Source organism: Lissotriton helveticus, chromosome 5_1, assembly GCF_964261635.1.
Source record: "Lissotriton helveticus chromosome 5_1, aLisHel1.1, whole genome shotgun sequence".
NCBI lineage: Eukaryota > Metazoa > Chordata > Amphibia > Caudata > Salamandridae > Lissotriton > Lissotriton helveticus.
Window position 1 is genome coordinate 1,540,415,760 of NC_136065.1, and position 72,089 is coordinate 1,540,487,848.

At 43.9% G+C, this 72,089-nt stretch overlaps 1 protein-coding gene across 1 annotated transcript; it reads left to right on the forward strand.

The window, feature by feature from the left end:
• The first annotated feature begins 19,264 nt into the window (after positions 1 to 19,264).
• On the forward strand, positions 19,265 to 43,173 carry LOC144755553 (Krueppel-like factor 15). Its single transcript, XM_078644603.1, has 3 exons — positions 19,265 to 19,388; positions 32,498 to 33,580; positions 35,018 to 43,173. Exons 2-3 carry the CDS (start codon positions 32,601 to 32,603, stop codon positions 35,178 to 35,180), a joined length of 1,143 nt encoding a protein of 380 aa, XP_078500729.1. The 5' UTR covers positions 19,265 to 19,388; positions 32,498 to 32,600; the 3' UTR covers positions 35,181 to 43,173.
• Positions 43,174 to 72,089: the final 28,916 nt, after the last annotated feature.

Consider the following 72,089-nt stretch of genomic DNA (forward strand, 5'->3'; position numbering starts at 1 on the left):
TCATCGAGCAGCTGGTTTTGCTCGATGAATTCCGCAAGTTGAGTGTTCATGGCTTTTTCTGCCACTTTGGCTAAGAATGGGAGGTTAGCTATGGGCCTGTAGTTTTTTAACTCCGCTTTATCTAGGCCAGATTTCTTCAAGAGTGGCTTTAGTAAGGTTTTTTTTAGAGGGGTGGGAAAGATTCCAGTTTGGAACATTAGGTTGCAGATCTGGGTTATAACCGGAATCAAGATATCCATTAATGGGCGTAAGGTTTTCAAAGGACAGGGGTCCAGTGCTGAGCCTGATTTAATGGATTTGATGATATCCTGGGTTTGATTTTCCGAGATTTCCGCAAACTGCGAGAAAGTTTTGTCAGTATGTGGCCTCTTTATATCGTTACTTTTTTGTTTATCAGAGGTAGTAAATGAAGAGAAGATATCATTTACTTTAGTAAAAAAGTAGGAGGCTATTGAATCACAAAACTTTTGTGAGGCTGGGGGATTCAGATCAGGAATTGCTCCTGCAAGTTGTTTAGTTATGTCAAAGAGCTTTTTTTTAGAGTTACTACAATTCTCAATTTGCTCCCTATAATATTTCTTTTTGGCTTCCAGGATCAAAAGTTTGTACTTAGTTAGCAGCTTCTTGTACTTATCTTTACTTTCCTCATCATAATTTTTCCTCCAGTGCCTCTCCTTATTTCTACAAAGCTGTTTATGTATTCTAAGTTCCTCTGTGTACCAGGGTGCCGAAGGAGAATTTCTGTTTTTGGACATTTGTTTGATTGGTACTAGTTTGTTAGTAGCGTGGACCAACCAGTCCTGATACTGTATTGTTGCAATCTCTGGGTCAGTAGAGAGAATGGGTTTAGAGTTGTCCAGAGATACTCCAAGATTAGGAATGCTAATATCTTTCCATACTTTGAAAGATTCCTGCCTTGAGGGGGGCAGTTTAAGGGAGGGTGCCTCACTAATTTTTATAGTGCCTAATATTAAATGATGGTCTGTCCAAGTCATAGGGAGGACGTCAGTTATTGATAGGTTTTGTAAATTGGTAAATATACCATCTAGGGTGTGGCCTGCGTTATGGGTAGGTCCCGTCACCAACTGTGAAAGGCCGCAGACCTCCATTTCTGACTGAAGGGCCATGGTGTCTTTATCTTCAGGGCTGTCTAGGTGGAAATTATAATCTCCTAACAATGTTATAGATTTCTCGGTTGCTAGTGATTCTAGAATAGTGGCAATTTCTATGAGAAATCCCGACCGCGTCTCAGGTCGTCTATATAATAATACACCTCTGAAGTTGTAAGAGGGGGACAGGTAGATATCATACTGAAACGACTCACATGTCGTGGTCGGAATTGTCATAATCCGTATTTTAAAAGTGTCCCGGGCTATTATAGCAATTCCTCCTCCTCTTTTGCCTAATCTATCCTGTCTGTAGGCTTTAAATCCTTTTGGGATGGCTATGACAAGATCTGGGTCCGATGTTTTGTCCATCCAGGTCTCTGTTAGGAACATCACGTCAATATTCCTGTCTAAGATTAAGTCCGCAATTTCTTGCCTGTGTTTGGCCAATGAACGAACATTAATAAGAGCAACAATGGGATTCTTTATTATCTGTTTTTTATTTTGAACGTCGCTTCCCACCAGTTTGTTTAGGAGGGGGATGGATACCTGACAGTGTTTGCAGGTTAATATAGAAGTAGACATTAAATCGTCCAAACTGTGCTTAATACATCCTTCCTTTGGCTGTGGACGCAAGTCAGTTAGCATAGCATGTGTATAAGGTGAAAGGCGGGTAGGCATGGCAGAACCAAGGAGGGATGGCCCTCGGCCCGTGCCCGGCGCGGACGGGTGCAGACGGGCTTGCCTTTGGCGCGCCGCCGGCGCGCCCGCTGCGCCCGCCCGCTGCGCGGACGGAATGACCCCATTATTTTATATCCTGCCGAGGAGGGTGGGAGGCGTCCTGCCACTGGACCGCCAACCCTTCCTCCCTCCAAGATGGCGCCCCTGTCCCGCGTCGTCAGCCCGCAATCGGCCACGCCAGGATGAGGGGGTGAGTAAAGCACGCCTCGGTGCAAAGTTAATCTTGCACTCGAGCGCACAGTTTTGCCTAAGTAATTAAAATAGCAACAGGTTAAAATATATACAATTGTTAAAAATGACTGCAATATCAGCGTGCTTTAAGGAAAAGGGATAGCAGGTAGAACCCCCGGCTTTCCGCCTCAGGGGAGAGTACACAAATACTCACAAATGTAGGTAGAACCCGAAAATAAGTCAGTAAAACCGTTCCTTTAATGAGAATCTGGTTCAGCCAGTTCCACAGCTCTGGCGTCAAGGGCTGCCACGCGGTTCCAAGACAACCTGCGAACGAGTCAGCAGCCCGTACCCGCTGAACTGGGTCAGGCAGATTGTCTGGAGAAACTGGATGCGAGTTAGGAAGAGGAGTTTAAGAGGTTCTACAGGAGTTAGATTAGAAATGTTTTCACAAGCCTTGTAAAGCAGAGGTATTCATGTGGAATTAAAACAGCAGGGGGTCTGAGGGTTGGTATAATATGGGGTGCTGATTGTATACCACCGGTTTTCCCACCAGTGCTATCACACCCCTTGAAATGTGGCACTCCTTCCTTGGAAATAGTTGGGGTTGCTGCACAGGAGCAGCCACACTTCCTAGCCTGTGTGTTGAATGCAGTACTACAGGGACGCTCGCTTTCAGCGCACACCCCTGCCCTTCAGGGGGGTGAGTACACCTAGTGTGCATGTTAAAAATGTCTAGGGGTATACCCTGTACTGATTGAGGCCCAGAAAACCTCGCAACCTTAAGCACTATACATAGGTGTTATTAACAACCGTGCACTGGATGAAACCAACACTTTCCTGGAAGGCAGGTACCAACACCCTCATGGGGTACAAATGAACAATCATTTCAAGTCAACATTCCACATGGCATCACAGCAAGTGACATCACAAGAATATCCGATACTAAGATCTCACACATATGTTATCAGGTGTATTATGAGTACATTTAAGTGCATTATGATAATTAACAAATGAGATTTGGAGTCGGGGTTGTCCAAAAAAATGGCGCAATATCTTGACTTCAACTAATACATTTTATAAAACCCTGCCACAAAGAAATTGGCAACTAGGAAAAGCATGGTAGTAGATCTGTTCTGCTTAATTGGGTGCAAAGTCTGCATTTTAAAATATTTTATCGGGTTAAGACATCTGCTGCAGACGTGCCCAATAAATCTCATGGAATAATAATAATGGTGAGATAACTCTAGAGGTTAAAGCATTTGTTGATGAAGATCTGTTTTTTGTGTAGTTCCAAATTAGAATCAAAGAAGTAAAGAAGATTCATTTGTCTGCTGAAAAACATAATCACCCATTGTTCTTGGGGTGAGACGGGGGGGGTGGAGTGGGGGGAGGTCGGGCGTTTAGAGATTGTTGAACCTATATTTTGTTGCTACCTTCGGGTTTGTTATTCATGATATCGCAACACACCTGGTGTGCATCTTATACAATGCTGTGAGCATAAATGTACCACTTAATTATGCAATAGTGCTCTGATATGTGTATGTTATAACTTATGTCAACTGAAAATGCAATAAAATATGTTTTAAAAAAAGTTCCTCCTGCAAAGCACATCATGTAACATGCAGATCACACATTTTTATTTTATGCAGATAGTAAGTAAGTAAGTTTATTGTTTAGTTAATAAAAACCTTAACAATTTTCTCATAAAAGGCACAATACAATAAAATCGAAGGGCTTATCATAAAACATGAATTCCTGGTTAATATAAAACAATTTAAAAAAAAGGTAAAGCTTCGATTTTGCGATCAAGCATAAAATGTTAATCCCCGACTATTTAGGTATACCGAATTTCAGATAAAAAAAATTTGTTCAGTGTGTAAAATGAGTTACTTGAATACTGGAATATTAGACTGGAGTACCGGGTGCATTATTAGCTTAAATTGTCTAATAAAATTCAGTCATTACTTAGCAACTTGACAAATGCTTCCTCTAGGGGCTGGTTCAGTGGGCAAGGTAGAAACAAACTCCATTATTGACTATTAAACATTTTTATTTTACGTTTACATATTGCGATTACGTAAAGTGCCTGGTGCAATATATAAAAGTAAATGACTTTTAAGTCTCTTGGATTGTTAAAAAGATATACCAGTGAAATATAAACATTTTACATTATGTATTTCCCTTAAAAGGAATAAAAAAGGGGATGGTGTGTGTGTGGGCCTGTTTCAAGAGGAGACAAGTCCGGGTTTAAAGCTCTGTAAAAGTATGGGACTGTACTCAATTGATCTTAGCACAGCATTAATGTTGGTTTACTGTTGGGCGTTGTGGTCCAGAAGGTTGGGTCCTGATCATTACTGCATCCAAAGCGGTTGTGCCGGATCACCGGACTGAGCAGCGTGAGGCTTAGAGGACGCAAGTGACCGTGTGGGGAAGTTCCTGGTTTTAAAGGGCGGTGTGGAAGGGGTGCTGGTTGCTTGTTAGGGTTTGAGGTGGAAGGACCTTGGTGTAAATGCTCATGGTTCACTGCTCAGCAACACTGTGAGGTTCGTTTGATTTCAGTGATTGCTGGTCACCTATTCTCAAAGATTTTCCCCTGCCTCCTTCATAAATCGTACGAAGAGGCAAGCAAGCTGTACCTCTCCACCTCCAAGGCATGCCTTCACTGCTTGTCTGTAGGATTGTATACCCTTGTTTTTAAAAATTAGTTTCAGTAACCCTTGGCGTTCAAGTTGCAGTTCCTCGCAGATGCATAATAGGTGTAAGCCACTCTCTTCCACTTTCCCACATAAGCGGCAGTTAGTCTATGTCAACAATCGTTTACATGGGGGGGGGGGTGCACTAAGATTGGTAAAATGCCCTTTCTAAACTGAAGAAATGTTTCTTTCATTCTCCTGTTAAATTGTGTGCCTAAATAGGATTGTGGAAGTGGCCTGATGTAGCTCTTCAGGATGAACCATCCATATGCCCTATCTTTGAGCTCTGCCTTGTCTTCCACTATAGCCAGCCTTTTCACTGTCTTATTTACTAGTTGCTTAAAGCTGTTATGAGTACCTGAGGCCACCCAAAGGTCTTCAAGGCCTAAGCGATTTATTGATGCGGTTAGATAGCCCATGGCTTCACATTCCTTCCTTTAGTGTATTTCATTCCATAGGCAGGTGTTCAATGTTCCTGGTTCGGATTTTTTAATCCTGTGCCAGCACTTGACATAGGCACCTTTGCGAATAATTTTCTGGGTCTGCAGGCCGAATTCCAGCCTGATTTGGGCGGACGAGACATAATTGAGTAGGTTGAATATTATTCTTACTGACTTTCAGACCGTGATGTCCAGAATGTCCGCGTCTCTTCCCTCAGTCACTCACTCCCATAAGTGATAGCTGGAATGAACTTTACTTGTAAAACCTGTAGTAGTGGTGCAAGGCTTGGGCTGGCAGTTTTATCTTTGATGGATTTTAAAGCTACCGCAATTGCGTTGCCTCTTCTTTTGATGGCTTCTTTTTGTGTTTAATATGTACCTTTGTTGTCTGTTATCCCCCAAAAAACGTATATTCTTTGACTGCTTCTATTAAAGTGCCTGCCAAATGCCAACGCTAACTAGATGTTATCTTTTTCAGGTTTAGACGCATTACTTTTCTTTTGTCGAGATTGATAGTTAGACTGGTGTGTTTTTTAAATTATTTTTATTGAGTCGCACAAAGCAATCCACAGTCGAAAAGCAAATAACATAACAAATACAGAAATCATCTGATGCCACTTGTAGTAACACACGGTGAATAATGGCGTATACAGTAGGATTGCGACTTGAACGTTTAGAATGTACCAGAGGCATACGTTTTTAAATACAGCAACATTAAACCATAAGACAAAAATCAACATCACAGAAAAAAAAGGGAAAGGGAAACATTTCAAAAGAAAAACAAAATCATATCAGCAGATTGTAAGACCAGTACAGCCAGCCAGTTAGCATTGCATCCTATAACACAATGAGAAACGTTATCAGTACAGGCATAACAAGTGCTACCATAAACCACGCATACCGTGAGTGGGGATCAACGAAGTACAATCGCAAGCTTGTATAAAAAAGGCAATGAAATGTACAGATAAATGTACCCTGGCACACCGCCACAAAGCACAGCACGAACTGGGCCAATGGCGGTGTCGTGCCATACGCCTCATTAGGTAGTGTGTGGGTGACGAATAGTGCCAGAACACAAAAGTTCAAGGAAATGACTATGTACCTCCAGACAACATACACTCAGCCGCCTGCCGCATGGGGCAAGCGCGAGGAACGCGCATAGTAATGCAATGCCGAATGTGTCGCCCGCGCCGTGCACACCCTAGCTCACCCCTGTCGGTGTGATAGGATGAAGTGACTGGGATGGTGTCTCCTGAGTGAGGTTCGCGATGTATTGTCGGTATGGGCCCCAAATATCGGTCGGGCGGGAAGAAGTCGGAAGTTGGTCTGAATATTCCACACTATTCACATTGCTGTAGGCCACACTCCTAAGCCACGAACTGACTGTCGGAGTGCGACGGGCGCACCAGAGCAGCGCCACCTCCCTTTTGGCCAAGAGGAAGCAAATGGACGCCAGTCTACGAAGAGGGCGGGGGAAATTTGCAACGTAGCCAAGCAACGCAATTTCAGGTGTATTATGCAACGTCAATCCTAATATGTCGCCCAAAACCCGGTGGACCTCCAGTCAGTATGTGTGTAGCCGCGAGCATGTCCAAGACAGATGGAAAAAGTCCGCCTGTGGGGCGTTGCACTTGGGGCAGCAGTGGGGCCTACTAGCGTCGATTTTGTGAGCAAGCGCCGGGGTGTGATACATTCTCCTCAGGAATTTAAAGTGTATGAGCTTGTGTCTGGTGTTCATGGACACGTCCCTAGTAATAGCACAACATGCCTCCCACTGGTCATCCGTGATCTGTGTGCCCAGATCGCGCTCCCATGCAGCGCGCACCGCCACGTCTAATGCTGGAAGAGAGGCCAAGCACAGTTTATAGAGCTTGGACACCACATGAGCACCCGACTGGTTTTGTATTATAAATGTAAGTGCAGGGTTGTCTTCTGGAGGAAGGGGGAACATGGGAAACTCAGCTCGTAACATGGATAGGAGTCTCGTTAAAGGGAAAGCATCCATGAATGTGCGGTCGGTGAATCGGGAGTCCTCTGTCAGAGAGAACGCATGGATAGTTAGACAGGTGTTAGTTGAATAACTGCTGGTTGTATCTAGCAGGTGTTGGAGACCGATAAGGGTTCTGCTGATCAACACAAGGTCGTCTGCGTACAGCAAACTGGAGAGTGGGAACCCTCCCATCCTTGGAGCGTATGATTTACAGATATTCAATTCCGTCAATAGATCAACCATATACAAATTAAAGAGGATCGGAGCCAACACACACGCCTGTTTCAGCCCCTTTGTTGTTGGAATTTTTATGGACTGGAAGGTGCCATCTCCTAGCTTTACTTGGACCCACATGTTGGTGTGTAAAAGAATTATCTGGTTTAAAAGAGCAGATGGTATTTTCTTTTTCTCAAGTTTGGCGCAGAGTTTGTTCCTGTCAATATTATTGAAAAATGATGAATAGTCAATAAGACACAGAAAAAGAGGAAGTTTTGCTGCTTTAGCGCCATCTATTAGTAGCAACAGGGCGAGTATGTTCATTAAGTTCCCATGCCCAAGCTATGAGATCGTCCAAGAGGAGGCTAGCATAGTATTTGGCCTCATTGTCAATTAATGCTACAAGCCGGTAGCTGTTTGCTTTGTTCTTGTCAACCTTCTTGTAAATTGGGGATAGTATTAACCCCCTCCAGGAGTTCGGTATGCTATCTCCTCCTGAGATTTGGTCAAACAGCATTAGTAGTGCAATCGCCTAATAATCCGGATCTTTTTTAATAGGATTGGAGGAATCCCATTTGGGCCCAGGGCACCCTCCTGCTTGCCTTTGGCAATCCGGTTCTTAATCTGGTGGGTTGAAAATGAAAGAAGATCATTTAGTACTAAGATGATTTGGTCGGGGGAGTTGCCTCAAGAGTGTAGCTAGGGCTATAATTCCCAGTCCAAAGACCATAATCTTCTGAGTTAAAATGTTCCAGGAGGTGAGTTGTCCAGGCTCATTCTTTTAAATGTGAGTTAACTCTTTGTACATTTGAGTTTTCTAGGCTGTTTATTGTGCGCCAGACTCTAGCGCTGTTGTTAGTCTTTGCATCGTGCAGTAGCCTGGACCACAGGTTATTTTCCGATTCCCCTTTTGCCTGCCTGATTACTTTTTTCTTATTTGCTTTCAATTGCGTTAGCTCCTTCTGGATAATGGGGTCATATCCTGTTTGCCGAAGCATGCATAATGTTTTAATTATTGCTTTCTTAAGCTCCTGAAGGTTTGGGATCTTAGAATGAGATAGGTGAATCTTCTGGTTGTTTAGTGAATGACATGAAATCTGTTTTTGTAGAGTTTCCCTAGATGTTGTGCCACGGGCAGCTCTTGCTGTGTATATATCTCCTGATTTTTTTATGAAGATTTCCCAGCGAGTTATCACTTTTGTGTCTGCCTCTTCCGGATTATCCTAAAGTGTCTTTACTGAAGCTTGCAATTTTTGGGTTGGTTAGTTTTGCATTTTGTCCTCCTTAAGTTCTCAGTGTGAATAGAATCTGGATCTTCCACAGGCTGGTCTGGGTTCAAACTGAGAATGCTCATAATGATTTCTTGAGGTAGATGGTCACTTTGGTCTTGTGTCCCTATATGAAAGCCTGCAATCTTGCTGATAAGCGGTAAGGTGACAAAGGTATAATTTATTCGCGCACTGGCAGTAGCATGCCACAAAGCTTAAGTGTTCCATGTCTTTTATGAAATTCCTGGCGAGTGCAGATTGATTTGTCTTGTTGCTCTGTACATGGGTAGGGATATTCCAGGCCATGAATTGTTCCTCCCATATATCGTCTCTTTTTGAGGCCCTAGTAGATGCATATGGCAGTCACCTGTCAGCAGTATATTGGATGTTGATTCTTCTGAGAGTATTCTGGTTATTTCAGATCCCACCAGTTTAACTCCTTTAATTTTATCACGTGGGTGTATGTAGGTGTTTAGCACTATTATTTGTTTTGTTTTTTGTTGTCGTCCTGTATGCTCACTCTAAGAGCTTAGATTTCATTTGTAGGAGTTATGATAGTATTTGCATCTTTGGTCGTCGTTATGGTCCTAATTCATGAGTAAATTGTTAGACTGCCCTTTAGATGCCCGAATTTGGCTCCTTTTCCTGCCGGTGTATGGTGTGTTTTGAAGCAAAGTAGATGCATGGGTTCTTCTAGCCATATCTCTTGCAGTAGGATGAGGCCAAAGCCTTGGAAATACCAAGATCTCTATCCGATATTTTATTTCCTAAACCATTTATATTCCAAGAGCAGATTCGTAGTTGGTGGCCACCTGTTGGAAGTTGTTTTATTCTGAGTCAAGCACTCTCGCCATGTAGATGTATTGTTCTGGCTAACCAGGTCCAGTCTTCCAGGGTGGTCGATGGGTTCTGATCTTTTCGTTCCATCAGTAGTGTGTCTGTACTGTGGGCCCCTTTGAGCACAGATTGGAGCTGCGTGCCTAGAGTGGGTATACAAGGGGTTACTTGATCAAGTCTGTTTGGTATCAAGGAATCTGGGTAGCCCAGCTTTTGATGGAGGAGTATTTTAATTCCCCAGGCCTTTAGTTGGACCTCTTTGTCCAGAATCCTCCTCACTATGTCCTCTGAGGACCAGGTTGCCTTTGTTGCTTCTCTGCTTGATAGTTCTTTGATGGTTGTGGGTTTTTTGGCAGAGATGTTGTCGAAGGAGGGAACGTTTGGGTCTAAGAGGTGGACAGCGGACTGTGTTGGTCTGTTCACACATTGGGTAGGCCTAGGTTTCTGAGATCTTTGACTCGTGCAGGTGAGTTTGAGTCATTGTGGTCTTCCATATGGTGGTTGAGGTCTCCAAGGAGGTTGTAGGTGCTGGAGTCCAGGATGAGGGGTGCATCAAAGTTTCCAATGGTGTTGGTGAAGTTTGCACATGGTCCTGGTGGTCTGTAGACAAGTGTGTCACTCAGGGTGAAGTTGGCTGTGTTTTGAGGTTTGAATGACAGGTATTCCACGTTGCAGGTGGATATGGCTGTGCTAGTTGACTAGGCTGCCATCAGTGCAGCTGATGGTGACCTGAAGAATATGGTGGTTCCGTACCTGGGCTTGTGCGTCGGCCTGGCAATCTTGTAGGCAGGGGGATGGCTGTGGGGATGTTATGGGCTGATGTAGGGTTCAGTATGTTTCATTGAGGAACAGCAGGTCTGGTGCATGTTCATGCAGGAAGTCCCATATTTCCATGGCATATTTGGTTAGTCAGTGGGTATTGAGGAGACTGCTTGACAGTGTGGAGTGATGCATGGTTGGTGGCTGGTGAGTGTGAATGAGAGAGAATAGGGTGTTACGTGCTGTCAAACTGGAAGCTGTGAGTAGTGTGTGTGGGAGGATGCAAGCAACTTGCATGAGATTAATGCAAATGCCCCTTTAGTGGTGCTGTGCCGCAGAAGCTCCCTAACAGGTGGCTGGGGTTGAGAGCATGGAGGGTTATGGCAGGGTATCAGGGGGTGATGTGAGGAGCAGGATTTCCTGGTGCTGAGCACAGACTGGGCCTGGGCAGGCGCAGACGGGCTTGTCTTTGCACATGAGCAGTATGCCGTTTACGTTTGTATAAACTCCAGCCATCATTAATTATGTCCAGGAAGGGGGGAGAAGAGCAAAGAGTGGTGGGCGGGACAGGTAGGGGAGAGGATGCGCAGGAAACATGTGAGAAGTGGAAACTAGATAAAGAGAGCACAATGAAGCAGAGGAAGGGAAAAAGTGGGAGAAAAGACCCAAAGGGGCAGAGGGGAAGAAAGAGCAAACAAGCATAATGAGCAAAAAAGAAGCAGATGGAAAAAAGGCAAACATCGAAAACAGAAAAAGAGTAGAAAAGGAGCACACATGTGTGTGTGTGGAGGAAGGCACAAGTACCGAGAGTGAAAGAGAGGAACCAAGCACAACGCTAGTGAAAGAGAAGAACCAAAGTACAAGTGAGTGAGAGTGAAAGAGAGGAACCAGGCACAAAACGAGTGAAAAGATTGGAATCAAGCACAAAACAAGTGAGTAAGAGTTAGACCTGGCATCCTTGGCGTGGTTTTCCTCTGTATTTTTGCCTCTGCCTCCTATGTTTTTGCTGTGTGCTGAACTTCGTTTTTGCTGGTCTAGATGCTCTGGGCACTTTGTCACTGCTCATCAGTGCCAAAGTGCAAGTGCTCCCTATGTAAATTGTGACTATGGATTGGTGTTTCCATGGTTGACTATTTGATTTTCTGATAAGCCTCTAGGAAGTGCACTGTGTGTGCCAAGGGCCTGTAAATCAAATGCTGCTAGTGGGCCTGCAGCATTGATTGTGCCACCCATACAAGTGAAGCCTTGCAAAACATTCTCAGACCTGCCACTGCAGTGTCTGAATGCAGTTTGGTACTGCCATGTCGACCTGGCAAGTGCACCCACTTTCCAGGCCCTAACCTTCCCTTTTCTTACATGTGAGTCACCACTAAGGTAGGCCCAACGTACCCCTGTGGGCAGGGTGCAGTATATGTGAAAGGTAGGACATGTCCTGATGTGTGTAGCATGACATGATGAAAGTAATGACAAAATACCAAGAAACAGAGGTAAGCGCAGAAAACAAACCTGAAATGAAAGAAGGAGTGGGGTGGATGCCTCAGTTCAAAAAAGTCGGATCTGAAAAAGGCTAGCCATGTTGTTAAACCAAGGCACAGGTAATTCCAAGGAGTGCTACGGCTTACTCTTTCATGGAAAATGGCATGGACAATTACATTGGCAAGAGATTAAACACAGTCTGTAAATCCTAAGTGCCACTGAAACATATGCAATTTACTACCAGGATACATTCTTACATCATCCAAAAGGAGTTGAATCTCACCTAAATAAGGAGCCCCGCCCCCATCTCCCTGCATTTTCTTGTGCCCTCACCCTTTCTTGTCTGAGGTGTTACACAGTACTTTTGTCAGGCACCTTCTATAATTGTTCTAGGATAGAACCCTTTTTCTAAACAGCTATTTTTCTGACCTCCATCTAGTAACCTAAATGCAGATGAAACTGCTACAACACCTCAAAAAAAAACTTTATTCAGTTTATAATTCAAACCATAAAAGTTACACATCATAAAAACAATATAAGTGACAGTGCATATGTTAAAATGACAACCACAACAGCAATAAAAGTTAATAAATAAATAAAAAAGCCTGAGGAAAACACTCTGTACAAATCCATATAGTTCCTAGAATTAACAGTAGCTTTTAAAAACCCCACTATAAAAAAATAAGCAGTCCTCCTTCAGTAGTTGCAGATACACCAGTGCTGGACGAACCTGTCTAAAATTCATTCTTTTTAAAATAGGAACCAAATAGCGTTTACAAGGAAATTCATATAGTTTACATAAAAACATAAAATGCAACATATCCTGCGGAGACTGTCCGTCGCAGCCACAGGGAGCTGCCTCTTTGCCTCTAGTAAAACATTTGGGTCTGGCGAGCAAAAGGTTCAGCCGAAACCTAGTTAAAAAAAATTCTCATGTGTGGACAAAGACCCCATGAGGTATGGTTCTACCCTTGGGGTTGTTTTAAGCATTATGTACGTGTGCACGCTAGGTTTCTGTACCTCCGTGGCTTCCCTTTCCATATACCTTACTGACAGGAAGGCTACTTTAATTGCCTCCACATCCCTCTTAGTGATGCATTCAGGATTGGTGAATAGGTCCCCCCGCCCTAACCTTCCAAAGCTTTTCTCAACATAGCTCAGCCACGGAATACGAGTCGAGTTGTCAAGAGACATACAATGTCTTATAATCAAGTGGGTAAGAGAGAGGTCTAAATTCAGCCAACATTTTAACTAAAAAAACAGGGGTCGCAGAGAGAGTGCATTGTTTACATAAGGGACCCCCAGCTCCACGTGGACTGCTAAATTGGATGTACCCCGTGGAACACATAGTAAGCGTTTCAAAAAGTCGTTTTCCGCTACTTGGATGGTTTCTCCAACATTATATCCCCATATTTCACTGCCATACGAACGTATGGCCAGGCTTTTGGCCAGATATACTTGTAGCATAGCTCCTGTGGGTTTCTTCCCTAGTTTGGAAGCAACATTGAAGATTGCTGAATTCACCCTAACCAGGTCCCCTTTTTTCTGTAATAGGGGGCCCCATTTTAGCTTATCGTCAAAGAGGACCCCTAAGTTAGAAAACACATCCAAAACCTTGTCAGATGGATTACCTCATACATGTTTCATCCCATTGCAGTTTCTGACAGGGAACATCTCTGATTTTGAATGTGGGTAACATTTCACCAATGCCAAGAAACTGTCAGGGGCATTACTTCAGACATTTTCATAAAAACGGCTACAGAGTTATGAAGGGTGGGCTATCCTGCATTTATGCAACCAGTTTTCCTCATGCAGCGCTTGCGGGCTTTTTACATTTTGATAACAGAGATAATTAACAGAAAAAAGAAAACATAGGGGTTGGTCAGCTCATCTGCTGCTGCTCCCAGAGGGGTTCCTCCAGGACCATGGACGTCTTGCAAAATTGATATGGCTGTGAGTTGGAAGAACAGCGAATGAAAGAGGAAATCAAGGATGAAAATAGCCCCAAAAAGAGAGGAAAGAAGCACACAATAAAAAGTGACGCAAAATAAAGAAAAGTAACACACAGGAGGAAAGGATCCCTGAAGACAGAAGGATTAGAGAGGAGGATGCAGATAACATCGCCATTGCACAAATGTGCCGTTCTCTTTTGGTTCTAATGCAGCAATGACACAGCTAAACCTAACACCATGGAGCATAAATATATAGTTTTTTTTGGAGGTCATTAAGGTTTAAACAGTTTAGCAGGGATGCGGTCAGAGATACATTGTGTCAGTGCAGATACAGGATTCCACCATAAATGTGCAAGCATTAACTCTACCCTGAAACAAAGAGTCATAAAAAATGCCACACCTGCAACACCGGTGTGAAACACCCTCCTTTTAGCAAGTGCAATACGTATTGTATGTTTTCCACCACAGGCCCATCAGTGGCATGAAGCTTGTCTGTGGCAGTGGACAGCATGACAGGCATACCTACAGAAGGGAAGAGTAGAAACACTTTAATGTGTAAACAGGTTAGTGACTGAGTGTGAATTATCAGGGGCACACAACATTATAATGCTGCTACAGCTACATAATTTATGGTGTTTGTTTTTCTCTCGCAGTAGCACATATAGGAGGAGGGGAGTCATGAGGAACTTATTGCACTCCCAGCGCCCTCTACTTCCATCATAAACTTTAGACTTCAGAGTGCAGTTTTGTGTTTCATAGCAGTATGGGACACCCAGTTCTACATTAATCTACATGTATTTTTAAGTCTGGCTTGACAGTGACACCATCAACTGAACTTTGTGATCAACAAAAAGAGCTTTCGGTGGACTACTGACAGAGGGGCATCATTTTCACCCACATGTTGGCTCCCTGAGTGCAGGTTTTGATTGGAGTGTGTTTGTGTGCTTCTAATAAAAAGACTGCTTGTATTGCACTTTTGTCTTGTATCAAGGCTTATACTCATCACAGCAGAAAAAAGTGGTTTATGGTGGCAAGCCAATGATCATGGCTGTAGCCCTGATCTGTGTGTTATGAAATCTTGAATTGGTTATGGTGACACGCCAATGATGAAGGATGTATACCTAATTATTTGTTATGAAACATTACGAGAAAGGCAGTAGGCCTGCCATATTGATTGTGAGAAGCATATGTTAATGTCAATAGGCATTTAGGAATGAATAGTTATTACCCTGAATTAAAGCCTACAAATATGTGTTTTGTTACATGAAATGTCACAGATTACCTCTGCAGGGAAGGATTTTTGTGTTGGTTATGGACAGTATCAAATATTGGTCAGAAAAGACTTGCACTGTCCTAATTCTTGCAAGGATCTCTTCTTGGCTGCCTGCCAGGATCTTGTAATTATAAAAAGTCATTAAATAATACATGCATCCATATACATAAATATATATATGCATATAGATACATAGTAGGCTTTTGGTCAGCCCTTTTCTGCCATTAGACTGTATGAGTGTCATTCACACTCTGCTTCCATCAATGACAGCACAGTTTAGTCCACATGAGTCATTGGTTCTCTTGCTCTGTGAATGATGGGTTTTTTTCTGGTCACTTGGGTACATTCACCTGAAAATGAGTGTGCTTCAGTTGGTTGGCGAGTCCTTTACAGTTTTATATGTTCTCCCTTTACAGTTCCCTCTTCATTTCTTTGTTTCTTACTTTTTTATATTAATGTTTCATAAGAGGATACTACAGCTCTCCAGTCAGGGCAAACGTGTCACTTGCTTGCCGGTCATTTTAATTGCAGTGAGCTGCATCCCACTTGGCCATTTCCTTTAACCCCTTCGGTGCTCATGACGTGCTCAGCTCGTCATGAGGTATACCTCTAGGGTGCTCATGACCAGCTGAGCTCGTCATGACCACACCCATTTACATTATGGCCCAGCACAGCAGAGGGATAGCTCAAGCAGTCAAGGTGTTAAATCAGGAAACCATTATGGACTTTTGTTGTCTGTAGTGTATCATTGTTATCCAAGCTGGCCAACAAATGGGTTCTAAATGTGGCGGCCATTCTGGAACTTTATAACAACTGGTAACTATTTACGTCAAATCAAATACCACTTCGCACCTCCTCAAGAGATATGCTTTTGGACCTGGCAGTCACACAGAAATCCAGCATGCGCTGTGTGAAATGATCGCCTAGTGATCGGATGGCCCGTTCTCATGTTGCCACTGCAAATGAGGATATTAAGTAACATATGCCCAATCTACAGAGAAATATACCAGTTCTAATAGCCTCTAATGACCTGTATTTACTTTAACTCTAGATCAATACCCAAACACTGTATTGAGATCTGGGAGACCTTAGATGACCTAAACCCAGAGCTAGCATTCATTACTGAAACATGGCTAGACGACAACAACTCCCCCGATATTGCCCTAGCTCTACCAACAGGCTACAAATTACTAAAACGAGATAGAAAGGGGAAGAAGGGAGGGGGCACCGCCATTTTATTTAAAGAGCACCTTACCTGTATTCCTGAAGCAGTTACCCAGACAGGCAAGCATGAGACTCTAGCTTTCTCGGTGTCCAAAGGTGAACACAAACTATTCGGAGGGGCTGTTATTCACAACCCTACTGGCCATCATCCAGATAAAGCCAGATTGTCTTGCCAATAAAGCACAATCTGAGAAGTGGTACTCATCAGAATTAAAACTAATGAAAAGAAAGTGTAGAACCCGGGAAAACAAATGGAGACTGTCAAAGGACAGCAAAAACAGACATAGCTACCTAGTTGAGCTAAAAAGCTACCACAGTGCCCTAAAAAGTGTAGAACCCGGGAAAACAAATAGAGACTGCCAAAGGACAGCAAAGACAGACATAGCTACCTAGTTGAGCTAAAAAGCTACCACAGTGCCCTAAAAAGTGCAAAGAAAAACTACTAAACAAACAGAATCGAAGACAACAGTAGTTCATCCAAAGAACTATACAAGGTAAATAAAGAACTCTGCAAACCCACCAGCTTGTCTCAAATGATGGCACCTAAAATAGACAACTGTGAGCTACTTAACAACTTATTCACTGTTAAAGTGACCAAAATCTACACATCCTTTAACAGCCAGAGGGAGATAATATAGACAGGGAAACTGTGACACCATACCCTCTGGCTCAGGCTCATCTAGGCACTCTGACCCCCCGCCCCTCAGAAGAGAAGGCAGCAAAGGCTATGATTGAGGTTAAGGTAGGATCGCCACTTGATCCTAACCCACACTTCATCTTCTCTCGATTAGTATCAGTCTTATGCCCCCATATCACCAAAATCTTTAATCAATCTTTGGATCTACCGTCCTTCCCAACCATATGGAAGGAAACCGTGGTCTTACCCCAACTAAAAAAAACAGGCCTAGAAATTTACGACCCAGCAAATTACAGACCTATCTCGCAGCTACCATATCTATCGAAGGTCTTGGAGAGATTGGTCAATAAACAACTCACCACCTTTCTTGAAACCAATAACCTCCTAGATCCCTCCCAGACTGGTTTTAGAGCCAACAACAGCACCGAGGCCACATTACTTACTGTATCCGACAACATCAGATCCTTAGTGGATCAAAGCAGAGCCGTAGCACTGATCCTTTTGGATCTTACTGCGGCATTTGATACCTTATCCCATAAGAAATTACTATGAATTCTCCACGAAAAAGCATTGGATTCAAAATCCCTCCCATGGTGCGCATCCTTCCTGAAAAGCAGAACCCAAAAAATTCAAATGGGTCCTTGCTCATCAAAATCAAAAAGTATCAAACATGGAGTCCCACAGGGAGCCTCTTTAAGCCCCACTCTTGTTAACACGTATGCCTCATCCTTAGCACCAATCAGTAGGAAATGAGGCTTTGACATCTGCTCAAAAGCTGATGTCACGCAATTATTGATCCCTCTTGATGACAAGCATGCTGACACTGATACCAAGAGCAACCTAATTAATCGCCTCACCGAAATCGCAACTTGGATGACACATGACTGCCTAAAGCTAAATGCTGGAAAATCCGAGATTTTGCTCTTCGGGGGTGCACACTCAATCTGGGACAGCGGTTGGTGGCCCCATGCTCTGGGAACCTCCCCCTGAACCCAAGCGAGTTGCTAAAAATTTGGGCATCTTATTCGACAATGCCCTATCCATGCATGACCAAGTGCGGACATTATGCGGAAAAGGTTTTGCCACACTGATACTATTCCGCAGACTTTTCCCTTGGATTCTGCTGAACTGCAAGAAAACGGTCACTAAAGCACTTTTTCTGAGAAGACTAGACTACGGGAATGCACTTTATGTGGGCATGCCCGAGTACCTTTTTTCTCGCCTGCAGGTAGTCCAAAACGCAGCCGCTAGACTGATCTGTAATAAAAGCAGATACAGCTCAGCATCTGTCAGCACGAAGGAACTACACTGTCTGCCAGTGGACCAAAGAGCCAAATTCATGCTCCTCTGCCATGCTCACAGAACTTTGCATAAGAAAGGCCCACATATTTTGCAAGACAAATGGCATTCCACGTTCCGTCACATAACCTGAGGTCATGCCATCAGGCATGACCTCAGGTCAGTTCCTTGCGGGTGAGTAGTGCGCTATACAAGTATCAATTTGCCCTGGCAAGTATTAAACGCACCACTAGAGTTATGATGAGAGACTGCTCCTTCTCTAAATTGGCTGTTCAGTGGAATGACCTCCCACTTGACCTACGATTGACAGACGAATATCTACCTTTCAGAAAGAAGCTAAAAACCTTCCTGTTTTCAACACACTAAGTCGATTAGTCATTACTCAAGAATACCCGACGCCACAACCAAATACCCTTTTTCCTTACACCGCACTGTATGCTCTCCTAGCACCGTGATGTTCTACGGGATAAATGTTGCGCCCTACAAATACAATATCTCTGCATGATGGCAACCCGCAGCTATGTTTAGTTTCATGATTGCAAGCATGTTCTTTTTTTCTACTTGTATTCTTTTAATTTATCTTGTCAGAGACTGAATGCAAGAATGAATCAGTGGGTGGATGAATGAGTGACAGAGTGCATCTATGATTAATTATTGAGTGTCATTTAAACCCATCAATGACACAAAAACAACTTTCATTCATAGGACAGACCTAATGGCATTTCCACTGTGTGTTATATTTCGTTTAGGTACGGCTTTCCCTGTGGTTCCACATCCTTTGATTCACTTTTCCCAGAGTTCACTTACTTGCCTACTCTACCGACTGACTTTACCTCCTACCCTCTGGGCCTGTCCATGTTAGGTATTCAGTTTATCCCATCTATTCGTGAACCTTCGTTACTGAAAAATATCCCCTTTCGCTTCCTGCTTCTAAATTGATAATTGGTATTCTCAATTTCCGCACAGCGTCAGTGAAACGAGCATTCCTTGCAGGCACGTCATTACGTACCCACGCGCCAACACTTACGCTATTACGTTTTTCGGTCACGAGAAGACGAGCCCCCTCAACACTTTGACCAATTAAACTACAGGAATCCAGTCGAGCCTCCTGTTGTTGTCCAATAGCAGCAGGCTGACACGAACGCAGCCAACCATAGCTTCCACTGAGTCCAGCCTACGTGGGGGAGGGGGGAGGTGGGGCCCGTCATGTGAGGCAGAAGAAGTGCCAGCATGGAAGGATCGCCGAGAGATGTCCCGGAGCCGGGCCTGGGCATGGCCTGAGAGAGCCGGGCATCTGACACAGGTAATAAGTGCATGGTGTTTGTTGGGGCGACGTAACTGTGTGGCTCAGAGATGTGGAGCGGGCAGGGTGTACGAAGTAGCAGGGACGCACGGAGAGGCTGGGGTACCGAGGGAATATAAAAGAGTTAATCGTGGTGCGGTGGGAGAGGGGCAAGGATGCAATACAAGAGAGAATGAAATGAAAGTCGTGACGCGGGCATCGAGGGTAGCGGCGAGATATGTCAGCGGAGTACACACTTCAAAGGGTTAAAACGGAAGGAGAGTTAGTGAGCGAGAGAGGTGGAGGGGGTAAGTGGTCTACGTATATAAAAAAATAGTTTGAGAACAGATAATGAGTGTATGAGGACGAAGTCATATGCTTGGCTAAGAGTATATCTTGTAGCGGTTTGGTTAGCCACTCAGCCGTAGCTGCGTATACACTATATGGCCCAACCTCACACTTAAGAGTTAAACATATTTTTATTGAGTCCATAAAGAGATACGTGGCATTCCCAACATTTGAGAAGCATGCACTTTTTTGATCATCGTCCAGTGTCCCCCAGTCAGTGCATTGTTTTGAGGAGGATAACTTCCACTGATTGGAACTAATGGCAACCATATTTATGTTTATAGTAGGTGAATGAATCAGAGATCAAAGAGAGTAAATCTGCCCCATGTATTTAGATTAAAGGCTCTTACAGAGTCCAAAAATATAGTTCAACAAACACAACTTTGAGCTCACTATTGATCAAGGCCACTCGCTGTGATTCGGACACAGGATACAAAAATATATCATTTTTTTTTTATATATATATTTTTCTCAAATAGTGCACACAAGCATAATTGTACATAAATAACAATACTTCGATCACAAGGAATTAAATAAGATGCCCCAGGTCTCCCATTCATTCTTCATCCCAGACACATTCTACTGCACTCTCATCACACATTCCAACATTCATATTCTATTCATTCACTCCAAATAACTTCAGTACACATCGTACACTAATACACTGAAGTTGTTCTGCAGCATCCACTCAGCAACTAGCTGGGGAGGAAAATGATGGTAATAGCAGGGCAGAACGTAACCACGCCAACGTGCGTTTCAGTGCTAGGCCCGATCTACGGCCGCACCTTCATCAGGGCATGTATACGATGGGAAACAAGCAGGGGCAACAAGAAATCAGGACAGCGGCCACTCTCTTGTACGAGGGTGACACAAGATATGCTGATACACTTTCAAGGACGATGTTAGTGACGCTCACATTTTCCCAGATAGAGGTACTTCATAAAGCCAAATTGTTCATAAACGGGCCTCAGGCAATGAGCCTCTGTTGATCTCTGATTCCTCTTTCCCCTGCATCTGATTCAGGGGGCCCCTACTCATATTATGCAGTAGGTGAATGAGCCCACTGATGTATCAGCCTATGATTAAATACTGTGACCAAATATGACACACAGAAATAACTGCATTAGTTACATTAACCCACTGATATTTCCGAATAGGATCAAAATATCTGGAAACCCGTCTGCCTATAGATTCATGAAGTAAGTACTTTTACCCACTGAGGTTTTGAAGCTGATTAGAATTTGTGACCCGCAGGCTACATAAGAGTCGCTTAAGTCAGTCTGTTACTCTTTAAAATTATCTCACAAGGACTGCAGCAATTGGTCAGCACATTATATACGGGGCACAAATATAAGATTTGTGATTTTTTTTAAACATTATCTTGTCTTGCCTTTCATTTCTTCCACATACAAACAGATACAGTTTGAGGATAAGCAACACAACTGTAATAAATAATATACATAAACATATTAAATAAGAATGATACAGGTACAAGCAGTGCAAGCTTCCCTCACACTAACAACATAAACAAAATCAGTGCAACATTAACTCACAGGCAATCAATCAAACATTTATAAAGCACAGCAAATCACCCATGAGGGTCTCTTGTGGGTCTGGAGATGTTGGCTGCTGCGTGGTGGTTTGATCATTGACTCATCCAGGTCTTTAGTTCTTTCCTGAATCGAAAGAGCGACCGTGTAGTCCTGAGGTGCAGGTGGAGGTTGTTCCATTCCTTGACTGACAGGTGCGAGAAAGAGTGTCCTCCACAGTCTCTTTCCCAAAAGTGCACCATGATTGGCACAACTTCAGCCACCCCTTTAAGTCCCTAGTGAATGGTACCCCTGGTACCTAGGGCATTGGTACTGAAGAGGGCCCACTGGCATTGCAGCACCAATTGTGCCACCCCAGAGACCCCTTACCAAGACCATGCAAGCTGTAATTGCAGGCTGCATGTCTTTGTGCAGAGAAAACCGAAGAGTCAACATGGCACACAGCCTTGTGTGCCATACCCCCATACACTGCATGAGATATAGGTAAGTCACCCCTCCTGCACGCCTTACAACCCTAAGGCAGGGTGCACTATATCTCACATGTGGATTAATCTGCATGAGCAGATATGACCCTATGATATCATGTCAAATCTTATATATTGTAATTGCACCAGGAAGCCATAGAGAGTACATAGGTTGGATACTTATCATTCTGAGTTTCCTAGCTCCATAGTGGCTTCACAGTACCCTAAGATGTTTGGTATCAAACATCTCATCTTAATAAAATCTCACTGAAGTCTGCGTTGGATTTGTTAATAAATGCACACAGGAAACCCTCCAGAGGGTCTCCATTAAACCTACCAGGCACTGGTGTGGTCTCTAACTAGCCTTAGGCAGCCTGCTACCACGAGGCATGTTTCTGACCTCATAGGGTGAGGGCGAGCGCTGTCAGAGGCCAGGAACAAAGCCTTCTCTGGGCAGAGGTGCTTCACACCTACCCCAGGACAGGTTGGCCTTCCAAGGCAGGAAGCTTCAAAGGTGATGCTGCCTTCAAAATGCGACCCAGGCAGTTCACACTGTCCTGATCCACATTTGGCAGGAGGACAGGCAGGAACATTTAGGTAAATTAAGAGGTGGGTTCCCATTCAGCCAGCACCCCCCTAAAGGTGGGGCAGGTGATGTGAACCCTATTTTACATTTCCTTCCATCTTGGTTTGAGGGGGGAATTAGCCAATGAGGGTCAGTGTAGTGCCTCTTCCCACAGGAAGTGGTCACTGAGAGGGTGTAGACAACCTAATTGTAGGTAGCCAATTGGCTACTATCTGTTGCCCCCTTTAACGCCCCTAAATTTAGGTGGCATCCCTGGACCCTGAACTCAGATTCGACAGACACAGAGAAGAAAAGGACAAAGAAGAACTGCTGACTTAAGCCATGCTGCAGAAAATTGGGGCAAACCATGCCTTCTACCTTAAGGAGGACTCGACAATCATGGTGTGCTGTCTCATCCTGCCACTGTGAGGCCTCCAAGAACCCCAGTGCTCCTTCGACAAATCACCAATTAACTCCCGTGGAGTGGAGGTACCACTCCCCTGCAGCCAGCAGGCACCAAAGCGCAAATTCCAGTTTTAACTACTTGTTTCTCTCTGGCCACTTCGATGCAGTACCTGAACCAAACGTGATACACCCGCTCCGGAGAGGGTCAGATCTGTCTCCCCACCAAGTTTGGAAACCTCAGGACCTGCAGAAGACATGCGGCACCTCAGTTGCCTAAAGTATTTTAATCGTGATACTGTGCTGCTACTGGCTTTTTCAAATTATCCATTCTGCTGATATTGTTATTTTAATTCAGACTGCTGCTTGACACACTTTTTAAAATTGAATTAGAAATGATCTCTTACCCCCACTCTTCACGCATCAAGGGGAATCCTGGTTGTACAGACTAGACCGCCCTTTTACTGAGGGCGCGCTCCAGTCGTTGGGGGTATATTCTGCATAAATCATGCGCGCTGCGCGGACGCCAGTGCTAATAGGAGCGAGGACGCGTTAATATGTTGTTCCCTCCACTTGTACCTTTCCTCAGTTGCCTAAAGTATTTTAATCGTGATATTGTGGTGCTACTTGCTTTTTAAAATTATCCATTCTGCTGCTATTGTTATTTTAATTCAGACTCCTGCTTGACACACTTTTCAAAATCGAATTGGAAACGATCTCTTACCCCCTCTCTTCATGCATCACGGGGAATCCCAGTTGTACAGACTAGGCCGCTATTTTGCAGAGGGCACAACCTAGTCGTTTGGGGGCATATTCTGCATAAATCATGCGGGTGGACACACTGCTGGTGCACTGAAGGCACGCTTAAGGCAAGCCCGTCAGCGTCCCGGAAGCGGCCAGCGCCAGCATCGCTGCCCCTGCTCCTTCTGCTGCCAGGTGGTCACCAGCTTTACAGCCGAGCTGACTTGTTAGCCTTAAACATCCAACGAGCTGACTGTGAAGGACACTGGCTGGCCTCTGATACCTGGAACAGGAGGTGTGAGAATTGTAAGTTCAGCTTCCGTACCACGCAGGGTGACTGTACTCTTCCTGCAGGTCTCCCTTCAAACACCCGGAAAAGCAAACACATACGGGCAGCGATAATCAACGCCCGCTCATTTGTTAAACATGCCCCAGATATATTTGAGCTCCTCAGATGAGCAGCTCGACATATTATTTGTGACCGAGACATGGCTGAGTGAATTCTCCTCACTAGTGATTGAGTTAGCTATTTCCAAGGGATATCAAATAGTGAGGGTCGATCGTAAAGAGGGAAGAGGTTGTGGAATTGCGGTAGTGTTCAGGGACACGTGGACGTTTACTCGTGAAGACACTATGGGCATCAGTGATGGAGAGGCTCTAGACTTCAGTATCACTATATCCCCACACTTCACACTCGGCGGCACACTGGTGTACAGACCGCCCGGTCCACCCGGAGCCTTTTTGAAAACCCTAGATGCAGTGATTGTCCCTAGGGCCCTCCGCTTTTTGAACTTCCTGCTTCTCTGTGATTTTAATATTCATTTGGGCTGTTTAGAGGCTAATGATACCAGGGAAATATATGACTCGCTTGATATGGCGCAACTCACTCAATGGACTAACTCTCCGTCCCATAGTGGAGGGCATATTTTAGATCCAGTATGATCACATTTTCCTCTATTTATTACGAAACCCTTGCTAGTGTCCTGGTCTGATCATTTCTTCATACAGTTCTCCTGGACTATTGCGCCTTCTCCCTTATCTCAGAGACTTCCTCAATTCAGACCATCACCTAGAATTGATTCAGCTGCATTTTGCATGGTATTGTCGGACACACTTCCCACTCCCTCTACTAATCTGTCTTGTGCGTTGGAGAGTTTCACCAATTGGAACTCTAAGGCAATTGTGATTCCAACCCCGTCCCATCAGAACAGACGAGCAAGAATCACCCTTTCGAAACCTTGGTATTCTAGTAAGCTTAGGGAATTAAAACAGTCCTGTAAAACATTGGAACGCAGTTGGAGACTGGCCTACAGCTCCCTGGCCAAAATAGCGCTAAGGAAGGCCCAGCAGGTATACTATGCCGCTATCAGGGAGGCAAAAAAGTTGCTTCTATATGGAATGCATCTCCAGGTTTAAAAACAACTCGAAGGACATTTTTGCTATTTTCCAGAGCTATCTAATGCCCTACGCTGAACATACTTCCCTTCCTACCTCCACCGAATGGTGTTAGAAGTTATTACGTTTTTTTTATTGAGAAGATTCAGGCAATCCAGGATAGTCTGGGTACTAATTCGCACGGGCAAGCTAGGTTTGTTAGCTCGATCACTTCTGCCTCCGCCCAGCCTGTTTCTCTCCTGACAGGGTTTTCACCTATCACCTGCCTGATGGACTGTCCATTCTTAAATCACTTAAATCAGGATCTCCGACTGACCCCTTGCCAGGCCAGGCTACTTGCTGAGGGTTGCGGAGATGGTTAACCCTGAGGTGAATACCATCATAAATTTATCCCTCCATACTGCCACAGTCCCTCTGGATTGGAAGCAGGCTAAACTGCTACCGCTTTAAAAAAAAGCCCTCCCTTGACCCCAAAACACTTGCTAGCTATAGACCTATATTCCTCCTGCCGGCCTTGGCAAAGGTATGCAAGAAAGTAGTTTTTAAACAGCTGTCCACCTTTGTTGAGGCTTCTGGCGCCCTCCACCCAGCTCAATCTAGATTCAGGGCATCTTATAGCACGGAGACGGCGTTAGTTGAAATATCTGAGGCAATAAGGGAATGTTTGGATGCAGGTGGCAGAGCGGCTCTTTGATATTATTGGACCTCTCTATCGCCTTTGACACAGTGCCCATCACAAACTACTTGCTCGCCTTTCTGTATTGGGATCTCTGGTCAGGCCTGGGAGTGGCTCAAATCCTTTCTAGAGGACAGGACCCAACTTTTATGGCAGCCCCCGTTTTTCTCGGCTTCCAGACAGGTGACTACGCGAGTACCGCAGGGGTCTACTTTGAGTCCGCTGCTTTTTAACATATATGTAACCCCCCTGATCTATCTAGCAGAGGAGCTGGGAGCGAAGATCATGGCTTACGCCGACGATACCCAGCTCCTCTTCATCTGGAAGAAAAATGATCTGACCCCGGACAAAGTGAAAGACTGCCTTTCAGCTGTTTTTAAATGGCTTGCACTGGTGCAGCTGAAGTGCAATGAAGACAAGTCAGAGGTTCTCCTGTACGGATCCTTTCGCCTGCATTTCAGGGTAGCGATCTGGCCTTCAGAATACCCCCACCCAACTCTGTCGGCAACCCTGTTAAGAACAGAGGGGTTTGGTTCAGTGAAGACCTCAGGTTTTCTACACAAATCAAAAAACTGGTGGGAGTGTGCTTTGGTACGCTGAAATCCCTCCGAAAGTTTTTTCCCCTGCTGTCCCGGACCTGGGGATCTGGGTTTGAGTCTCGGTAACGACGCCAAAACCTCCTGTGATTCTGGGTAAATCACTTAATCTCCCGTGCCTAATATTAATGTGTGTCCTCATGTAACGTAACTGGTGCTAGGTAAAGCGCTCTGATACCCGATTCGGTTCGGGTCTAGTTCGCGCTATATAATAACTCTGCAAAAAAAAAAAATGGTGACTCGTGCTCTTATCCTGTCACGTATTGACTATGCCAATGCTTAATACATTAGCCTCCCTGGTTACCATTTAAGAAGACTGCAAACCATACAGAATGCGGCAGCTAGGGTTCTGCTCGGTATTTTAGGAAGGTCAAGCATGAAGCAACATATACGGGACCTTCATTGGCTTCCCATGGCCCGCCGTGTTCAGTTTAAAGCTCTTACTTTGGCTCATAGAGCTCTACAAGGTGAGGGGCCACTTTACCTTAGGAGACGCTTAACCTTCTATGTTACACATAGACATTTACCCTACTCTGTTCACCGTCTGGCAGTCATCCCCCGCTTCCGCCTCAGTCGCATGGGCGGCAGCTCCTTATCTTTTAAGGCGGCTGAAGCCTGGAATTCCCTTCCAACTGAACTGCGCAACATCCACGTTATCAGACTGTTTAAGAAACATCTCAAAACCCTGCTCTTTAAATAATTCCTAGTATGTTTAGCCTCCTCTGCTTCCTTCTACTAGCACTTCGCGCCGGGACACTCTAGAGTATCCGCGCACGCTATAAATGCAGTATAACATAACACCAATACCCGGGCATCCAGACCCTCTGCAGCATTTACTGAGACCAAGAGCCCAATCTGGACTTCAACTGCCCAGGAAGCAAGCACCTATCAAGGGATGATTGAGACCCCTGAGACCCACTTTGTGAGTGGCCCAGCTGTTCCAAAAGCGCTCTCCAAGCTGTCTGCTCCTGACTGTGAGGACATCTTGACATGCAAACTGACCTAACTACTCCGCACCCTGTCCGCCTGGCCAGGGTACTGACGAACCAGCTGGGCTCCCGTGGTCCTGAGGCCATTGTGACCTGCTCCCTCGAGTGGGACCCTCAGACTTATCATTAAATCCCCTTGTGTAGTGTGTTTTCAGGTGGCCCCCTACTACATAGAGCACCTGCCACCAACGACCTTAGCACCATGCTCCCGGTCGAATCTTAGACGCTCCAGAGAATTCACTGGTGCAACATTGGACCTGGCCTTGGTACTTAAATCCCAAAGGTGAACCTTGAAATCCACATGTATGATTTTTTTATATGCATTTTCTTGTTTCTTACCATTAACTTCATTGGTGCGTAATTGCGCACAAAAATAATTCATTTTACGAACTTTAAAAATTGATATCTTAAAAAGTACTTACTGTACTGTAGAACAAAGTTCTTGTCTGAAAAATGACATAAAGATATGTTATTTTTATAAATTGGTCTCTAATTTATTCTTGAGTGTATGTCTTATTTATTTCCTCTGTCAGTGCAACAAATGTTTAGCACTACCATTGATAAACCCAACTGCTCGCCCACACTACCACAAATAGAGCGTTGGTATTATCTACGTTTAGGCTCTGTATACCAACAAGGGTCTCACTGGGCTCTCTGCACAGTGTACTTTATTTTAGTGAGTTATGTAGAGAGCCAGCATCCTACAGTGTGACAGTCAAATTTAGGTCCATTGGATATTCTACCATAAAAGATGAAAAATGTTGAGTCCGTGACCATTCAGTTCCAGTGCCTCTGCTTAGGCTGCAAGTAAGAGTGCACATGAGTCGCTGACAATTGTGAATGCATTTATTGTGGGCATCTTTGTTTTGGAAATCAAAGTGACATCTCCTATACATTTCACATACAGTCAGTGGGGCTGGAACTATTTTCCAAGTGGGGGTGCTGTCCATTAAAGTCGCCTTACTGGAGCATAGCGGTTATTTGACAGGGTTTCTTTTAAAAACACAGAAATGCTGGCTGCCAGAAGAAAAACTTTGAAACGTCTCATTTAATGCTAATTCTCCGTCTAAAATATTTTGTGTTTCATGGAGGCGCTGCATCATCGCCTACACCCCCTAGTTGTAGTGTATACAATGCACACACACCTAGATAATCTTTTATTAACTTCAGGATTCAGTCGGGCTCACAGACAATGAAAAACATATGAACAATATTCTCTCACTTTTGTTATTCATGCTACAATCACATCACACCCTCTCTCTTTAATTAGTAGTATATATCATGATGTGTAATATAAACATATTAAGTCTTTCACATTTGGTTGACTATCCCTCCGATGGCTACTAACAGCCACCAAGATAACTGAACTAATTAATTAGTTATTGCTATGATACATGTCCAACTTGCAGCTTGTATGATTAAAATACTAGAAGGGTTAGTTCAACCTTTCATCCATTTGAGGTCAATAAAATGGGTGCCCTTGAAAGTAAGAATTTTCAAGCTCGCGACCGAGATGGCCGCGCTTTAGCTCGGCTCCGTTCGCCCGCCTGTGTTTTTCACATTTATCCTGCATTTATCCTGCCCCGGGAAGCCCTCCTTGCTGTGTGGTACTACTACGACGCACTGCAGGCACTTACCACTTGTTCCGGTTGTCCTGGCTGCTGTGGGTCCGGTGCAGTGCCCCCGACCATTCCCGGGACTCGAGAGCGGACTGGCCTGGTTCTTCGTCCCGGCTCCTGGGCCGGATGCAGCCTGCGGGCTTGCCCTTCGGGGCGCGCTGGAGGTGATTGGAGGGCCGCTGTTCGTGTGAGCCGGAGGTTCCTGGCTGAGAGACTCCTGTGTGGCGGCAGCCTTGGATGGTGACGCTGCCCTTCATTATTGGGGTTCCTCGTGTGTTCAGCTTCCTCCCCCTTTGTTCTCCGGTCCGGCCATTTTGTTCTTTGCAGCCGGACTCGGAAAACGGGACTGGCGACATTGGGGGGCCGGTGAATCCCCTTCTTCTGGTGGCCCCCCTTCCTGTCCGGGGTGTTCTTCTGCCTGTCGGCGGGACTTTATCTGCTTGACTGCCGCCCCGGCGGAGGTTGTTGGCCACGCGGCCTGTTCGGGCTCTCAAGATGGCGACCAACCCCATTTGTTTGGGCCGGGCCCGGACGAGCACTGGGGGCCCGCCGCGAGGCCCGGGTGTCGGATACTGTGAAGGTTTTCCTGCACTTAAGGGGATCTTAAACATCCTGCTATCCTGGCGGCTCTCGGTGGCCGCGCCACTCCTGGCTCTGGAGATGGTTCCTCACTGCGGGCCTCCCGGGCCCCCACGACCGGATGAGGCATTGATATCGCGGGGTGTGGCTGGTACTCTCCTGGCGGACTCGGCCCCGGCTGCCGCCCCGGAGGCGCGCAACCTGATGGCGCCTTCTCCTCCTGTGCTGCCTCCTCTGCCCTTGGCCCGGGAGCTGGATTTTGTTTTGCCGGACTTTCATGATTCTCCTGGTCCCTCTCAATCACCACTGCCCGATGACGTCTCCTGTGCCGGCCCGGATGGGTCGGTTTTTATGGATATATCCTTGGAACTGTGCCTGCATCGTTTGCTACATTCTGTGCTTTTCCTGGATCTTCCGTGCTTTTCTTCCTGTGACTTTTTTGGACTCCCGTTGGACTCTCCTGCTGCCTGCCTTCTGTTCTTTCTGGCAGGGTCCTCGTTGGATCGGACCCTTACTGCTTTGGATAAAAAGGGTCAGGGCTGATGAAGACTGACTCTTATATGCGGTAGCTCATGCACGGTGTGTCCTGATATGGTTCTGTGTAATTGGTTAGTGTTCCTGGACTTTGGCCTGATACTCTTGGCTTCCCGAGGACTTGGACCTTTAACCCGGGCGGGTGGATGGGTGCGTTTACTCCTGTCTTTGGCCCTCCCCCGTGTGTATGTTTGTATGTCTTTACTCCCTTCTTTCCTTCCCTTCCTTCCCCCCCCCCCCTTTTTTTGTCTTTTAATTCCAACTTTTCTTGCTCCACTATATTTCGGGTTCTATTTAGGGCGACAGGCACGCTGCGGGGGGGGTAGGCCGTAGCCTTCTGCAGGGGTGCAGGGTGGGCTTAGGGGTGGGTGGGGGGGGTCTGTTTGTGTCGGGGGGTCTTTTTCCCCCCTTATTTTCCCCTTTTTTTTGTTCTATGGCTCTTGTGTATTCACTTTTTCGGGACTCTGTCACCTCGTGTCTCCCCCGGGGGTTTTCTGTCCTTCTTCCGGTGTGTGGCTGATTGTGGTTCGCTGCCTATTCTGGTATCGTGTTTCTGTTACATCGCATGCCGGTTTTATTGTCCTGTTTTTCCCCCTGGGGGTGCATGGTCTGGCGGGTGTTCCTTTTGTTGTCTTTTTCTCCCTCTTTCCCTTCCTCCTTTATGGAGGTCCCCCTTTTCCGTTGGGGTGCGTATTGCATAGTCTTTGTGATGGGGCTTTTTGATCACGTCTTCTTTGTTCGGGTAGGGGCGGAGGTGAGTGAGCGCGATTGACTGTTGCCACTGTCGCTGTTTGATGGTCTGATTCTGTTTCTGTCCTTTGCTAGATTTGATTGTATGGAGTCATTTTCTTACGTTGTGTTTATAAAATGGCGGCTTGCCGCGGTCCCTCCCTTGTATTCTCATAGACGGCCCGTTATTCCTTTGGTCCCCTCCCCGTGCTTGAAAATTAACCTTTATTATCCTGCTCTTGCTGAACGCTCGATGGTTTTTATTGCTTCACCAGTGCTCCTGATGTTATATCCTGTGCAGATCTTCTTTTTGTATGCTGGTTATTCGACCATTCTGTTCTGGCCAGCCCGTGGGGTTGTAGGCCAGTATTTGTGAGCTTTCATTGTTCAATAAAGGTTTTAAAAAAAAAAAATTAAAAAAAAAAAAGAATTTTCAGTTATGACATTTGAAAAAGTAATTAACACATCCCAGAGACCCAAACCATAAGCAGATATAAAGCAACCATGTTCTGCATTTTATTTTCATGTCTTGTGCTGCGTTCTGGCCATTTATTCCGTTTATTTTTTTAAGCCAGGCTATATTTGAGTTTAATATTTGATGTGGCTTGGTCATTTGCTCTTGTTTTTTGAGGAAAGGAGGAAATGTGCCTCAACTTTCAACCATGGAACCTCAACATTTGGGTTCTAATTTCTTACCCAGAAATGTGTGATCCTGTGCTAAGCACAGTGTTCTGTCTAAGCACACTAGCTGCCTTACCCACCAAAATTAAAGGCGATCTTCGACAATAGTTATCATCTAGGGAACTGATGCTTTCACATTAGAATTACATTACTTTGCATTTAATATGCTATCCCAGAACCCCATCCAGTTGTGATCCTTCACTGATGTGCTGGACAAATAGAAGAGTGGGTGGCAATTTTTCTTCGGACCAACCCAAATTCAAATTTTGTGACGCAAAATAATTTGGGCGCATATGAATTCTTTGGGAGTGCAATGCTATGAAGGTTCCCTAACAACCGGTGCTGACAGTGGCCACAACAAGCATCCCGAATCAGCTACCAAGCTACATGTTTTGTTTTACTAACTAAATCACATATGCATTCTGAAAACGCCTACCAAAAGATGCTATGTAGCATTTTCCTCACAGCCTTACTAATCCATAAATGTACATTTAGTTTGTAAAACAGGTGAGAAGATGGACCAGAAGATGAATGAGCTTTTTTTCTTTAGCTGTCATTCCATTCCTCTCATACGAGGACATCTCTTCTAACCTCTTCCCTCCCCCCAAACAGGTCAACATAAGATTAATGGGAGGTGCAACAAGAAAGGAGGAGGAGAGACTATGGGTAGCTGGCCATAAGAGAGAGGATAGAACGGAGACCAAGGAAGATGATGATGATATCATGCTGAAGGAGAAGGGTTTAGGGGGGCCTCAATGGGCAATGCGAACGGGATTCACTGGGAGATTAAGGAGGGCAGACATAGAAGAAGTGAAGAAGAGATAGAAGAGGTAAAGAGGATGTGAGGATTGAGGAGTGAGCAAACATCTGTATTCCAGAGGGACACAAGCAAATATTGGTTTGGAGAGTGGCTACAAATTCAACACAGGGTTTTGGTAGCCATAGTGACAAAAAGGGTCCAGTCTTCGTCATGCCATAAAGGAAAAACTGATGTACCTTTTAAAAATATTGGTAATAATCTGTGTGGTCATTCCCTATATACGGTTGTGTTGATGCTTTGTAAATTCCTAAAGGATGGGTAGATGGTCCGCTTGTTGGCTGGGTAGTCATGTGAGATACAGTGTACTTTGTGCATGATTGTCAATACGTTTTAGACTTGTATGCCTTCAATATCTGTTTTTCTCCTTAAACAATGTTAAGAGGTATGTTGCTTTCTTTGTGCATTGACTGATAAATGTGCTTCATTTGATGCTCTCCTACAGGGTATTGTCATCACTTCAGAATCACCACTGTGGATTCCTTTTGCTTCATTTTCATAATTTCCTAGTTGAGTGGGAATTGCAGAAGGCATTGAGTTGTCAACAAATGGTCTCAGTATTACAGAGCCAGCTTCTGCCTTCTGTATATTTGCCTGCTACCTCCGTAAGCCCCGGTGAACCTCCTGTCAACTTGAAGAAAGACAAGATGCCGCCGTCTATGCTGGCAGATCACTATCATGGAGAGGTTTCCATGGTGCACAGCTGCTCTAGCTCTAAAGAGTCGGAAAGCCCGTCACCGGAGGTGGACTTTGTGCTGTCTGGGTCGGTGGATTCCAGCAAGGTGTCACACCCAACAGTGTATGAGGCACACCTCAAGTTGCCCGATTTCTGCTCCACCCCTTTAGGAGACTTTGTCCCAACCCTGGAGGAAATTGAAGAGTTTCTTAAAGAGAAGATGGAGATGATCAAAGGCGAGCTAAGTGAGAACCACTCCATTGGATCCAAGCTGGAGATAAAATCTGAACTGAAGACGGACATCAAATCAGAGGTGCACCTGGAGATACCAAGCCCCAAGTCCAGTGAGCAGGAACCGTCAGTTTCTTCCGTAGGAAACACGCTGGATGCAGCCCAGACTAAGCCGTCATCGGGGAACTCTGCTGTTGTGTCCCCTGCCACAGGCAGTATACCAGTCATCCTACAAATCCAACCTCTTCAGGTAGCCAGTGGGAGGCCCATGTCGCCCAGCGTCATTGGTGGTATCCGTCTTGCTCAACTGGTCATTAGCATCCAGGGCCAGAGCGTAACTGTTATGCCAAACGTATCCCAGAGCCTCACTGGGGATCAAAAGTATGTCCGGATTGCACCTCTACCTATCGCGGTCCGGCCACTTTCTTTGGGGAGCGTTCTAAGTACAGCTGCTGGATTGCAGAGACTACAGAAGGTCTCACCATCTGTCATCCGTGTTCACAAGTGTAGCCACCCTGGCTGTGGCAAAATGTACACCAAGAGCTCGCACCTGAAGGCACACTTCCGACGGCACACTGGGGAGAAGCCCTACATCTGCACCTGGGTGGACTGTGGCTGGAGGTGAGTGCTGGGAATCTGTGGTAAAGAGGAAGCGAGGAGAAATATTGAAAGACCTAACCACTTATTTTCTTTTTTCGATATTATAAAACATTTTAATCTTGAGATAACTGGCATATTTTAACCTTCTTGTGATTCTGAACAATTGCACAGAAAGGCAACATTGCCATGTTAAATACTTGATCTTTTTTTCTGATGGACAAAAGCTTAGGTTTGATGCTGTGCAATTTAATCCAGTGATTTTTAGAATGATTGAGAACTCGCACAGAATCGATTTATTTTTTCACACAGTGTTACCAAAGTAATATTTTTAAACATTCTTTGTAGAGCTTGGCTTAATTAATCTGCTGTAAAAGAAAAAGCAAGATTGTGTTCAGCTGTGAGCTATATTTTAGAAAAAAAAGAAAATGGAACATTTATTTGAAAATGCACCCAGAAATCTCCACCTAACTGCTTTTTTGGGAAATGCATACACACCTATACTTGCTTTATATTTTCCAAGTATGTGAACAAGAGTTCTTCAAAGTAACTAATATTTCGAAATACGTTTCTCAGAGTGATCACCATAATGTGGCCAAGTAGGAACAACGACTATTTGAATAGCTTTTTGGTATAGTTGTTAATTTAAATAGCATATATCCCAGGAAATGTGCTCACTCTATGCCACTGTATTTATGAGTTGGTCTGTTCTTTAAACACTGCTTTAAAATTAATGTCTTGAAGCTCCAAAACACATTTCAAAAGAGCCTATAAACGTTTAACCCATTTATCCAAATTTCTTTCCAAATTGTGGCAGAAAGAAATCTTGTGCAAAGGGGTGCCAAAATGCAAAGCTGTTGAACAATACTTAGGTCGAATTTAAATCATTTTCTGCAGATAAAAACGGATATAAAATATAATTTGTATTAGTAAATCTGTAATATAAGTCTCCCGTTTGATACTGCCCATGAAAATCCGCTTAGTTCCAAAATCACATATATAATGTTTGCGTTCCCTGAATAGCCCTGCCACATTTTTCTGATAGTCTCCCTATTTTCTATAAAAGTAAACAATTTGTACTTATTCTTTAACAAAATGTATATGAATCTGATGCACGGTGGCAGTAAATACAGACACTTCCGGGATCTTATGACCTTTTGATATAGCATGGTAATATGCCCCGGTACGTCATTTATATATCATTAAAGTGGCACTGGGCGAGTACAGTGGTTTTGGTGGGGTCTGCTAAACCTCCTCTAATTTGAACAAGCAGATTTTGGTATTGTTGAGTAACTTAGATTGAAACGTGATTTGTCCATTGTCATTCTTACTGAACTAAAATGGTCGATATGGTAAAAAATTACTTTCTAACACTTAGGTGTAGTAGTTTGTTTTATCGGCTATAACGAAATGCATTTAGGCCATTGTATGGACTGATAACCCTGTTTCCTCTTCCTCTAGGTTTTCCCGCTCAGATGAGCTCTCGCGCCACAAAAGGTCCCACTCTGGGATCAAACCCTACCAGTGCTTGGTGTGTGAGAAAAGGTTTGCCCGCAGCGACCATCTTTCCAAACACATGAAGATACACCGGGGGCAGCGTGGAGCTGGAAAACATGACAGTTAACCCCAGCATTTGCCTTGCACACAGGAGGCGTTCCTTTTCGTTGGACTTTTTATGTCCTGGGCCTTTCTGTGCTCGGGTACCCCTTGCCTTATGCTCTTACCTCAGCCCCTGTTCAAGACTCAAACGTCTGATACCATTTTTCATTTGTCTAGTTCAATTTAGGGACTGGAACATATGTGGATGTGGAAAATTATCCAGCAACAAGCTTTTCTCTGCTGTGGGGGAGTGATACACTTGAGCCTATCTGGGTAATGTTTCCCTTCTGTTCTTACTGAACGCCATTAAAAAAATGAACCAATGGTGCAATACTGGATTGTATCTGGTTGGAGATTGCAGGCAGTGTTCGAAGGCCTTTCTAGTTAATGCTGCATATCCTGGTATTTACTGAAAGTTCAAAAGCAGCAATCCTCCCTATACAGAGGGATGTGTTCATGCCTGGAAACCTGCATTTAAGCTCATACACATAACTAGGTCCTTGACATAGCTGCCTATCAAGGGTCTTCCCTATATCTGTGGTTTATATAAATGCTTCCAGCCTCCAAGAGGCTTTTCTCTTATGCTGTTATATCTCGTCACAGTATCCTACTTTTCTGCACTATATAATGCATGGAATCTGACAGTCTTCCATAACCTAGAACACATTCAGCCGTATCATATGTAAAAAGTTACCTCTAGTTCTCCATCAGCTGTCTTATGTGACTGGAGGGCGGGACCCAACAAATGCAGTATGTGTGTATTTGATAGTTGTACAGTTTACTTGGATTACTCTGTTATTCTCTATGTGACCATCTTAATTTAAAAGATGGAGCCCGCCAAGCCAGTTGATGCATCGGTACTCGCAAACCAATTTATGACAATACTTGATTTTATATTTCCATATTTCTTTCCAGGGCCTTCAGCACTTAAGAGTTCCCGGGCTTTCCCTGCCATGCCTTGCAAAGTCCATTTCATGACAGCTGTTCTATTTCCATTCCTAAACGGACGTTGTTGGTTGCCCCACTGGCTGTCCTGTTCTTGCTGGCCACGAATCTCCGCTTAATGTCCCATGATCCTTTTCCATCCTCATCTCTTGGAATGCACAGCTGTTGCCCTCTGTAGGGGCTTGAGAATCGCACAGGGCAGGCCCGAGAACAGGGCTCATTTGTGTTTGTAGTCGATATGGGACAGTAGATGCAGAAACCAAGTATGGAACAGCTGGCCAAGATTCTTCCAAAGATTTGGCACCCAATGTGGAAACGTCTTTGTGTGCTTCGCCTCTCGATCGATGTGCTGATGTATGTACCTTGCCGTATCCCAGAAGATGACGGATACTGTGTTTTATTTAATTACGTTCTAGTTAATGGGATTAACCTAATTTCTGACCACGGGAACTTTAGACAGCATCACAAGGTGTAGGCAGAAGACTAACTCATAGGCAGAGACACTAAGCTTTAATGGGAGAGCGAAACAAGCTGGTTATTTCTTTTGGTATGGTCTTTTTTTCTCGCCAGCTATACTTCTTTCTGGAAAAAAGAACCACAATCCTTCCGTCCTCCTTGTTTTTGGCCATCAGACTTGCCTTTTCACTTTCGTTTCCTCAGGGAGTCCACAGCCTAGTCTCGCTCAGTGGCAGAAGCAGTCCCATAATCTCCCATTTCAAGCCCTACTTTCTGTATTTTGCACAGGTAAGATAGAGCAGTGTGTGGTGGTCTCACCACAAGGCACAGGCGACAAATTGACTTACTATTCTAAAACTCAATGCAGATTTTATTAAAACTGCATGCACAGTATCGATTGGGAAATGGGGTCCCAACGTTGATCCATACCATGTTTTGAGAATAATCTTAGACTCTGAGACTCTTGAACTATGAGTCCAGTTGTTATGTGTTGAAGGGGGTTCACCCTAGCACTCGTGAGGCAGCGTCTGGCAGTTGTGCAGCTCTGTGAATGAATGGAATGAGTATGAATGGTCAGCTAACTTTAGCCTGCAAAGGATACCTCTTAACTGTGTGAAAAGTCTTCCCTGGACTACCAATAACACTGCAAAACCATCCTACAGACTGTGCACCATGCAAATGGCAAACGACAATATTGTTAAATGGCATGGTGGTTATCTCTGCTTTTTCTCTTTGCCTTGAATCTTCTTTGTGTTGCTTTGTAACTCATCCTGTTTTCAGTATGTTACTTTAGCTCACAAAATGGCAATACAACGTGGCTGCGGGAGCTCCCCTGGTCAGATGGGCAGTGGTGAGCAGCAGACTCTGCTCTCGGGGTCTAATTCCACGTGTCACTGGGGACTACGGCTATTCGCTGGTCACCAGGAAGCAACAAAGCTCGTGGCGTTAGTTCAGATCTGCTGCCGGAAGAGCAGTCCCTCCTTGGTAGCAGCCCAGGCTCTGTGCTACGCTGTAGCCTCCACTTCAGTAGGCGTACAGTAGAGCTTGCTGCAGAGGGAGTTTCTATCTTCATACTGATACCTCATTGTCGCTGCACTCCTCACTTAAATGGTAATATTTGGAATCTCCTAAGAGGGAGATTTGCAGAAAAATATTGGGTGATATTTAATTCCCCCTTCGACCTGCATTGAAATAGAGGAAGTTTTAAGTGAAAGAAAAAAAAAATGTAATTTGTAATAAAAACAAACTGTGTGGTGTCTCCCACCGAACTGCAAGTCTCCCACATATATCTGGTTTGTTATTATATATGTGCCTTTGATCCAACACTGCTTTGGAGCTGGATCTCCATCCTCGGTATCACTGCTGCAGTGAGACGGGTTTAGACTAATAATATGGGCCTCCCTCATAGCACACCTAACTTCTCTTTTGGCACTTAAACAATAGGGCTATAATGGGTACCACGTTTAGTGTTTTTCCTTACAGCACAGTCAGTAAGGTGAAAGGCTACCAGAAATTAAATATGACACCTCCAGGCTTCACACTCTGCAGCATGTCAAAAGCTTTTGTGGGGCCATGAGCCAACAACGTTTGTGGGGGGGCTTTCTCCGGTTTGTGATTGAAAAGATTGCTTGTAATTAAGAAAACTTGTACGCTGGTGGAAAAAAAGTAAGTTTTTTTTTACCACCTAGTGGTGATGTCACAGAAGCAGGATCACGAAACAGCAGGTCAAGTCTGTATTTTTATTATTTAAATAATGTTCAAAAGGGAACGCTGGGACTGGGGCAGAGAGCTCGAGTGTCCTCCACTGGTGACGGCCCTCCCCTCAGTCGATGCTTAAATGGAATTAGCTCTTTTGAAAATGTGGGATCAATTGGCAAATCTTTTTATGTGTACTATACCTGAAAATGTAAGAGTGAGCGAGTCACACCTAAGTCAGGGTATGGCAAAGTTCCAAAAACACTTTGTGGACCAGGCTGTTATTCTCAGGTTTTGGTTGGATTAGGAGAAAATGCCCCCCCCCTTACCCCCCCCCCCCCACCCCCCATCCAGTCTCCCCTACCCCAGTGCTTCAGACAGGCAACATCATTTAGACTGGGTCCTTGCACTGCATCGTGATGCACAGCACTTGCCATGGAGTTGGACAGTAAGCCTGAATGTAAGAGTAGCCATTTCGCTACAAAGTGTGGTGTACGGAACCTATGCCCCGTATTATCACACACTACAGTCATTTGTTGCACACTTCATAGTCTTCCACACACAATACTTTATTTAGTAGTCCCTGTAAAGAGCTGGTCTCTGTAATGCTCAAATATTCTTCCCCAGAGAGGTCATAGTTTAATAAGGCATCTTTGCTAAGCTGACCTGAATTCACTGAGACCATTCCTCCTTTTGGAACCACAAGGTTGTACCAACCTTCGAGCTTTAGTGACAGGCCAAGCGTTGAATGTGGCTGAAGAATTAACTTCTCCGTTAACATTTGGGAGAAATCCCTATAGCAAGAGGTCAAGTCTTGCATCTGAAAGACAGTTAATTTCTCCCTAAACCATTGGAAGAGCCATTCCACCCCGGAATAGGCATGAACAACGGTGTCCTTTTTGACAGGTTAGAGATTACAGCTGCATGTGGACTGAACTCCCTTCCGGCCTCCAGATGTTATCAGTCTCCGATAAAGGGCATAACTGAATGCATGTGTGAGGGCTCTTTGTAAACTCCACACCGGTGATTGCTATGTTCAATGCCTTTGCTTGTTCCATGAACATGAGTTACACCCACTGTTTGGTTACAAGCTCACTCACATTTAAGCACTTAATTAAATATGAGATGTATTTTCCCTAAATGTTCTATACACCTCCAACCCCAATTTCAGATTATTTTTTTGTAGCAATGTGCGGTTTAGATAAAAAGTCAATAGAAACCTTTAGGATGTGTTTGATGTCTTGAGATAGGCAAGCCTTCTGGAAACCCAGATTGGGAAGACCCGCTCATTGCAGCATCATAGCAGAAATAGTACCTGTAAATGAAAAATCGTGTGCCAATGCATCTCCATGTTTTTTGAAGAATGTTTATAATTTTCTTTATTTTTTGTTAAAGAAGAGTTATGCCTTGAATAAGTACACTTTAATAGAAAATGAAATGTGTTATTGTGGTACTATGTTCTCAATCAGGATCTTTTTAAAGTTCTTGATTGTGGTTTTGTTTTCCGTCCCTTTCACGATGAGTTCAATCTTGGAGCAATCTCCGGGCCACCAGTCGTACATCTGTGACACAAGATGGCAGTCAATTTGATGGACTTCTTTTCCTAAAAAATTGCATATGTCCTTAGGTAAGAACAGTACAAGCAAAGGCTTTGCTGTAGTCTCCGTCCCAAGCAAAAGCTTGATCAATTCATGTTGACGTTGTTACTGTATATGTTTCTATTTTGCTACTCTCACACTGCATGTAAGAGTACTTCACAGGGTTTTGTGCAACCCTGTTGTACGAACTAGCACTTAGATAAGTTACTGTTTGATCTATGAAGTAACATTTTAACCCTACTGATCCTAAAAACAATATAAGTTGTGTATATTGGTATTTGGTTTGAATAAACTATGAGACCATTCGGTTTCCATCCCCAAGGCAACTTTTGTTCCAGTGGATGTTTCAAAGTGATACACACCAGGTTTTGTTTATAGGGGACCTCCTTGTAGAGATCATTGCTTTGGTTAGACTAGGTCTGTTCAACTACTTATTTGCACTGAAGTTGGTTGAGACTTAAGGCCCTGCCATTGTTAAGTTCTTTACAATATATGCTGCTGGAATAGGCCTTTCCCCATAGGGTGGATATCCATGGTTACAAGTCACCTACAGAAACCCTTCTGCATATGATCTCCATGATCCTCCTTTTGCCCAACATATGCACGCCTAACACGTTCTTTCGATCCCTGCCTGCTGAGAGGCACTTTTCTAAAATTCGGTGACTTCTCTACTTGCAGGGCAACGTCTCTTTGATCAAGCCAATATCTTTAACGATCCTTCTCTTTGTGCATTGTTTTATTCATTAGAATTCTCACTCTTTTCATCACAGCATCTGTTTAATGCACACTTTCTCAATTTGTGAAGCAAGATTTGATATCATTTCCTGACTACTCTTGACAAGCGCCAGGATACCCGTAGGGAGGCAGTTCGCGCTATATAAGAACCCAACCCAATCCAACCCAATACAATACAATACAAGAGTCTGGTAGGATCAACAGATCACCATGTCTGTGATTGCATTTCTATAAAGTAAGCTTTCTTTTTAATGCACCCCAGTTTCCATAAAGAAAATGGGGCTGCCTACCTATTTCCCCTAAAACTTTTTTCAACATTCCCCAAGTGGAAGGAGGTCCCAAGGGACTCCTTTGAGGAGTAGGTAAGTTTTCAATATTTTGCCACCAGAGTTAGGGGTCACACTCCATTCTTTGCATATCAAATTGCAATTTGCAAGACCCGCTTTAAACACGCTCCTTCTAAATTGTGATTCTTTATCTATTTCTAAACCCAATTTACAATTTGGCAACCCTTTTACTGAATTGGAAAAAGTGTTTAGTACATACCGAAAAGCCATTTTGTGGTTGCATGCCCTGTGATTTTGTGATTTGCAGGGTTTGCGCCTTGTAAAGGTCTTGCTACAACAGCCCATATATCTTTAAGTTTACTAATAGGCCAAGTGCTCCCTTTGTTTATGTGAACCTTATGACTTGAGAGTATCCTGAGATAAAAAACTAATTTGTTATATGTGTTGTTTGGAGTTATAAAATAAGGATATTGAAAGGTTGGTGAAGGATTCATCTGTAAGCGCCTTCACGCAGCATCATAAATTTGTTTTTCATTAAAAAAAATAAGATATTTAGAGGATGCTCCCTACTTGATACAGTTGCTTGAATCCTGGTGTTTTTCTCCCATTTAAATGAAAATAGCCTCATAAGAAATATGTTTACAACAATCTTATTGGGTGTTGTACAGTCTTTAGAATGAACACTGATAAGCATATATATTACAGTTTGTGCTAAAATAAGACCTTTCTTTTATTGAATCCTGATAATCAATGTGATATTAAATTGAAACCAATAAAGGTAAAACTAGAGTATCTTTAAATTATGGTAGTCATTTACCCATAAATTCCTATGCAACCTTTACTGAAGGGAAGCACACTTATTTTAGTTTGGTACCGAGGGTGTGACCGTAGCCCTGCCATAACTTCAAGTAGCACTCGAATTGTAGCTGATTGTTTTTCTGCATGCGAGGCAAAACATCCAGGCGAGAAGAGCCACTGCCTTTTTGTACTAGACAATTTAAATAAAGAAGGGGCCTGCAATTCAATTATCCATGAGTAGAGCTTTCCCCCCCCTTTTCCTTGATCCTACCTAGGGTCATTTCTTTCCAATAAGCTGTCTGTGATGGAACGGGTTGGAAGTTTTTACAAAAATTTCACTGAAGCAAAAGAAAGCTTCTGTTTAGATAAGATAAATTTGCCAAAAGAGGCAGGACCTAGCATTTATTATGGAGGGATAATCTCCTGCCCTCCCTATAAATATAATGTTGTAAGGATTTGGCTCATCCTTTACAAATGGGTGTACATAACAGCATTTTTTCATGAGTTTTTGCAAAACTTTGCTAAACATTAACGAAATTGCACAAAATTACCCTAACTGTGAAATGTTGTTTGCCAGTTTCTTGTGTGAATTTTCACATGAGCAAGCACTTTGCTTAAAGTTTTGTCACATACTGACATAGACTGGTTTGAGCAGAAAATGTTTGTGTGCGAATCTCACAGGCAAAAATTCTGCACAATTGAGTAATGTGGAATTTCACGGATTTCATGTAACACACTACATTTGCCAGCATAATTAAAATTTCACCCGGTCTTCTGATGTCACCCTTTAGTTAAAACATAAAGATCTGTATCGGATCTGCAAGACCCCTAAGAAGACTTTCAGCTCCAGTTGTTCTGAAAACATATGCATCTCCTTTCATAGAACTTGACAAACTGAAGGAATCCAGTGCGTACATGAGAGCAAAGGGAGTTTTGCTTGCCTTTCCCAGCATTGCTGTTGTCAACCCCAAGGCCTACAATAACTAAAGTCTCCGTACTCTAACATGCTAAGCCAGTTAATTCTGTCTGACAAAGTCGACAATTGCATTACTTATAATGTGCATATATATGGTGGCTGAAAGTGTAGCTGAGGCACAAAGTGGGACTGAAGTTTCCCCAAAAAGGTGAATTGGGCCTAGTTACTTGTTACATACATTCTTCTGCACTTCTGATGATCATGTTGTTTATCTCATTTGTAGTTTAGGGGCAAGTAGAGATGCTGCAGTTTGTCTTCCAATTTCTCTACCAGTTGTTACCTCTGTTACAATTACTTCCCTAGATAAGGGGTGAGATGTATTTATGATATATATTTTTGCTGTTATAGTACAATTATCTTTATCAAACGACGTTTAGGGAATTTGCTTGAATTTGCCTGCGATTAAAATGGACATCTCTTACAAGTCTTGTATTCCTCAATGTGCCACCTATTTGTACAAATACTATCTTGCAGTTTCAGCAAAATAACACTGAACGATGTGCTGTTAATAAAGTAAATCTGGTCTTAGCGGGTCATTTTATTTTGTAATAAATATTCTTGGAATATAGCAGAAACGCTGTTCTGTGTATTGTTTTATTAGTTATAAACTCATGATGGAGCTGCAAAAACGCACACTTCCCTTAAGCAGAAGTAGATGGACATTTCTTAAATATGAACTTTGGTGGGTTCTGGACACTTCAAATGTATTTTGATATATGTATTGCCCTTTTTATACATATGTCATTTTATTACGGCTAGAGGGTACAGATTCCACTTCCACCAAAACATGTTTGTCTAGTTTCTAGTTTTCCTCTGGTTTTTGTATTTAACAGGTAGACTTTACCTATGTGATTGATATTTTTACTATTCAAGTATAATATGAATAAAGAGATACCATGGTAAATATTCCAACGGACATTAACGTATTTTTTAATGTTTATAAGCACAAAATCTAGATGCCCATAGCTCCATGAGAAGAACACAAAACTAAAGCAATAGGTGAGGAGCAGGGGCATTGAGTCAGGAATGTGGCCTATTGAACCATGGCGCTTCATTTTATGCAATGCCCATTTACCACTGAGCTAAATCAGTGAATTGATGTTGCAGCAGCGTTTATGACATACAAAGCAAAACAGATGACACAAGGACAAGTATGCAACATTGGGGGCGGGGGGGAGAGGGGCAAAAGGGCAAGCGAAATATTGAGTGGGCTTGTGAGAAGCACATGTGTGAAAGCAACATGGAGCATGGGGGAGGTAGAAAGATATACAAGGGAGAGAGCTGGAAAACACATGCACTCTCATGGACTGCTTAACCAGTTGATCCAGTTCCTCTCGGCCTGTGTTGAGGAGAGAACACTGGGTATTGTGGTATGTGATGTCATGTGTCATTTATAAAACGCAGTGCTGTCTACACAGACTGTTTGAGCAGACAAGTCTCTCAATTGCTTGTGTCACAATTCAGCAAGTTGTGGGTTTTCTTGTAGTGGGATCTTCCTGTGGTCGTGCTTTTCTTTCAAGTTGTGGAGGATAGTTCCATTTTTTTTTTTAATAGTTGGCAGGGATCGGTATACTTCAATTTTCTATGTCATTAAAGGCAGACTGCAGGTCATTTCTTCACAGTGGGAAGGCTCTGCAGTATGTGACAAACACCCGGAAATCAGCAAGGCCAGACCATAACCTTGTGACAAGCCTTAATGTGACAGTGGGTAGTTTGATTTTTTCAGGCTGGTAGGGCACAACGTAGTTTCATCTTTTAATGCTGATAAAGGAAGACTACTTGTAATATCTTTCCAATGGGAAGCATCCACAGAATGAGATCAAATGCCTAGGAATCAGCAAGGATAGTGTCAGACAGTGCGATCAGTCTTAAAGTAGTAGGGGTGTGTGTGTGTGTGTATGTATGTATGTATATATATATATATATATATATATATATATATATATATATATATATATTTATTTATTTATTTATTTATCCATATCCAACAAAAGCGTCGTCCCAAACACTCCAAAAGGACAACACACCTTGGCCACAAAGTTTCTTTTTTGAGTTTAGAAAGCTTTAGTTAGATGACAAACAAAGTAAAACATCAGTACAAGTTATATGATGAGGGGAGGAAATAAAAAAGTGAGTGTTAGACCTGTCAGTCCTTTGGGTGGTCCCTCCTCATTATTTATTTATTTTGTCCCTTTTTGCCTCCTAATACTTTTCATTGTTATGTTCACTGGAAATTTTCGGTGTTGTCCAAGGGGTTAGGTGCTACCTTGTCCCTATAACGTTTTGAGGCCTAGTCACCCTCTTAGAATTGTGAAGACAGAATCACAAAATGGTGGCTTGTAACTGCCACAAATTTCACCTCAGGGACCTGTGCCATAGGACTACTATGGGAAGGCTCTAGAACCTTCCGGCTGATTCTGATAGCCAGGGCCCAGCCTATAAAAGGCCAGAACGTGGGCGGCCATTTTGGAGTGTGGAGTGAAGAATGACCAGGGCGAGGTTGAGGAGTGAAGCGGTAGTGCTGTGTAGGGCTAGATTGACCCCTGGGCCAGCTGCTCTATTTGAGGACGTCCCCCTCTATCTACTGACTAAGCCCTACCACTGGTTATCTATCGCCCTTAGCTCACAGAACCCCCGGGTAGTGCTCCTGAGTGAAGCGTCATTGAGCCACCTGGTGGGAGCGGTCGATTGATGACCAGGGAATATTTCAGAGAAACAACTGAGATTGGAGAGACTGTCCGACTTACTTTCCCCCATCCTTCCTCTCATGGCCCTACCTGAGCTGCTTCCTCAAGAGTGGGTGTGAGGACTGAGAATTCACCGCCACTATTTCCAGGGGTACTTGGTGCCCATATGATCCCGTAAAGAGTCTTACCTGGTAGTGGTTGTCTGCTAGAGTTCTCGATACCAGACTGTTGTGTTTGCTTCAAGGGCCCCTTGTTGAGAAGAGCGGGGAGGACCCGGTGTGAGGCCGGCAGGACAGTAATAGCTGAAAAGAGGCATCGCGGAGCTCAGCGAGAGTCAGCAGGAGAGAACCGAGGAGAAGGGGGCGGAAGTTTAGGAAAGGCCGGCCTACTTTAGCACCCGCCTCTCTGACGCCTGGGGCGAGGGCGGGCCGCGTAGTTGTCAAGAACGCGGAAGAAGCGGCAGCGTAGCCCCGGCCCTGTCAGCTGAGGAGAGTCTGCAGCGTGAGAGCCGAGAACCGTCACAGTGCTGCTAACACGTGACCGGAATAGGTAGCGTGACGGAGCAAACTGTCCAGGAGGAGACTGATTATACCCGGTAAGACTGTGAGGAACGTGCGGGGCCCCTGGGGCTGAGAGGGCCTCGCTAGTGCCTCCAAAGTTGAGTGTGAGTGGAGAGAGAGTCGGGTTACTCCCAATTACCGGCACTGTATAGACCAACTAACGGGGCTGTCAACGTGGGAGGGAAGGAGAGTGACTTGTGAAACCTTCAGTTGGGCTGGGGGAATTAATAAACCACCCGGCATTCTGAGAACAAGCGGAGAAGTGGGGAAGTTATAACTACGGCATAACCTCACTGGAGCTGGTGAGATAACAGGACTAGAGCAAAGGAAACCACACGCCTGAAGTGTTACCTTGCCTGGTTACATACCTGAACTGTGAAACCATCGTTAGTCCAGTAAATACACCTCACGAGGGGCTAATGTAAATATGAAATGTAATATTGGAGTCAATCTGTTTTCATTTTCAGGAAAACATTGTTCTAAAGTACTCAATTTTCTTTATATTAAACCTCTTCAATCTAACCCAGAATGTTGAATTAGAAGTTTAGGAACTGAAGGAATCTAACCGGCTAAAAGAAATGTTTAGAGTGAACAAGTTTGGCCAGGGAATCAGGATTCTATAAAACTGGGAAAGTCTGTAGAAGCAAGTAACTTAAATGCACTGTCATAATTGTAAATGTGAAATTGATTCTGCAACTAAGAGAGATATAAGGAACTGACTAAAACGAAGATTATAAAGATTTTCTACTTTTCTAAACGAGGTGTGAAGTGTCCTTTTTGGTGGGTGGGCATTGGGTTACTGTAATAGATGCGATGCAAGTATAACACAATTGCCTTGGAGTAGGCCTTCCCACTCTGTGCCAGGCTACCCGATGTAGACTGGATGACCCAGGTCTAACATAATTGGTGTACAGCGCGTGGGATTAGAGCTTATGCTTGCATCCGCTTAGCAGTAGCCTAGTGTGCTCCACAGACCTACACCTGGAGTTTTCTCCTAGCGGACTCCCTAATTACAGTTTTGCTTTTCCAAATTCTTTCCTGGTGGTGGGTAGAGGAAGCCCTCACGTGATACCCTTCCTTGAATTCTTCCAAGTGGCTGTTTGATACCCTGTTGGCAAAATGGAATTAGAATTGGAGGAGTTGGAGACCTACACTGCGGCCCAACTCGGGGAATTCTGCCAAAGTAAGGGGGTATTTTTCAAGCGTGGTGCTAAAAAGGGGGAACTCCAAACCAGCTTGAGAGCATGGGTGGCAGCTCATTCAGATGGGAGGAAGGAGGAGGAAGAGGGGGATCGGGACACTGTCAACGGAGTGGATGTACTGTACCAAACCGAAGGAGGGAAGCTACTAACAGGTCCTAGGACACTTTCGAGGGAGGGCAGTAGTGTCTCTGTAAGGAGCTTGACCGAAGCCGAATTAGCTGACCGGAGAGAGAAAAGGCAGTTGAAGTGGGAGCTAGCTAGGTTGGAGAAGGAGAGGGAGGAAAAGAGGATGGCTCATGAGTTGAGTCTCAGGGAGTTAGACCTCAAGGCCCTGTAAATAGGGACTCCTAGAACTCCTGTTGGTGGCAGCGAACCCAAAGAGACAACCAGGGAACCCAGACCCTATTTGCCAAAGGACGTAGTCACCAGCTACAGTGCAGGGGATGATATTGCGAAATGGCTGGCTGCCTATGAGGTCTCGCTAAGAGCCCATGGGATATTGGAAAGACACTGGGGGGGTGGCCTGTATAAATACATGCCTCCCGCAAGAAGGGATGCGCTTCTGGCCCTAGAACCGGAGGAGCAGGCTAACTACCCCACCATGAAAGTGGCGCTGATCAGAAAGTTTGGGCTGACTCCTGAGAAGTACCGACAAAAATTCAGGAACAGCCATAAACTGGCTACACAGAATTGGGTGGATTTCCTAGATTATGCTAAAAATGCCTTAGAGGGTTGGGTGCAAGGCAGCGAGGTGGAGGACTACGAGGGGTTGTATGACTTAATCTTAAAAGAGCACCTACTCGAGAAATGTTTTCCTGAGCTGCGACACCTGGTGGACAGCAAGCTGACCAGTCCCTGGAAGCTTGCGGAGGAGGCGGACATCTGGGCTAGTACCCGGGTGTCCTCAAAGGTGACTGGAGGGTATTCCCAGAGGACGGGACAGGGCGCTCCCCAGAAGAAAGAGGGGGGAGATAAGAAGAAGGAGTTCTCTAAAGGCCCCCAAAACAACTTCCAAGGAAAAGGATCAGGATTCATTCCCAAGGCTAACCCGCCAAGAAACCCTCATCCTGACCATAGTCAGCAGCCAAGGGTTGTCCGCTGCTGGTGGGGTTGGGCACTATAAAGGTGATGTCAAGTGCCCAAAGAGACCACCCCCTCCCACTGGAGGAAAAGCCCTGGGAGTAGCTAGTGTAGTGCTCGGGGAGGAGTTGCCCTTAGATAAGGGGGGGAGTGGGCGGTGCTGCAGGGACTCCAACTACCAGGAGCCCCTGGCCGACTGGGAGCGAGCGGGAGCGTCCCGGGAGAAGCCCGGGCCAAGGGTGGGCCCGTTCTAGCCCGTTCCAGACCTAGTAAGACTGGACTGGGCCACCCCCCTTGTGTTTGCACCCCGTGCGCTTATAAACTGTATGTACTTTACACCTACCTATAGATTGTAAATTGATTGTGTATTAGTAAGGATGACCACCAGAGAAAGTAGAAGTAAGGCTGCGAAGGGAGGAATCAAGTTACCCTTGACAATTTTATTACTAGGACGAACTCGGTAATAGATATGGGTATAAGTTTAATGGAGCAGAGGGTTTCACTGGATTTAGCAATAGCCAGAAGAATGTCACAAGACCCAGTAATGGCCAAAAGATCATCCTTGGGGCATATAGCATCAGCTAGAAGTCCAGAACGCATCGACAGCGCTGCTCCCTTACTGTCGCAAGTCGACGTGCACCACACCACAGGGCCGCTCCTACAGTCACCAACTCTTCCCATTCAGGTGCCCCTGCAACTGCCCAATGAGCCTACATCCTGTCTAGGGCTAGCTGTGGTGGGCGATAATACACCAGAAATTGTAGAGCTGGAGGCTTCGGAAGATGAGACTAGCACAAGACAATTACGCGGGAGGCAGGAGGGTGCCATATCAAAACGAAAACATCCCACGGCCTCTGCTTATGCAAGGAAGAAGGTAAAAATTACAAAGGTACAGGAGAATAAGAATAGATCAGGTAAAGAAGGGGATGGAGCGGAAACTGTGCCACAGGCTGTATTGAGTGAGCAGGGTGAAGTTGGAACTGTTGCAAGTCCAGATATAATAGAAAGGGTGCAAGACCCTGTAATTCGAGGCAAGACGGGGGATAGTATAATTGGGAATGTTGATGAGGGAAATATGATTTTATTAAGGGACATAGGGGACCTTTTAAAATCATTCTTAAACCCATTGGAACTAAGACTGACACGAATGGAAATTCAGCTACTTGAGGTTGAAAAGAGCATCATAACACTGGCAAGCCTCAGCATTGTGAGGTCAGCGTCTAATCACACTGTAGGTGCCGTGCTCTTGGCGTCCAGGAGGCAGAGCCAGCACAAGACGCGGAACACATTTCCGCTGCGGGTAAGTCGTCCCTCCACCGCCCTCGCTCATCCACAACTTATAGCACCAGAGTGACTAATACCCTGATTCTCTGATACTGTTATAGCCTGGGACCTCCTGAGGGAACCTTTTTCTACACACAATTAAGGTAAGACCTCACATGGGGTATGACGGACTTCCTTACCATTACGTAAATGTGCCGAACACTTATCATCCCCGTTTTCTCTATCAGGTTCGCACACTCAAGTTCACCTGATTTAGAGGTATGTCACATTCCTTACAATTTACATGTCGCATTAAGTCGCCACCATTTACTCGCCAACATGTCCCTATTGTTCTCAATTTCCTAAAAACAGCATGCCACAATTGAGCTTGCATGAAAATGGTACAATGTTTTTCCATTTCTTCTTTTTAACCGCACTTTGGTAAAATGCCACTAGTGACCCCAACCCTCTTTTTCTTAAAATTTACAGGTGACTACATAGAACCACGTAAGGGTAAGATTGTAAATTACACCTCTACGCCCCTACATCACAAATAGTGATAGGTAGATCTCTGTTTATTGTTGTTTTTTGTCCTGACGAATGCTCTTAGACCCACGGGCCAACAGAGCAGAAACATGTCGACGTTTTGTCAATACTACTAATATATGCTATGGATTCCTAATTTTCCAGCGAGCATACCAACTTCTTTTAAACTAGTTGTCCACCGATACTAATAATAAAGAGTATCTTAATCGGTTGGAAACTATTTTATCCCTTTTTGTGCCTTTTTTGTTGGGGTTATTCGAATTTTTTATCTCTGGAGACTGCCACGAAAAAACCAGAGAAAGCCTCGGGCGAGGCTAGGCAATACACAATTTTGTCAAACCCGATGACTGCTGCCAAAACGTTTGTGTGGGGCGGAGAATAAGATATACCGCTTCTCGTTATACACAACGTTTATGAGGGTTTCACAATATATTTTACAATATATTTCTCTTGGTATAAGTGGTAACAAGTGTCCTATCCATTTTTGATAATCTCTACTGAGTTCCGGGGAACAGATAGGACAACCTTTCCTCGTCCCTCTATTTGATGTATTCGCCGTTACAGTACCTTCGGTGCCTTTATTAGACAACAATAAATCCCAACCACCACTCCAGGGAACTAGAGCTAATCACACAAACGCAAACATGATAAATCCAGTAGGTAGTGTTTCAATAGCCAAAGAAACAATAGCCAAAGAAAATCCAGCAAGGGGCACTAATGCTACTAACACCATCCAGCAGAGCCAGAAAGGGTATCAATTGGGAAATAAACCCAGGGGAGGTTATATTAATCTCCCACCAGATGTTAGTAACCCAGAAAATACCTATCGAGCGCGGCGTTCGCCAAGGCTGCGTTCTGGCCCCTACATTATTTTCCCTCTTCGTGAATGACATCCCAGCACATTTAGAGGGTTGTAAAAATGACTCACCAAAATTAAATGGAGAAAAGGTATCCGCGTTATTATTCGCGGATGACACTATTCTAATTTCGCAAACTAAGAAAGGTCTCCAGGCACTGCTTAATTCTTTTAGTGATTACTGTAACAAGAAAGGCCTAGAAATCAACGGAAAAAACGAAATGTATGGCCCTAAATCCCATCAAACCAGACAAAGGTTGTTTAACTTTAAATGGCCTAAAATTGGAATCGGTCAAACAATTTTCTTATTTGGGGGTCACGCTCGATTCCAACTTTACATGGAGCTCTCAAATTGAAAAAAGTAAGCTAATATATACACAGAATATAAAACCTATCCATAAGAAGCAAAGTTTAAGCATTAGTAAAGCTGTGTCTCCTGTAGTGGAGTTATTTAAATTCAAAGTCCAACCAGCAGCCCTTTATGGTGCTGAGATCTGGGGCCCCATGGCAAAGGATGTATTTATTAGTATGGATAATAAATTCATGAGAAGTTTGGTAAGGGCTCCAAGAGGTACTCCTTTGGTACCTCTCCAGTTGGACCTAAATGTCAAAAGGACTGACCACTTCACTATTGTCCGGCCACTAATGTTTTGGGTGAGACTGTGGCAGACACCTGAATTGCTTGACTATAGGAATGGGCTAAAAGAGATACTGTGTTTGGACATATCGAATACCAATCTATGGCTAAAACATGTTAGATTGTGGTTTACTAAAATAGGACTATTGCAATTTTGGGAAAACCCGGAAGGGCTACCGCCGAATTCAAAACTGATTGTGAAAAGGGCTTTTTGGGGTTTCATTTATAACCAAACAACTAATGGGAATAACGGGGGGACCTTAGTAAAAAAATTAATTAAGTTTCAAGGATGAGCCTCTTTTTGAGACCTTCCTTGACGAAATTGAGCCCCCACTTGCCAAAACCCTTTTTTATAAAACTAAGATACGGTAACCTTATGACCAAATCAACCCTGGCGCGCTGGGCAAGAAAAAGGGCTGATGGGGTAATAACGACAGGTAGAATTTGCACTATGTGTGAGGGCAATTCCAAGGAGGATGATCTCCATATCCTTTTCTTCTGCACAGCCTATGTGTCGGCCAGAAGGAAATGGATTAAACCCATATGTAATCTTTTGGGACTAAGGTCTTGCGAAATGGCATTAAGAATGTTTAAGACAGACACAACTCAAACTATAGTATTCAGCGTCAGCAGATTTCTGCTTTCTATTTACTTTGTGCGTAGGAAAAAGGGCCTAAAGCTGTAATGACAAAGAGCTAACTGGTGTGTTTTAACCCCTTGAATGCTCATGACGAGGTCAGCTCGTCATGAGCAACGGCGCTCTGGTGCTCATGACGAGCTGAGCTCGTCATGACCGCGGCCGTTCCGTGGAACGCTCGCATGCTGGGCTGATTCCCCTGCAGTGCTGAGCGTTCCATTGGAATGGGTGTGGCCATGACGAGCTCAGCTCGTCATGAGCACCGGAGCGCCGTAGCTCATGACTAACTGACCTCGTCATGAGCACCGGGGCGCTGTACGCGCCCCCCCTGCCCCCCAGCACAGCGGGGAAACAGCCCCGTACGGAAGGGGTTGAGACACGCTTTCCGACTAATGTTAAATAGTTCAATGTGATGATGTTTTATTTTAAACACGTTTTTTAACTGTATTGATTTTATTAGATCACAACAGTGTTAGCTGTTTTTTTATGAAATGATAATTGTGACTAGAATGCATATTTTATATGGAACTGTTTTGTGATTCCTTTATGGCAATTCAAGCCAAAATAAAGAGATAACGAGTAGAGAAATCAATGGAGGCAGAGAGAGTATGGTCAGAGACAGTCGTGGGAGATCCCTGAAGGGAGAGACGGGTGAGAGATTCCCTAAGCAAAGGGTAATGAAGGGCGTGAGAAGAGGAAACATTATAAGAGGTTTGGAGATCAGAAAAATCCATAAAGGACCCATATTTCATTAAGTGCTGGGGTGTAATAATACCCTTGTCAATCCATTCTTTCCAAAATAAAGCTCGATTGTTAATCTTTAGAGATTTGTGATACCAGGAGTGCGTAAAAAAGGGTCAGCAGAAGGTAAGTGGGAGTGAAGCAGAGAGGTAGTTATTGCTTTGGAATGAGTAAAAATAGGAGAAGAGAATCGTTTCGGGGGTTGGGACATACTGGCGGCGGACATAAAGGAAAAAGGAGAATATGGAGCTTGCTCCAACGAGCTCCATGCTGTTAATGGTGGATCTGAGGTCTTAGATAAAGATGTCCAGATTTGCTTTAGACGGAATGCAGAGTGGTAACTTCGAATATTAGGAACGATAACTCCACCCAAACCCTTAGATAACTGAAGATCATCCAATGAGATCCTAGGCTTACTATTGTTTCAGAGAAACCTGGAGAGAGAACTATTAATAACACAAAAAAAGAATTGGGAAGAGAGATGGGAAGCGTAGATGAATAAAAATATATAGTAGGAAGAAGCATCATTTTAATTGTGGCTATTCTCTCCCACCCGGAAAGGAATAGCGGAGACCAGCCTTCAGTCAGGGCGGAAAGTTTTTTAAGTATATCATTAAGATTAATTTTAATAGTTTCCTTAATGGTGTTGGGGTAAAGAATGCCGAGACATTTAATATGTTTAGAGTTGCACTCAAAACCTGTGTTTAGAAACATGGAAGGAAGACAAAACTTATTGAGAGGCAGGATTTCAGACTTATCTACATTCAATTTGTAGCCAGAGACTATAGAGTAATCGTGTAAAAGTGAAAAAAAGCAGGCAAGGATTTGGATGGGTTAGAAATGTATAAAAGAATATCGTCTGCATATGCAGTGAACTTGATATCAAGTGATTTGAATTGAAAACCTGCATAATGAGGTGAGCATCTAAGTGTTTCTAGAAAGGGTTCCAAAGCAAGGATAAAAAGAAGGGGTGAGAGGGGACAACCCTGTCTAGTCCCTCTAAGAAGAAGGAATTAGCAAGACTGGCAACCTTATACCCAAACAGAAGTGGTCGGTAAAGCATAAAGTAATTGAATGTATTGAAGGATAGGAGGGCTGAAACCATGCCATTTTAGGGCACCGAAAATAAATTCCCACTTAACCCTGTCAAATGCTTTTTCAGCATCTAATGTTATAGCGGCTACAGGAGAATCAAGTCTGGAAGCCAAGTGAACGATGTTAAGAAAAGTGTGTGAGTTGTCTGTAATAGAACGACCCTTGACAAAGCCAGATTGATATATATTGACAAGGTCAGGGATAACTTTATTGATACGGATGGCAAGTAATTTTGCAAAAACTTTACAATCTGTGTTTATCAAAGAGATGGGCCTATCATTTTTACAGAGGGAGGCGTCTTTATCTTTTTTAGGAATTAGGCAGAGCATAGCCTGAGTAAAAGAACCATGCGATGTGCCAATGGCAAGGAAATGATTTATCAAAGAAAGGAGGTGAGGAATCAAAAATGATTTAAATTGGTGGAAGAATCGAACAGTAAAGCCATCAGGGCCCGGCGTCTTATCTTTAGGCAAAAGGGAGATTGCATCAATGATTTCTTGTTCGGAGATGGGAGCATTCAAAGATGAGAGATCAACAGAAGTATCATGGGACTTGGGAATATTTCGAAAAAAGGAAACAATAAGATCAGGAGATGGGGAGGATTCCTTGGTGTAAATAGAAGTATAGTAATCAGTAAAGCAATCAAGGATCTTGGCACCTGAAAGATGTAAAACTCCAGACTTATCCCTAATAGCAGCAATTTTAGATTCATGCTTTTTAATTTTAAGGTAATTGGCTAAAGATCTACCGACCTTGTTCTGCCCACCATACATTTTTGCATTACATTTGAGAAGATTATTACAAGCAGAGTCCCAAGACTGTTTGTTGTATTGCATTTTTGCTTTAATGAGATTGGATAATGTGTTGGGGCAATTAGTGGAAAAATCATGATGTTCTAGGGTTTTCATTTGTTTAAGGAGAGATGTAGTCTCTAAGAGAGCCTTCTTTTTTTTTCTGGGACACAAAGTCAATTATAAAACCTCTGGCAGAAGCCTTAAAGGTGTCCCAGACTATGTGAAATTGAGAAACAGAGGAGAGATTATGGAGAAAGAATTCTTGAGCAAAGAGCAAAAACTCTTCCACAAACTGAGAGTCCAAGAGAAGAGAATTGTTGCGCCACTGAGATGCGGGTATAGAGGAGGGATACTCTATATCTAAGAAGACGGGTGCGTGATCGAAGATAATGGAGCCAATCTCAATATTGTTGAGGAATTGTAGGGTATGTTGTGTGAGGAAAATGTAATCGATACAGGAGTGGGATCTATGGACAGGGGAAAAAAAGGAAAATTCTAAAACATCCGGAGCACTCAAAAAAAAGTATGGCTTGGGAGGGGGGCTGTAAGGTCTCCAAAGCCCCGGGGTCCACCACTCCCCGGGGCTTTATGTATTGTGGGAGGGCCGGTTCCTGCAGTGTTCCGGGGTGTCCATCCCGCCCTCCCATAGCAAGGAAATCTGTTCTCTCTTTCAAAATCAGATTGCTTTTTCACATGGGGAGCTGTATGTTAGTAGCTTGTGATGTGGAAAAGTAATGCCGACTCCCAAACGTGTAGAAGTTGTGCATCAAAGGCGCTGGAGTCGTGCTCCCTACAGATTATAAGTCGTGCATCTAGCACGTGCAGACCAGGGGGCCGCACTGAGCACTGCGCTGGGTGCGAGACTTGTAATTTTACCGTACAAAATAGCCAGGACCCTATCCCCTGGGTCTCATAAAAAATGTTGGGGACCGTAAGGGGAGCTACAATGCCCCCATGTTCCCGCCGGCTTCCCGCTTTCTTCGGGAGTCGGCATTGCTTTTCCACAAGGGGAGATGCTAACTTGTATGTGGAAATGCAATCTGCTTTTTATTTTGAAAATGAGAACAGATTTCTCTGCTCTGTCTTTCAAAATGCAAACTAAGTTTGCTATGAGAGGGCGGGAGCCGTGAGACTCCCGCCCTCTCAAAGCAAACAGCAGTGTCTGCATGAACCGGCCGTCGGGCGTTGCAGTCTCCAGGGCTCTCGAGGGCTCCAGGCATGGGGTCACGCAGTCTGTCTCTCACAATACACAAATTTCCGGGAGTGGGGGTTCCGAGGGGCTTAGGGGGGTCGTTGAGGCCCACACACTTCTAATTTTGTAGGGAGGGGACCTTGGACGCGAAAGTGGTGCAAGGGTGTTATAAATCTGTTACACAGTGTTTTGTTTTACTTTGCTTTCCTTTTTGGTCTTGTAGAGGATCCAGGGTTAATATAACGGTTTTTGTACAGCCAGTACCTTTCAACTCTATCCCCAAATGGCTTCCTGCCTGTTACCCTAGTAACAGTTCATGGAACACTTAAATGAGCACAGAGGTTAGAAGTTCACCACACTATGTTGGTAATGGAAAAAAGTTACTGAGCTGGCGTTTTTAAAACTTTTCCATAGGAACCGTTAGTCGTAGGTATAGACTCTGGTAAAGATCCGGTAAAGAGTTAGCCTCAGAATTATACTTCAAATTATAAGTATCATTTCTATTGGGGACTGCTACTCCCCCCCCCAAAAAAGACATATATACTTTTTTTAAATTAACTTTTATTAAAACAAATAACTGGAAACGTAACTTAAAGATAACAATGCAATAAAAACTAGAAACATAACTTTAACAAAACAATATAATAAACAAAATGTGATATGGACTCCAATAGAAGTACTGTAGGTAATCTGCAAAACAAATAAGAAAATTAGTGTTTAAAATTAGATCGAGGTGACTAAATGAGGTCAAACATTACAAGTCAAATTAACAGTTGAAGATATTTCATTCTTTTACGTGTGCAGTGTGCCTGATACATTTCACTTGTCTTATAGGCTTGCGTTCAAGCGGTGTCTGTATGGAAGTGCCTACTGCGTCAGATTTACATTACAGATCAACAGGTCTTTAAAATGATTCAGAGATGAGACAGAATTAGGTGAGAGATCAAGTCATTATGCTGGACAATATTCTTTAGGGCTTAATTACAAGACTCTTGCGCCAGTTTTGCGTTACTTTTCTCATGTTGAAAGTGACGCAAAAGTGGCGCAAGGGGCTTGTGAATAAGGTATTTTATTTGTAATGCACTTAATCGGAGGCATTGTAAATCTAGGTCACTCTGCTTACCTTGTGTGAACACTGTGACCAACAGAGTTCACAACTTGAACTCAGCTTTGGTTCTACACGTCAGAGTGGACAGCAGCGTCCATAACTTTAAAAGAGAAAGAGAAATGATGTGAGCGAGTGAGAGAGAGAAAGAGAGAAAAAACGGCATTAAAACTGTGAGAGAGTGAAAGCTATAGATGGAGCAGTTAATAGTGGAGAAAATACTCGTAGCTCACCTTTTGCCTTGGTTTTGTGTCCAAGTATGTGCTGGTTCATAGTGCACCCTCCAGTTTAGTGATCTGAAATATATTATATAGAGTTAGTCATAGTATAGTACATACAAAAGTGGCGAAGGGGCTTGTAGATTTGCCTCTCAGACTGTTGTAATCTATCTATTGTCACTGCTCAGAGGGAATTGTACATTCCTACGCAGTGAAGCTGCTGCACACTACCCACTTTGTCCTTTCACAGTTGACTTGTCGTGGTTTCGGAAAGAAACTTTTTTGCTCACCTTGTGCCATTGATGTGATTCAAAGAGGGAGCACCACGTGTCGTAGCATCCTTCTCAAACGTTGTTACGATGGCCACGCATCATCGCAGAATCCTCGAACGTTGAGTTTTAGAGGTGTTGGGGTGGGGACGCCAATTTATGAAACACAACCTGTAAGATAAAAAGGAAGTTAACATTGTGTGTAATTTTTTTTATCAAAGGAGAGAGGAAGTGAGAGAGTGTTTTTCACCACGTGCTGGGACATAATGCACCCTGAAACTCTACATCTAAAAGATAGTAAAAGAAATATGTTATGCTTGGTAATTGTTACTATCTTAATGTGGAGTTGAATAACATCGGCCTTTCACACATGTTCGCTCTCACATTTAAAAGAACTAGTTGTATAGTTTATATTCCGGACGTTTGAGCGATTATAAAAACGTTCCTGCTATTGGAAAAAAAGGAGGAATAGCCCACACTTACTGCACAGATAAGATGGTTGCATATGCTATTTATAGCACAATATAATGTGGTAGAGCGGAGGAGCAGTATTTTAGAAACACAATAAATACACAGACACAGATAGATAGTTGAAGTGGGTACGGGCACGTGTGGTCGACTCCATTTTATTATGTTGTTGTTGGTAAAAAGTAGAATAGTAATCATGATATCATATACAGATATTTAATCATAAACGGTTCATGACCTGCTGTACAAAGGTAGGAGCATTGTATGTGAAATAATACACAGAAGATTCTATCGTAAAGAGTTCATGAGTTGTGGTGCACTAAGGTAGGGGCCGTTTGTGTGGAGCCTGCGATGATGCGTGGGCCAGGCAGATCACACTGGTAAAAATGTGTTTTGACTATTGAATTTTGCCTTAACAAGGGCACGTGGCAATTATTTACAGTGTACTGAGTTAGTGGTACGTGTTTATCATGTGTTCACCCTGTGATGATGCGTGGTCTGAGCGGGCTGTACTGAAATCATTCACTGTTGCATACTGGACTATATAAACTTTGAGGGGGGGGGAACTACCATCGATGGTTATCAATTGCTGTGCAAAATACGTGTACTGATTGCTGCCCATAACTAATTAAACGATTACACTTCAAGCAGTGCATTCTAACTTTCACAAATTAGAGACGTATGTCTGGTGGCGATGTTGAAGGTGATATCCCAGAGGTACTTGGTATTGGAGGTGGTGGAGGTACATTTTGGCGCAATCTTCTACATTCTTTGTTATCATAGTTCACAGGATGCAATGATTGAAGGTGCTTGCGCATACTAGCAGTGCAACAGCAATATTTTTTTCTCTGCTTTAAAAAAATCGAGGCTGAATTTAATGCTGTCTGTAGTGTAGATGGAAAGGTAAATTCAAGTTGTGAACCCTACTGTGCAAAGTGTACATGGAAGCTAGTAGTCAGTACAGTTATAGAACAATGCTTTTTTTTCACTTTTTTTTAACAAAATCTGGATACATACAGTATAATTGTGTCTGCATGAAATAAATCAAGGTTGAATTCCCTACAGTCTATAGTGTAGATGCAAAGGTAAATTCAAGTTTTAAACCCTGCTGTCCGCAGTGTACATCTTAGGGTGGAGTGCATCATCTGCAATTATAGTGGAAGTGGAAGATCAAACATGTATGCAGTGTACATTTTTATTATTCAACTAAATCTATAAGTGATATAAAACATTTTTAGAAGGGAGCATACTAAAGGGATATTGTGTAGGGTGTGATAGGTGTTATACTTAGTTTGGTTTCCACTGAGTTAGTGGTACCTGAAACAACAAGGTTCTGTGGATGCCTGCGATGAAGTGTGGACTGGGCAAGCCGTACTGATAGTAATCTTTTTTGCATAGTGAATTCTGCCTTAATAAGGCCACGTGGAGATGACTTGTGGTGCAGTGAGTTAGTGGTACCTGAAGAACTCAGCATGTGCGCACCCTGCAAAGATTCGTGGTTAGGGTGGGTCGCACTTGTACAATGTCTCTTGGCTAATTGAATGCGTCATGTGCAATCGCCATTCCACCTGAATTGTGAGACCTCACAATGTAGATCGAAGGCAGTTGTCAGAACAGATATCGACGAATGATTTTTGTGACTTATGTAAAAAAAAAATCTGAACATATACAGTAGAATTGTCTCTACATTACATAAATCAAGGCTGAATTCCCTCTGTTCGTAGTGTAGATGGAAAGTTGAATTCAAGTTGTGAACCCTGCTGTCGGCAGAGTAAATTTTGGCAAGAGTCCACAGAAGCATCGACGAATGCTTTTTTGACACATACGTTAACAAAATCTGAGGACATAGTGCAATTGTCTCTGTTTTAAATAAATCAAGACCGAATTCAATGTTTTCTGTAGTGCTTCTCTGCCTCTGGTATCAAGTTATAAAATCTGTTCATCGCAATGTACACTTGAAGGTAGTACTTAGTACAGACATAGATGAACATTTTTTGTGGCATCCATTAATAAAATTGTCTCTTCCCTTCATAAATCAAGGCTAACTTGCATGCTGTCCGTAATTGTTTTTGTATTAAATCAATGAAGACTGAATTTCCTACTGTTCAAAGTTTAACAAGGACATAGTGCAATTGTCTCTGTTTTAAATAAATCAAGACTGAATTCAATGTTTTATGTAGTGCTGATGCGCATCTGGTATCAAGTTGTCAACTCTTCTGACCACAGAATAGTTTGAAGTCAGTTCTCAGCACAGATACTGAAGACAAATTTAGATCCAAAGTTGAATTCAAGTTGTGAACCCTGCTGTCCGCAGTGTCGATGGAAAGCACTAGTCGATATAGACAAGTCTGCGGTGGTGTGGCGCTGAGTTCGCAATCGGCCTGTATCAAGGAAGCACGCGGTCATGGCGGCAGCCACGTGGCAGGGTGTGGACATTCGCTGCCAGCGCATTCTCTTCTCTTTGCAGAAGTGAACCACGACCAAGGCGTAGCCTAATTATTTATAGTCTTACGTTGACGTTGTTTACGTTGGACTAGCCCACTCCGCTTCTGTTTCAAAGGAGGGGGATGAACACAGGTACATGATCGTAATATTCCCCAGTGTCTGAGACAATATGGTTGCGTCCACTATTCAGTACACTACACGTATCAATGGTATATGTACACACTGAAAAGTTTTTGATTTCTAAAGTGAATTGTGTATAGTATTTCACCGGTAGTCTTAGCGTTGTGTACATTATTGTTGATGTTCGAGTTCTTTTCCTTACACATGCTTGGTTGCCACATCTCTGTAGATTGAGCTAGTGTACTGTTGAGGAGATATATTATTTTGGAAAGGTCCGTAGTTCTGTTTTGCGCTGCCTCTGAGGTAGTAGGGGGGAGGGGTCCGTGGGTATGGTTGTGGTGATCTTGGCACTGGGTATTTTGATTTTGTTGGGTGTGGGAAGTGTATATTTAGAAACTCTATCACATATTGTTCTTTAAACATGGGTGTGAGTTGAATGTAATTGACACAGTACATATTTGACGTTCTTACAGTACTTAAATGTTGATGTTAATTTGTTAGTGGTAAGTGGAACTATTGCCTGATTTTTAGATAGCATTGCAGATTTGGTAACTTGTTGAAAATATATGAAAAAGTGGTCAACTTTTTTTAGTAGGAATTGTCATTTAAAAAACCTTAGAAATTCACTGAAAAGAACATAGGTTTCAGACAAGTTATAGTTAGGAATTACCATTTAAAAAACTTTAGAAATTTACTGAAAAAATCATAGGTTTTAGGGGTGTTATAGTTAGTTGAATATTTCACTCGTACAAAACCATTGAAATTCCCACGTTATGTTCCTGATTTGATTTGATAGCCATAATCCAAATTGCGGTAATACTAGTGTGCTGCCAGATTGCTGGTGGTGCTTTGAAGGTGGCGCTACAAGAAATAATCCCCAACCATATCCAATTAAGGAGCAAGCACTCATCATTGTGGGGTTTCTCTAATTTATTACGCACGTTACATCAGGCTATGGACAAACAGGAACGCGTTTCGGCAGACAATCTGCCTTTTTCACCCTGAAATGCGCCATATTAGTGCCTCTATTTAGAACAAATATTCACTAAAATAGAAGATGCACTACATCGCGCAGCGATTAGATACAAGTAAGCATGTAGGCTGATGACCATTCATTCTTTAAACAAAGCATAATCACAGTCATTTCGAAAACTGCAACAGTGACAGTCCTTCAAACTAAATTGCTTTTGAATTGTTTTCAGTCTGTGCTACTCAGTGTTTATGCCTTTCAGTTCATTGTTTTAAAAAAAACCTCCCAACATGCCTTATTCCACTTGGAACAAAACCCAGACTGGATTCATACACGTCCTTCAGCTGCAGCCAAGGGCATCTTTATAATAACTTTAAAATCCAAAGACACCCATTTTTCACGTTCATGTTTTTTCACTCTAAGCACAGTAACCCACCTTCTTAGTTAGTTGACTTCTTGAAATTGCATGCGTCTTCAAGGGCAATCTGCTTTCTACTCGGAGACGCTTTACTAATTAAGAACAATTGTTCACATTGCTGAGGGAAAGATTTACGGCGGCAACTTCTTAAAGTATCAAATCCACATGTCCAATGCAACCGGACCCGATAAGCAACAGCACGGATCCAAAAGACCACTGCTTTCTTAGCCAGTGCCATCAACGGTGCCCAGCTCCATAGTAGGAGAGGTTATACCAGGGTGAGGATGTGCAATTATGTAGAAAAGCTCCAGTCCCTGCCAAGAGAGCATAGGCTCCCAGCGTTTGAACTCGCTCCTTCACAGATGCCTTCTCCTCTTCTCCATCGCCACACTCCTTTCGTGAGGGCAAGATCGCTTGTGGTGCTTTGAAGGTGGTATATTTATATTTATATATATATATATATATATATATATATATATATATATATATATATATATATATATATATATATATATATATATATAGCAGAAAGTCGACAACTTATGCTTTACAAGGACGACAACGGACCCAAATCTTCAAGGTGCTATTTCTTTATTGTGCAAATTCCCCGCACCTCCGCCATGACGCGTTTCGAGCCCCCTTGGCCCTTGATCACATGACCTATATATATATATACCTCCTGGATGATCAAACAGCACGCCGTGGACACAAAGGTTGAAAAAGCGGTGTTTTTTATTTTAGCTTTTCGTCAAGACACAACGCGTTTCGGGGACAACCCCTTGATCACGAGTAGTGATCTTGTTGTGAGTAGCATATTTACATAAACAATCATGTGACATAAAAAACATAAACAACAGACTTCCTTGAGTTAATGCACTCAGTCTTTTTTTACCGAAATGAAAATTGTTAAAAAGTGAGATGTGTGCAAATAACATGTTAATTACTTTAGGCATACAAGGGAAGAAAGTAAAATCAAATCGAGATTAATGGTGTATGTGTCATCAATAAAACTTTATCGACACAAACAGTGTTTTTTTCTCCCAGAACTCATGCTTAGTTGTACTCAATGGCTCAACATTAAATATTGCAGCATTGCCGTCAGTGATGGTCTAGCCCAAGTGGGCAGAATTCATTAGTTCAAACAAAATTAATAGGTTCGGGAGATATAATTTCATAGACACAAAACCTCATATTGGTAAGTTTAGACAATTCAAAATCAACAACTTTCTACCCATGTGGACAATAATTCTAATGTGTTACACAATAAATTGTTCAAGGTAGGAAAATATATACAAAATAATGAAAATCATAAAATCAATGTGATGTCTAAATGACTAACCTGCGTTACACCAAACAATCAATTACCCAACTTAATTTCAATGTGAATTCATAATATATATATACACACATATATATATATATATATAGCAGAGAGGTAGTTATTGCTTTGGAATGAGTAAAAATAGGAGAAGAGAATCGTTTCGGGGGTTGGGACATACTGGCGGCGGACATAAAGGAAAAAGGAGAATATGGAGCTTGCTCCAACGAGCTCCGTGCTGTTAAAGGTGGATCTGAGGTCTCAGATAAAGATGTCCAGATTTGCTTTAGACGGAATGCAGAGTGGTAACTTCGAATATTAGGAACGATAACTCCACCCAAACCCTTAGATAACTGAAGATCATCCAATGAGATCCTAGGCTTACTATTGTTTCAGAGAAACCTGGAGAGAGAACTATTAATAACACAAAAAAAAGAATTGGGAAGAGAGATGGGAAGCATAGATGAATAAAACTATATAGTAGGAAGAAGCATCATTTTAATTGTGGCTATTCTCTCCCACCCGGAAAGGAATAGCGGAGACCAGCCTTCAGTCAGGGCGGAAAGTTTTTTAAGTATATCATTAAGATTAATTTTAATAGTTTCCTTAATGGTGTTGGGGTAAAGAATGCCGAGACATTTAATATGTTTAGAGTTCCACTCAAAACCTATGTTTAGAAACATGGAAGGAAGACAAAACTTATTGAGAGGCAGGATTTCAGACGTATCTACATTCAATTTGTAGCCAGAGACTATAGAGTAATCGTGTAAAAGTGAAAAAAAGCAGGCAAAGATTTGGATGGGTTAGAAATGTATAAAAGAATATCGTCTGCATATGCAGTGAACTTGATATCAAGTGATTTGAATTGAAAACCTGCATAATGAGGTGAGCATCTAAGTGTTTCTAGAAAGGGTTCCAAAGCAAGGATAAAAAGAAGGGGTGAGAGGGGACAACCCTGTCTAGTCCCTCTAAGAAGAGGGAATTAGCAAGACTGGCAACCTTATACCCAAACAGAAGTGGTCGGTGAAGAATAAAGTAATTGAATGTATTGAAGGATAGGAGGGCTGAAACCATGCCATTTTAGGGCACCGAAAATAAATTCCCACTTAACCCTGTCAAATGCTTTTTCAGCATCTAATGTTATAGCGGCTACAGGAGAATCAAGTCTGGAAGCCAAGTGAACGATGTTAAGAAAAGTGCGTGAGTTGTCTATAATAGAACGACCCTTGACAAAGGCAGATTGATATATATTGACAAGGTCAGGGATAACTTTATTGATACGGATGGCAAGTAATTTTGCAAAAACTTTACAATCTGTGTTTATCAAAGAGATGGGCCTATAATTTTTACAGAGGGAGGCGTCTTTGTCTTTTTTAGGAATTAGGCAGAGCATAGCCTGAGTAAAAGAACCATGCGATGTGCCAATGGCAAGGAAATGATTAATCAAAGAAAGGAGGTGAGGAATCAAAAATGATTTAAATTGGTGGAAGAATCGAACAGTAAAGCCATCAGGGCCCGGCGTCTTATCTTTAGGCAAAAGGGAGATTGCATCAATGATTTCTTGTTCGGAGATGGGAGCATTCAAAGATGAGAGATCAACAGAAGTATCATGGGATTTGGGAATATTTCGAAAAAAGGAATCAATAAGATCAGGAGACGGGGAGGATTCCGTGGTGTAAACAGAAGTATAGTAATCAGTAAAGCAATCAAGGATCTTGGCACCTGAAAGATGTAAAACTCCAGACTTATCCCTAATAGCAGCAATTTTAGATTCATGCTTTTTAATTTTAAGGTAATTGGCTAAAGATCTACCGACCTTGTTCTGCCCACCATACATTTTTGCATTACATTTCAGAAGATTATTACAAGCAGAGTCCCAAGACTGTTTGTTGTATTGCATTTTTGCTTTAATGAGATTGGATAATGTGTTGGGGCAATTAGTGGAAAAATAATGATGTTCTAGGGTTTTAATTTGTTTAAGGAGAGATGTAGTCTCTAAGAGAGCCTTCTTTTTTTTCTGGGACACAAAGTCAATTATAAAACCTCTGGCAAAAGCCTTAAAGGTGTCCCAGACTATGTGAAATTGAGAAACAGAGGAGAGATTATGGAGAAAGAATTCTTGAGCAAAGAGCAAAAACTCTTCCACAAACTAAGAGTCCAAGAGAAGAGAATTGTTAAAGCGCCACTGAGATGCGGGTATAGAGGAAGGATACTCTATATCTAAGAAGACGGGTGCGTGATCGGAGATAAGAATGGAGCCAATCTCAATATTGTTGAGGAATTGTAGGGTATGTTGTGTGAGGAAAATGTAATCGATACAGGAGTGGGATCTATGGACAGGGGAAAAAAAGGAAAATTCTAAAACATCCGGAGCACTAAAAAAAAAGTATAGCTAGGGAGGGGGGCTGTAAGGTCTCCAAAGCCCCGGGGACCACCACTCCCCGGGGCTTTATGTATTGTGGGAGGGCCGGTTCCTGCAGTGTTCCGGGGTGTCCATCCCGCCCTCCCATAGCAAGGAAATCAGATTGCTTTTCCACATGGGGAGCTGTATGTTAGTAGCTCGTGATGTGGAAAAGTAATGCCGACTCCCAAACGTGTAGAAGTTGTGCATCAAAGGCGCTGGAGTCGTGCTCCCTACAGATTATGAGTCGTGCATCTAGCACGTGCACACCAGGGGGCCGCACTGAGCACTGCGCTGGGTGCGAGACTTGTAATTTTACCGTAAGAAAATAGCCAGGACCCTATCCCCCGGGTCTCATAAAAAATGTTGGGGACCGTAAGGGGAGCTACAATGCCCCCATGTTCCCGCCGGCTTCCCGCTTTCTTCGGGAGTCGGCATTGCTTTTCCGCAAGGGGAGATGCTAACTTGTATGTGGAAATGCAATCTGCTTTTTATTTTGAAAGTGAGAACAGATTTCTCTGCTCTGTCTTTCAAAATGCAAACTAAGTTTGCTATGGGAGGGCGGGAGCCGTGAGACTCCCGCCCTCTCAAAGCAAACAGCAGTGTCTGCATGAACCGGCCGTCGGGCGTTGCAGTCTCCAGGGCTCTCGAGGGCTCCAGGCATGGGGTCACGCAGTCTGTCTCTCACAATACACAAATTTCCGGGAGTGGTGGTTCCGAGGGGCTTGAGGGGGGTCATTGAGGCCCACACACTCTAATTTTGTAGGGAGGGGACCTTGGACGCGAAAGTGGTGCAAGGGTGTTATAAATCTGTTACACAGTGTTTTGTTTTACTTTGCTTTCCTTTTTGGTCTTGTAGAGGATCCAGGGTTAATGTAACGGTTTTTGTTCAGCCAGTACCTTTCAACTCTATCCCCAAATGGCTTCCTGCCTGTTACCCTAGTAACAGTTCATGGAACACTTAAATGAGCACAGAGGTTAGAAGTTCACCACACTATGTTGGTAATGGAAAAAAGTTACTGAGCTGGCGTTTTTAAGCTTTTCCATAGGAACCGTTAGTCGTAGGTATAGACTCTGGTAAAGATCCGGTAAAGAGTTAGCCTCAGAATTATACTTCAAATTATAAGTATCATTTCTATTGGGGACTGCTACTCCCCCCCCCAAAAAAAGACATATATACTTTTTTTAAATTAACTTTTATTAAAACAAATAACTGGAAACGTAACTTAAAGATAACAATGCAATAAAAACTGGAAACATAACTTTAACAAAACAATATAATAAACAAAATGTGATATGGACTCCAATAGAAGTACTGTAGGTAATCTGCAAAACAAATAAGAAAATTAGTGTTTAAAATTAGATCGAGGTGACTAAATGAGGTCAAACATTACAAGTCAAACTAACAGTTGAAGATATTTCCTTCTTTTACGTGTGCAGTGTGCCTGATACATTTCACTTGTCTTATAGGCTTGCGTTCAAGTGGTGTCTGTATGGAAGTGCCTACTGCGTCAGATTTACATTACAGATCAACAGGTTTTTTTGTTTTTTTTTGTAAGACCTTTATTGATACCAAGCAGATTACACAGCATGAGCCTACAACCCTGAGGCCGGCTCGCCATCTCCATGCAAGCAGTGCGTAGTTATCAAGCGTTATCTGAAGCAGGGCGTGTAAGCTTTAGGTTCTACTGCCCACAATATCTCATATAGGGCTCATTCTGACAAGTTACGTGAGTCTTACATTTTAACTTTTTTATATACGGAAAAAACAACATACCCCAACCTAAGACCTTACAGCATTATTGCATATGACCTGGATGTACATTCAAACAAAGCTCTAGTGCCCACCCTGTGTGCCCCCGTGTCCAATCTGTTCCCGTGCACTAAACAACCCACCCGGGAGGATGAAACAGAAGATGGACTAATCCTCCTCACTGTCCTGTAGAGATGCAAGATAGGTCGTCAAAAAACACCACATGTCCTTCGGTCTGGACCTCGCCGGTAATTGCTCCTCATATGTCTGTAGTCTATCACGGCAGATGGCCATATCATGCAGCCATGATTTCTTCGTCGGTACCTTCCAGCTATGCCAACATTGCGCTACCTGTCTCTTCGCCAACAGTAAAGCAAGTGCACAAAACTTGCGCTTCAACGCTCGGAATTGAGGAACTATTCCCAGTAGACAGATCTTGGGCGTGCACTGTACCTCCTCCTCCAACATGCCAGTTAGTGCGGCGGTGACCTCCCCCCAATACCCCCCCACCCTCTCGCAGTCCCAAGCCAGATGTGCAAAATCCGCCCCCTCCCTATTGCACCTCTTGCATCTGTCTTCCTCCTGTAGGCCAAATCTGCGCATCTTGGTCGGCGTGTAGTAGATCTGGTGTATAAATTTAAAATGTATGATTCTTAAGTTGCCGTTAGGCGTCAAAATCTGCGTTAACGCGCAAGTGCTATTCCACTCCTCATCCGTTAACGGATCCTCTAATAGTGCATCCCATCGCCCCTTAGCCTTCTGAGTGTGTCCCCCCAGTTCCGTTTGTGCAGCTGAGTATAATCTGGACACTAGATGGGAAAGATCAGTAGTGGTGATCAGGAGTTGTAGTGGTGTAAGGCAGTCTGGTTCTGTTGGGAATGTTGGGTAATGTTCCCTCAATGCTCTAGTCAACCTATAGTACGTGAAGCGGAACATGGGAGTCTGGTTTTGGATATAATTCAATTGGTCTAGGCCTACGAAAGTGCCGGCTTGAAACACATCTCCTAGCTTGTCAATACCAGCTTTACTCAGCAATGACATACCGACCTTTTCACCAGTGACTGACAGCGCCTTGTGATGTTGCAAAGGCATGTCTGGTGCATATAGCGGGATCTTGTGGGCCAGCTGGCCAAGCCTGTGCCACGCTCTTACCGTGGTGTCCACTGTGTTGATGTCCATAGCATGCAGTGGCGGCCTCGAGTGGGATATGATCGCAGAGAGGGGTATGGGGTGAGCATCACCCTCTTCGACGGCCGTATGCGCAAGATATGGAACCCTGTGGTACCAATACGCCGCGTACTGTGCCTGCGCGCAGAGGTAGTAGAGGAGAAAATCAGGCACACCGAAGCCGCCCCTCGCGAATGGTAGCGTGAGAGTCTGCAGATCAACCCGAGCCTGTTTACCTGCCCAAATTAAAGTCCGTACCATGGACTTTATGCGGCGGAATATCTCACGCGTCGGCGTGATTGGGACATTATTAAACAGGTATAACAGTTTGGGCAATACGTTCATCTTGACGATTGCGATTCTGTCGGCTAGCGAGAGTGGCAAGCGAATCCAACGTTGGACCTTATCTTCAAGCTTAGAGAGGATCACCCCATAGTTTGCCCGCAGTACCTCTTCCGGATTTCTGTGAAACATGACCCCTAGGTATCGAATCGGTTCACGTTGCCAGTCCAATGGGAAATCCACCTCAAATGGTAAAGTGGTGTCGGTCAGAGGTATTATGGAGGATTTGGACCAATTAATCGCTAGCCCTGAGTGTCCGCCGAAGCGGATGTATTCACGGAGCAGCGGGTTTAGATGGATTTCAGGGTCACGGACGTACAATAACATGTCGTCCGCGTAGAGTGATATGTGAAGTGGCCGGGCCGTAAATTGCAATGCTGACTCTCCCCATATTTCTGGCGTACTATGCACGCTAGTGGCTCTAGCGCCAGCGCAAATAACAGAGGGGATAGTGGGCAGCCTTGTCTAGTACCACGCCGTATGTCGAACGGGTCCGAAATATAGCCGTTGATTCGAACCCTAGCGCTTGGGTCTGTGTAGAGTAAGGTGATCCACTGCACAAACCGTTTAGGGAATCCCATTCGGTTCAGGACGAAGAGCATATATCTCCATTCAATGGAATCGAACGCTTTCGCAGCGTCAAGCATGACAGCCGCAGCTTTAACCGAAGGTTGGAGGTAATGGGAAAGAGCAAACAGAGATCTAGTGTTGTGTGAAGTGGATCTAGTGGGTATAAATCCCGATTGATCCGGAAGGACCAGGCGGGTCATCAAGGGGGATAAGCGATCCGCTAACAGTTTTGCGAGGATTTTTGAGTCAACATTAATCAGAGATAGTGGTCTATAGGAATCACATTCCTCCTGGTCTTTGGATGGCTTTAGAAGAGCAATGATCATGGCTTCTCGCAGAGTGGGGGGGAGCAATGATTTTTCGAAGGCCGCGCCATACATGTCTACTAAATAGGGAGCGAGGATATCCGCAAATTGCTTATAGAATTCAGAGGTGTACCCGTCAGAGCCGGGTGCCTTGCCGTTCGGAAGTGAAGCGATCACTGCAGTTACTTCCTCAACTGTAATGGGTCTAGCCAAGTATTCCCTGTGTGTATCTGATAGCCAGCCAATCGCCACGTCGTGTAAATAAGCATACGTTTCCTCCGCTGGGGCTGTGGGCTGTGACTGGTATAGCGTGCCAAAGGTGTCAACAAAACATCTCAGAATATCTTCAGAGTGCGTTTGTGGTACACCCTCCATAGAGTTCACTCTGAGTATCGCTTTCTGTCCTCGTCCCTCACAAATTTTACGCGCCAGTACACCTCCCGGGCTACCCCCTTCCCCGAAGGCTCTAGCCACTTGTGGGCGATCTAAGTACTTTATCTCAGACTCTAAAAAGTCCGCATGCTCCGTATGCAAAGCTCGCAAGCCCGGTAAATGTGTGTCGTCCTGTGTAGCCTCATGCATCAATTCCAAGTCTCTCATTTGTTCCTCACAACGACGAATTTGGCCTCTTATGTCCCTGAGTATCCCTATAGTGGTGCTTAAGCAGACTCCCCTGATCGTAGCTTTGAACGCCTCCCAGAGGAGGCATGGGTCTTCAGTTGTTTGCGCATTATTAGCGAAGTAGTCTTCGATAGCTTTTTTTATTGTGTCTACATAGGCTGTGTCTGAGAGGGCACGGGCATTGAATCGCCACTGGAAGGGGGGGGGTGTAACGAGGCAGCTCTACCTGCAGTAGGACAGGGTTGTGGTCTGATAGTGTGCGGGGCAGCACCTGTATCTGACGAACCCACAGGGCCATGTCCCTGGAACCTAACCAGTAATCCAGCCTGGACCAACTATTGTGAGACGCGGTGATGTGTGTAGCGCCTGCCTGATCAGGGTGTTGTAGCCTCCATAGATCCGCTAATGTCAGATCTTCCATCATGTGACCCACCATCTGTCGCGATTGCTTGTGTTGTTCTAGTGATTGGGGGGAGCGGTCCAGCCCATCCTGCAATGTGACGTTCCAGTCCCCCCCGCAGAGTATGTGCGCGCTAGCATGTGTTTGTAAGTGTCCCCATACTTCCCGGAAAAATTCGGGAGCATCCGTGTTTGGTCCATAGACGTTCAAGAGTGTCACCCGTTGGCCCCTTAGTGTACCTGTCACCAACATGTATCTGCCATTTGGATCACTCACAACGTGCTTCTCTTCAAAGTTGATCCCTTTCCTGATCAAAATCATCACCCCTCGGGAGTAGGAGGAATAAGATGCCCTATACACTGATTCAGCCCACCTCTCGCCCAAATGTGCGTGAGTGTGCGGTGCGAGGTGCGTTTCCTGTATGAAAGCTATATCTTCTTTCCACCTGTTAAGACTAGCAAAGACCTGCCTGACCTTCTGAGGTCTAGAGAACCCTCTGATATTCCAAGTAAGAACGTTCAAACATACTCTACCCTCCACCCCAGAACCCATTTACATCTGTGATTGTGACATGCTCCATCCCTTTATAAACCCATCCTCCCCGTGGTGTCCTCCCGCCCTCAGTGCAATGAGCAAGCACAACAATGACAGCACAGTGCGGTTCAGAACCCTCAAAGTAATACATATGCAAGGTTGTCGGTCTCTGTAAACTTTCAGTCATCCCCCCACCCCTAATCCCACCCACTCCAGCAACCCCAACCTGCCGAAGCCATATACCCTCAGAGCACAATTCCCCCAAACATTTAACCATCAACACAGTGCCCATATTGAGAACACTTAGTGGGTAATACCCTTATGGAGGTCCGCTAGGAGCACAGCTCTACACCCGGTGGTCGGGTTCCGGCGATACTATAACAACTGTAAATATGCATAATATAGGAGATCAACCTCCCGCCCCCCCCCGCTTCACCCCCACAGCATCTCGACAAGATTATCCAAGCAGCAGCAGTGCCGTAAGGGCACCACTGCGATAGTCCGACATCATCAGACGTATGTTGCCATCAGTATTTAGTGCGATGCAGCCAGTGGGTAACACCATCAACATACAAGCAAATGTACTGACCACAGCCGGAGTCAGCACCCCAAGTCGGTGAATCACAGTAAGTGAGAGTCCTGCACGCACATGGCGGCCTGGTGACTCCGAACTCTAAGTAATCATCGCTATCGCCTGGGGTGGTGGCCCGTTAACCGCCTCTGGCGTCCG

Excerpts from the sequence above, each read along its gene's own strand:
- LOC144755553 (XM_078644603.1), top strand. The coding sequence starts at position 32,601 with ATGGTCTCAGTATTACAGAGCCAGCTTCTGCCTTCTGTATATTTGCCT. Across the intron at positions 33,581-35,017 it reads TGGGTGGACTGTGGCTGGAG|GTTTTCCCGCTCAGATGAGC; the intron begins GTGAGTGCTGGG and ends CTCTTCCTCTAG.